The sequence below is a fragment of the Stegostoma tigrinum genome, chromosome 14, assembly GCF_030684315.1.
Source record: "Stegostoma tigrinum isolate sSteTig4 chromosome 14, sSteTig4.hap1, whole genome shotgun sequence".
NCBI lineage: Eukaryota > Metazoa > Chordata > Chondrichthyes > Orectolobiformes > Stegostomatidae > Stegostoma > Stegostoma tigrinum.
In genome coordinates this window covers 62,310,299-62,382,387 of record NC_081367.1, presented here as the reverse complement: position 1 = coordinate 62,382,387, position 72,089 = coordinate 62,310,299, and the positions used below count along the sequence as shown (strand labels likewise).

At 39.8% G+C, this 72,089-nt stretch overlaps 2 protein-coding genes and 1 pseudogene across 2 annotated transcripts; 2 read left to right on the top strand and 1 right to left on the bottom strand.

Annotated features, from left to right (window-relative positions):
* LOC125457864 (extracellular calcium-sensing receptor-like) overlaps window positions 1-8,641 on the top strand; it is a 10,074-nt pseudogene extending 1,433 nt beyond the window's left edge.
* Window positions 8,642-17,499: 8,858 nt separating this feature from the next.
* On the top strand, window positions 17,500-36,006 carry LOC125457667 (extracellular calcium-sensing receptor-like). Its single transcript, XM_048542214.1, has 6 exons — window positions 17,500-17,612; window positions 24,778-25,069; window positions 28,116-28,952; window positions 31,852-32,079; window positions 33,853-33,976; window positions 35,108-36,006. Exons 1-6 carry the CDS (start codon window positions 17,509-17,511, stop codon window positions 36,004-36,006), a joined length of 2,484 nt encoding a protein of 827 aa, XP_048398171.1. The 5' UTR covers window positions 17,500-17,508.
* An 11,735-nt stretch (window positions 36,007-47,741) lies between these two features.
* LOC125457642 (extracellular calcium-sensing receptor-like) lies at window positions 47,742-65,074 on the bottom strand. Its single transcript, XM_048542167.1, has 8 exons — window positions 64,917-65,074; window positions 64,096-64,387; window positions 59,526-60,270; window positions 58,821-58,858; window positions 58,410-58,418; window positions 52,490-52,717; window positions 51,231-51,354; window positions 47,742-48,655 (listed from the first exon to the last, which is right to left on the bottom strand). Exons 1-8 carry the CDS (start codon window positions 65,060-65,062, stop codon window positions 47,742-47,744), a joined length of 2,496 nt encoding a protein of 831 aa, XP_048398124.1. The 5' UTR covers window positions 65,063-65,074.
* Between the last annotated feature and the right edge of the window lie 7,015 nt (window positions 65,075-72,089).

Below are 72,089 nucleotides of genomic sequence, written 5' to 3'. Positions count from 1 at the left end.
ACAAGCTGAGATATTGGACAGCAACCATCTGACTTGGAGTTGTATTTTCACAAGTGGGTGGAAAAGAATGGGAAGAAAGAAATTTATTCATCAAAGCTATGAAACTGAACGTAGGAAAATTTAAATAAATCAATCCTGCATTCTACATTGCATGAACAATGTTGCCCTTTGGTATCTGCAATCTAATGATACTTAAAACAAAAGGATGAAAATGCCTGTGAAAAACAATTTGCCCTTTATGTGCGAGGGGGTTCAGGGACAAGGTGAAATAGCACTGGTGGACTCCGTATTCAAGCCCAATGCAAGGAAATTGGATGAATGCCTTCCTTCTTAGAGTTCTTGGTACAATTACTTTGATGAAATTCTTAGTTTCAATTCATGGAATTAGCCTGCAGTCCAAATTGGCAACAAATGCTAATCTCACTCATTTTCTGCCATGGGCAAAAAAGAGGGTCCCGACATGAAACATCAACTTTTCTGTTCCTCTGATGCTGCCTGGCCTGCTATGTTCTTCCAGCTCCGCACTGTGTTATCGCTGGCTCCAGTATCGGTAGTTCTTATTATTTCTCAGATTGGTTTTGTGGATTGCATTGAGAGATATTGTTAAGTCAATGCTTTGGTTGGTATCTAACCTGAGGCCTTGATATTGCCATTCTGAAAGGAAAAAAAAATTGTTGTCCTTGTACCAACATTTGATTTTAATTTCTGAAATAGTTCCTAAAACTGTCCAATTTAGATAGATGACAGTGTACAAAGTATTGTAATCAATCATGTTGGCTAACACCTGAAAGAATTCTTTTACTAATCACACTTCTGTTATTTAACATTGATTGGGGTCTTCAATAAATTAAGGAATGCACTGTTAAATGAGAATATTGTCTTAAATTGAATATTTGGACACATTTATGGTTCATAAGTGTGAAGGCTGTGTGTGTGAGCTCATGTACGAAGGAATAGTATAGCAAGATGTCACCTTCCAACTTGTGAGTCAGGCGTCCATTATAGAAACCCACTGATTTTACTTTCTATTGAATTCAATGGAAATTGACTTGGGCGAGGTGGCTAATATTTAATGCAATTTTGAGCTGTGGCCATAAATTGAAAATCTATTCCCCAACTTCTTGATAGATATTTTGAAGACAGACTTTGATCATAATAAAAGTACTGACTTAAAATGTGTTTCTTTTTGATATTTTCACAGATTAGTTACTTTTCTTCATGCATGTGCTTGAGCAATAAAAATCAATTCCCATCCTTTTTCCGAACTGTACCCAGTGATTATTTCCGAGTCATGGCATTTGTGCAGCTTGTGAAACATTTTGGTTGGACCTGGCTGGCAGCGTTTGGATCCAATGATGATTATGGACACTTGGGAATTTCGACCTTTGTGGAACAAGTCACAAAAGTTGGAGTCTGTGTTACTTTCTCTGACTTTCTTCCCAAATTTTAGGACAGGGAGAAAATCCTGCAACAAGTCAAGCTCATTCAGAGGTCAAATGTCAAAGTTATTCTTGTCTTTGCTCCTGAGATAGATCTAAGCTTCTTGGTGGAAGAACTTGTGCGGCAGAATGTCACTGGGTTGCGATGGTTGGCAAGTGAAAGCTGGAGCACAGCAACACTGCTCTCAACAGCAGGCAATTCTGAAACTTTGGGTGGGACATTGGGTTTGGCAATTCGTAGGGCTGATATTCCAGGTATTAAACAATTCCTGGTTAGGCTTCATCCATCTAAGTATCCAAACAATGCATATATTAAGCAGTTTTGGGAAGCTGTGTTTCATTGTATGTGGACACCATGCGACAACACAGGAGAAACAGAACTTGGGCCTTCGAAACAAGAATGCACTGGGCAAGAAAATTTAAAAGACGTCCAGAGCAGATTCACTGATGTATCACAATTGAGAGTTTCCTATAATACATATAGAGCTGTTTATGCTGTGGCCCATTCTATCCATAATATGATGCTGTGCAAAAAGAGCCAAGAGCCGTTTAGCAATAAAACATGTCCAGACATTTCAAATCTTAAACCTTGGCAGGTAAGTTATCTATTAATAAAAATTACGTCTTAAAGCATCCAGTATTCAAATCATATGACAGTAAACTTCCACTCAGCGTACGTGATGAGAATGTTAGATAATCCCAAACAATAGGCAGTAATGTATGCAATTAGTGACCATCAAAACTAAATGCAATTCAAGTTAGATTGTTTACATAGAAACAAATATAAATTGTGAAGATTAATCATTTTCACAACAGGGTTTAGTCAAATCTATGCAATCACTTTTGGAATTGATCTCCGACAATGTAATCTGCAGTAAATTTGACAATGTGCTACTTAAATAGTAAAAATAATGTATTTTTCTGTGTAAGGGGTGTGGAGCCTGCCTGACTCTTAATAATATAAATAAATATATTGTCCTTCTGATGATTCATTAAGCCAAGGTATATGTGCCCTCTTAAGCAAACATGAAAGATCCCATTGCACTATTCTTTTTAGTGCACTGGAACATGTATAACTTTAACAGATATCGAAAACAGATCATCTGTTACCATCTGTGGAAGCTCACTGTGCTCAATTTGACTGGCATGTTTCTTACATTATGAATCTGATCACATGTTTGAAATGTCTTGGTCTTGTGATAAGCAGTATTGAAATGGAAAGGTTTCTTTATTATGAGGTCAGTTGGAGGCCAGATACAATGAGATTTTCTCTTTTTTTATGAATTTAGCAGGGAATGATTGATTTTCCTTCTCATAGTATGAAATAAATATTTTGCAAGCATTTTCAAATGTGATGCCTTAAACAAAATAGATATAATTAAAACATTTAAAATGTATTAACTTAGCTACAACCATACAAAGAGTTTGGATTGAAACCAATATCAGTGGAATAAGAAGGCAGCTAACTGGCTGCATATAAATTGCAGTCAAAATTACATTCATAAACAAAATGCAGATAAAAGCTGTTGTTTCAAAATTTTGATTGTTCCTCAAGCAACTATAACAACATCTGGGAATATCAGTGCAGCCCCCACCTCCACCACCAACTCCCTCCCCTCAAAAACTGATTATCTTGGCACTTGGCATTAGTGCATTTCAGAATGAAAAATGGACCTGGCCTTTAAAATTATGCTATATGTCCAAAAAGAGATCCTGCATTTATACAGTACACTGCTATGCCAATGCTGTACTACTGAAACACAGTTATTTATATAGGAAGCATGGCAACCAACATGCACAGCAATCTATCATCGAGAGTAATAGACTAAATTATTTGATCACCTAATTTTGGCACAGATTGAGGAATAAATATTTCCTTGGTACCAGACCAATTCACTGTTCTTATCCAACTGTAGAATATGATCATTTATTTCCATTTGAAAGGGCAGAAGAGTCCTTGGTTTAATTCTTCATCTGAAAGATGGCATCAAAAAGCAGCACTATCTTAATACAAGACAGGAGTGTCACTTGAAGTTATGTGGTCAGGTTCTGGAGAGAGTCTTGACCCCCTGGATTTATGCAAATACTGAAAAGATACCGACAACTATTACAAATGTAGGTGTCAGTGGTAGCATCACGGGAACTCCACGTCAACTTTAAAATACACAACATTATCTTTATGTATAACTGGAAGAATATTCTGTCATTTCTACAAAAAAGGTCCTGCATTATTTAAAAGAGGTTAACTTTACAACTGCGTTTGGAGATGAAGTGAGATTTGATGCCAATGGTGATCCTCTTGCAGCGTATGATCTCGTGAACTGGTAGGTGGACCCAAATGGGAACATTAAGTATGTTAAGGTTGGCCAGTATGATGCATCTGCTGAGCCTAAGAGCCAACTTGTGATACAGGAGGAAGCTATAGTCTGGAATGGAAGACAGAAAATGGTAAGGAACAAGAGATAATTAATGCTAATACCTCATGTGATGAAACTGAAAGTTTGAGTGGCGGACAAATCACCAAGGTTATAAGGGTATCTCAGCGAAATCTACATTCGTTTTCATCATAGTGATAAACCTCATGATACAAACAAACAAAGATGGCCAACGAGAGTGGCAGCAGGTGATTGTGTGTTCTTATCAGATTGTGAGGTGTCCAGTCGGAAAGAAGATTAAAAAAAATCAGGCGGATATAAAGACAAAAGATAAAGATTTAGATGATGTACAAAGTGGTATTTGGAAGGATCTTGGCAATGTCCTTTGTATGAAACAAGTAGAAATGAATTGGCCATCCTTTTTACATGTCTCTCCACTTTGTTAGAACTAAAAATGCTAATGATAGGTGAACTGCCAACTCATAAACCATTGTTTCAATAATGACACACAGCTGAACTCTACTCTCAGTGAGGAACTGAACCAAAATGAATCTGAATGAAAGATTCATGCAGATAGGGTAGTTATATCAAAAAGAGATTTTGATTAATCAGCTTCTGGTATTTCTGATACTGCAATTCCATTTTCATGTGAAAGATTTGTGCAATCGGAAACATCCATCGGTCAATCTAAACTGTATCAAAATATCCATCATCAGTTTATTTTTGTACGCATGACAGATTTTGGATCCAACCTCAGTATTTTCTCAGGAAGTTAAAAAAACATAAAACACACATGTAACAAAATAGAAAGTTATTTTTCTTTACCTATCCGGGTCATCGAATCACAGTGCAGTGAAACTTGTTTACCTGGAACAAGAAAAGCAGTCAGAGCTGGACAGCCAATTTTTCTGCTTTGATTGTATACCCTGTGCTGAAGGTGAAATTAGTAATGAAACTGGTATCTATATCTATTTGCCTTCATTTCTCTGCCTGTACATATAATTTATCTATCTGTACATCATCATCTGTTCATCTCTTATCTTTATCTGTCTTTCTAGATAACTCTGACATTTGAGGATGAGCTCGTAAAGGATTAATTTATCTCATGATGTCTATTTAAATTAATCGGACAATACCATTATAAAAAGTGCTCTATAGCAGCATCACAATATGTTGAGTGTTATGTGGACTAATACTCATTGGTTTTATGGAAAACTCTAAGGGAGAAATTGGACATGAGAAAATACAGACCAATGGTCCAAAATCTTTAAAACAAAAAAGATCATGGGTTGTGGGCATTGCTGGCTAGGCCAGCATTTAGTACTAATTTCTAGTACCCCCAAAGAAGATGGTGGTGAGTGGTCTCCTTAGACACCTGTGGAGACATCCACATTGCAGTTCAGAAGGGGCTTGAACCAGTGACAGAGAAGGAACAGTGATACAGTTCTAACTCAGTACAATATTTAGCAGGTGGTAGTATTTACATCTGCTGCCCCGTCCTTCTGGACAGCAGAGATCATGAATTTAAAAATTGCTACTGAAGGATCCTTGATGAGTTATGGCAAAGCATCTTGTAGATGGTACATTCTGCAGACCACAGTACATTGGTAGCAAAGCAAAATTGATAGATGATGTTCAAGTGGGCTGATTTGCTCTGCACGGTGTCAAGTTTCCCGAGTGTTTTTGGAGCTGCACATATCCAGACAACTGGGAAGGATTTCATCACACAGTGGATAAGTCGATAGTAGATAAGTATTGAGAACACAGGAAGTGACTTACTTAACACTGAATTCCTAGCCTATGACCTGCTCTTGCAGCCATAGTATTTATATGGCTGGTCCAGTTCAGTTTGAATGTTAAGAGGTGATGTTTAGATTCATTATTCCAGATAGTTAGGGCATTGGTGAAATATAAATGTTACCTGTCACATTTAAGGAAGCTGGAACTTCCTTAAGCTCCAGGAAGCTGTGACTTTACCAAGTCTGGATACATAGAGACATATGCTCTTCAGTATTTGAGGAGCTGAGAATAGGACTGAACATTGTGCAATCATTGGCAAACATCCCCGCATGTGGCCTTCTAATGGAGAGAGTATCATTGATGAAGTAGCTGAAAATGTTTGGGCCTAGGACATCAGACCTCTTGTAGAGGTTGCCTGGAGCTAAGATGAATTTCTACCAATAGCTTATCCCTTTGTTTCTCTAGTCTAAACTATGAAAGACTTTAAATGTAAACTGTTACCTATATCTTTATTATTTTACTATTTTACAAAGTAATGGTTAATGTTTTAACCCTTGTTTCTCTTACTACGTTGTATTTAAGCTTTTTTTTGTACCTAGGTACTTCAGTGCCATTATGCACTTCTCACTGCAATACTGTATTTCTGTACTTGAGTACACATGACAATAAGATCCAAAATCTAGTCACAATTATGTTCCTTGATATGGCACAAGCCAGTGAAATGACTCTCATTGATTCCAGTTTTGCTAAGGCTCCTTGATGTGACACTCAGTTGAATGCTGCTTTGATGTCAAAGGCAATTATTCTTACCTTACCTGTGGATTACATGCTTTCCATGTTTGGACAAAAGCTTTATGAGGTCAGGAGCCAAGTAGCCCAAACAGAGGGTCAATAAGTAGGTTATTCCTCACAGGCCACACTTGGTAGCTCTGTGGGTTACCCTTTTACATGGTGCTTGATTTTCTTTCCCATGACTCCTAAATTGCAATGTGTCATGGTATGTATGAACACAAGAAATTCATTTCTAAAAGTCAACATTGAGGCTTTGCCAGGATCCCAGACATCCATTAGACTGTTGAAATAACTGATCCTAAGAGAAGACTTTGACTGATTGATTGCTCTGGATTTCTGATTTCTTCATTAAGTGCATAATGTTTTGAACACAAGATGTTTGCAATCTCTGAAACTGAAGTTTTCGAATGTCTAGATGATTCATGCTTCTATTTCCCTGAAGTAAAGAGCTTTGTTATTCAGAAAGTGGAAGATTATCAATGAATGACAGTTCTATTTAATAATGTTTTGCAATTCTAATGTTGCTATCAAGTACTTTGTTTCCATCCAGAGTAGACTAGATAAATGGACACGGAAACCTCATAATTTAGTATGGGGGCATGGGCATGAGGTGGCTGGTATACAAGTTGCATGGGGGTGTTGAGGGGTATGGTGTTTGAGTAAAAGGGCATGAGATGGTACAGATGTAGCATGGTGTGAATGAAGATGAAGGTTTGTGAGGGATGAGGCCTACAAAGGCTAATGTTTTTCATTTTAGCTGGGACAAAGACCCAAATCACCAAAACTAACTTTTTAATACCTTCCTCAGCATCTATCTGCCCCCTTTTCTGCCTCAGTCTTCTTTCCTTGGTTAGCCTTCCCAGATCTACCCTATCTAAATCCCAGCTATGGGGCTCGTTCACCTGATTATCATAAATCGTGTCAAGAAATCATAATTTTAGGACCAGACATATTGCCTTATTTAACAACATAAGAATGAGGAACTGGGTAGGTAATTCAGCCCCTGGAGCCTGCCCCACCATTTGATATGACTGTGGCTGATCTCACCTTGGCCTAAAACCTACGTTCCTATCTGCTGTCCATAACACTTTAGCCCCTTACTAATTAAAAAAAAATTCTCCTCCTTAAATTTACTTAATATGGCAGTATCTACTGTACTCTGTGTTTAGTGAATTCCACAGATTCACAACACCTTGTGAGGAGTAGTTGCTCTTTAGCTCCGTTTTAAATGCTACCCCTTACCCTGAAACTGTGACCTTCTGTTCTCGATTGCTGTACATGTGGAATCAACTTTTCTACTGCTTGTTATGATCTGGTTCAATCAATAGAAGTAGGCTTACCTTGAAATTTACTGGAAAAGAACATTCTGTGTGTTCTTCTGCAGATTCTGTGGACTGCTTGGCATGTCACTCTGATTACTGGCCAAACCTAAGAAGAGACAAATGCATCCTGAAGGAAACTGAGTTTCTGACATTTGGAGACACCATAGGAATCATTTTAACTACACTATCTTTATTTGGTGCTTGTACATCAATGGCTGTTATAGTTGTTTTCTACTATTACAAGGATACACCCATTGTCAAAGCTAACAATTCTGAGTTAAGCTTCGTTCTTTTGTTTTCATTGGTGCTCTGCTTCATCTGCTCTCTTCTCTTCATGGGTAAACCGACAACCTGGTCCTGCATGTTACGACATACAGCATTTGCGATCATATTTGCCCTTTGCATCTCTTGCATCCTTGGAAAAACAGTTACAGTATTAGTGGCATTCAGAGCAAAGCATCCCAATAATGATGTTATGAAATGGTTTATTCCTCTTCAACGAGGCCTTGCTGTGTTTCCTCTGCCATCAGTTCAGATTGTGATTTGTATTCTGTGGTTGATACTGTCACCCCCATTTCCAGCAAAGAATACTGAAAATCAAAGTGTGACCATTATATTAGAATGTGACGTGGGGTCAGCAACTGCCTTTTATTGCATGTTGGGCTATATTGGTTTACTTTCTGCAATGTGCTTTATTTTTGCATTCCTAGCTCGTAAATTGCCAGATAACTTCAATGAAGCAAAGTTTATCACCTTCAGTATGCTGATCTTCTGTGCAGTTTGGATAACTTTCATTCCTGTTTACATCAATTCTGGAAAGTACACAGTAGCTGTTGAAATATTTGCAATATTGACGTCCAGTTTTAGCTTGTTGGCCTGCATTTTTGCTCCTAAGGTTTATATTATTCTATTGAGACCAGAACTGAACACTAAAAGAAATGTAATGGGCAGGCCATCCCCTAACAGGTTTTGAATATGGGAAAATTAATTATCTCTGGCCTGTCCACAGACAAAGCTTGTAAGTGGTCTAATCTGCAATGCTTAAGTTAGAATTTCCCATGTTTGTATATTCTAATTGTTGAAATATAGAGGAAACACCTCGGAACATGTACAAGAGAAAATAAACAACAATACATATATCTGAGATCTTATTTAGCCTCCCACTTTCTCAATTCTATCAGAACTGTGACCTTATAATAATGTGTTCTAGACAATATTTAGCCGTCAACTAATGTCACTAAAATATTTTACCAGATCATTATGATGCTGATATTTAAAGGACCTTGTTGAGTGCAAATTTGCTGTTGTAATATCTATAATTTAAGATTAATTTGCTAAAAAGTGTTTGGGAACAATCAACTCTCCATTTCTGAGCATGATGCAAATCTGTAACAAAATTGTAATCTCTCAATGGGCACAATACCAATAATTACATTTTTGGACCTACATCACAGGAATCCACTCAACTGAAAAGAGGAGTAGAAATGATAAAACAAGAAATTTGGGCTGGGAGGAACATTAACATGACTCTAATGTAATTGCTTCCTCTGATTTTAAAAGAAGTAAATATAGAGATAATGATGGACTGGTAATAATCTTCCAACAATCCCTAGATTCAGGAAACATCCCAGAAGATTTAACAACTTTATTCAAAAGAAAGAGAGACAAAAATGGGTAATCATAGCCAATTAGCATCATATCCAACATTGTGAAAATTTTATATTCCGTTAAAGGGATGTCATACAGAGTTTTTAGAAATACATAATAAATTCAAGCAGAGTCAGCATTCCTTCATGAAAGGACAATTATACCTGTCAAATTTATTATAGTTATTTTTTAGATTAGATTACTGACAGTGTGGAAACAGGCCCTTTGACCCAACAAGTCCACACCGCCCCGTGATATATCCCACCCAGACCCATCCCCCTATAACGCACACAACCCTGAATACTACGGGCAATTTAGCATGGCCAATCCACCTAACCTGCACATTTTTGGACTATGGGAGGAAACCGGAGCACCCGGAAGAAACCCACACAGACACAGGGAGAATGTGCAAACTCCACACAGACAGTCACCTGAGGCTGGAATTGACCCTGGGTCCCTGGTGTTGTGAGGCTGTAGTGCTAACCACTGAGCCGCTGTGCTGCCCCATATTTTAGAATGTAACAAGCTGAATAGATGAAGGGGAACCGGTAAATGCAATATATTTGGATTTCCAATGGCCATTCAATGAGCTGTCACAGAAAGGATTACTTAATAAGATAATAGCCCATAATGTTGGGGGATTTTTTGGTGCAAACAGAGAATTGGTTGACTAATAGAAGAGAAAGAGTTGAGATAAAGGCGACACTTTCAGTTGGCAATCTGTAGTTAGTGGAAAGCAACAATGACCAGTGCTTGGGCAACAAGTATATATGGTATATTAATGGCTTGGATGATGGCAGTAAATGTGTGATTGCCAAGATTGCAGATGGCATGAAAATAGGTGGGAAGACAAGTAGTGTGGATGAATCAATGAGTTTACAAGGCATGTAGACATGTTAAGTTAGGAGGCAAAAATGTGGGAATACAATGGAGGAAAATCTGAGTTAATGCACTTGGCAAGAAGATTAGAAGAGCAAAATAGCATTTAAATGGAGTAAGACTGTACGAAGCTGCAGCACAGAATGATTGAGATGGAGGCTTCTCCTGCAAAATCACAAAAAAAAATAGAGACCAAGTTCATCAGCCATTGGAGAAGGCATATAGATTGTTGGTCTTCATTTCAAAGGCAATGGTGTATAAAAATAGAGAGTTCTTGCTAAAGCTCTCCAAGGTACTAGTCAGAGCACACCTGGGGTATTGTGAACAGTTTAGTCTCCTTATCTGAGGGAAGATAAACCAGTATCGGAAGTGGTCCAGAGAAATTTGGTCAGCGAGTGGTGAGTAGTGAGTGGCTTGGGGGGAGCTTGAAGGTAGTGGTCTTCCCATGTATCTGCTATCCTTGTCATTTAAGTAAAAAGTGATTTTCTTATGAGGCAAATTTGAATTGGTTTGGCTTCATTTGGAGTTTAGAATGATCACTGGAGACCTTGTTGAAAGATTGAAGCATGGCACAGGGAAGATGAGGTAACCATGGCTGATCAAGGAAGTCAGGGATAGCATAAAAGCAGAAACGAAAGCAAATAATGTAGTGAAGGGCAATGGAAAACCAGAGGACCAGGAAGCATACAAAGACAACAGAGGGCAGCAAAAAAGAAATAAGGAGGGAGAAGATTAAATATGAGGGTAAGCTAGCCAGTAATATTAATGGACACTGAAAGAGTTTCTTTAGGTACATAAAGGGCTAAAGAGAGGCAAAAGTGGACATTAGACCACTTGAAAATGACAGTGGATAAATGGTAGTGGGGTCAAGGAAATGGCTGAGGAACTGAATAATTATTTTGCATCAGTCTTCACGGTGGAAGACACGAGTAATATTCCAAAAATTCCAGAGAGTCATGGGGCAGAGTTGAGTATGATAGCCATCACCAAGGAAAAGTTGCTGGTAAAACTGATTGGCTTGAAGGTGGACAAAAAACCTGAACCAAGTGGATTACACCCCATAGTTCTAAAGGTGATAGCTGAAGAGATAGTGAAAGTGTAATCTTTCAGGAATCACGAGAGTCAGGGAGGATCCCAGAGGACTGGAAAACAGCTAATATGATGCCCCTGTTTAAAAAGGCATGAAGGCAAAAGACTGAAAATTACCGGCTGGTTAGTCTAACCTCAGTCATGGGTAAGATTTTGGAGCCCATTGTAAAGGATGAGATTGCTGAATATTTGGAAGTGTGTAGTAAAATAGGGCAAAGTCAGCATTGTTTCATCAAGGGGACGTCATGCCTAACAAATCTGCTAGATCTCTTTGAGGAAATAACGAGCATGGAAGACCAAGGACAGCCAAGTGAGTGGCTTGGAGGGGAACTTGAAGGTGGCGTTCTTACAATGTAACTGCTGCCCTTGTCTTCTGAGATGAAAGTTATTATGAGGTTGGAAGGTGTTATCTGATGATCTTTGGTGAATAATCGGCAGTGCAATCTCGCAGATAGTACACACTGTTGCTAACTGAGTGTCGGTGGTAGAGGGAATGGATGCTTGTGGATGTAATGCCAATCAAGCTTCTTGAGGGCTGTTGGAGCTGCACTCATCCAAGCAAGTGGGGAGCATTCCATCACACTCCTGACTTTTGCCTTCTCGATGGTAGACAAGCTGGAAGAGTCAGGAGGTGAGGTACTCATCGTAGTATTCCCAGCCTCTGGCCTAGTCTTGTAGTCACTGTGTTTATGTGGTGAGTCCAGCTGAGTTTATGGTCAATAATAACCATTGGCCAGGAGGTTGATAGTTGGGGATTCATTGATGGTGACACATTTGAATGTTAAGATTGCTTTGTAATCTCCATGCATACAGCAATTAATATTTTCCCCTTCATTCACATCTTTAGAAGACAAGTAGAATCATCAGTCAGCCCAGTGACTGACTTACTCCAGCGTGCTTCAAAATTCTTATTGGTTCACCTCCTTGATTTGAAAAATAAGTAAATGTCATCCCTGGTCAGATAAAATACACAGGGATCTGAGTTTCCTTGTCAATTTCTGAAAAAGAACTTTGGCACTGGCATTACAGTGTCTCTCTTATTACATTCTAAGGAAATGTTCTCTTTGTATCACTGAAATTGTTTTAGTGTCAGTATTACAGTTGCAGGAATGATGTTTGGGCACTCGTCAACTGTGGTAGTATGGGCTGAGGTTCGAAACAGGAATGGAGAGGTCACCCTGTTGGGAGTTTTCTATAGGCCTCCGAATAGCTCCAGAGATGTGGAGGAAGGGATAGCAAAGATGATTCTCGATAGGAGTGAGAGAGACAGGGTAGTTGTCATGGGGGACTTCAACTTTCCAGATATTGACTGGGAACACTATAGTTTGAGTACCATAGATGGGTCAGTTTTTGTCCAGAGTGTGCAGGAGGGCTTCCTGACGCAGTATGTAGATAGGCCAACAAGGGGCGAAGCCACATTAGATTTGGTACTGGGTAATGAGCCCGGCCAGGTGTTAGATTTGGAAGTAGGTGAGCACGTTGGTGATAGCGATCACAATTCTGTTATGTTTACTTTAGTGATGGAAAGGGATAGGTGTATACCACTGGGCAAGAGTTATAGCTGGGGGAAAGGCAATTACGATGAGATTAGGCAAGATTTAGGGACCATAGAATTGGGAAGGAAACTGCAGGGGATGGGCACATTAGAAATGTGGAGCTTATTCAAGAAAAAGCTCCTGTGTGTCCTAGGTAAATATGTACCTGTCAGGCAGGGAGGAAGCTGTAGAGCACGGGAGCCGTGGTTTACGAAGGAGGTGGAATCTCTGGTAAAGAGGAAGAAGAAGGCTTATGTTAGGATGAGATGTGAAGGCTCAGTTAGAGCACTTGAGGGCTACGAGGTAGCCAGGAAAGGCCTAAAGAGAGAGCTCAGAAGAGCCAGAAGGAGACCTGAGAAGTTGTTGGCGGATAGGATCAGGGTAAACCCTAAGGCTTTCTATAGGTATTTAAGGAATAAAAGAATGATGAAAGTAAGATTAGGCCCAATCAAGGATAGTAGTGGTAAGTTGTGTGTGGAGTCAGATGAGATAGGGGAAGCGCTAAATGAATATTTTTCAACAGTATTCACTCCAGAAAATGAGAATGTTGTCGAGGAGAATACTAAGATACAGGCTACTAGACTAGGTGGGATTGAGGTTCAGAAGGAAGAGGTATTAGAAATCCTTCAGAAGGTGAAGATAGATAAGTCCCCTGGGCCAGATGGGATTTATCCTCGCATCCTCTGGGAAGCCAGGGAGGAGATTGCCGAGCCTTTGGCATTGATCTTTAACTTGTCATTGTCTATAGGAATAGTGCCAGATGACTGGAAGATAGCAAATGTGGTTCCCCTGTTCAAGAAGGGGAGTAGAGAGAACCGTGGTAATTATAGACCAGCGAGCTTTACCTCAGTTGTTGGTAAAGTGTTGGAAAACATTACAATCATCTAGAAAAGAATAAATTGATTAGGGATAGTCAGCACAGTTTTGTGAAGGGAAGGCCGTGCCTCACAAACCTTACTGAGTTCTTTGAGAAGGTGACCAAACAGATAGATGAGAGTAAACTGGTTGATGTGGTGTATATGGATTTCAGCAAGGCGTTCGATAAGGTTCCCCACAATAGGCTATTGTACAAAATGCGGAGGAATGGAATTGTGGGAGATATAGCAGTTTGGGTCAGAAATTGGTTTGCCGAAAGAAGACAGAGGGTGGTAGTTGATGGGAAATGTTCATCCTGGAGACCGGTTACTAGTGGTGTACCGCAAGGGTCGGTGCTGGGTCCACTGCTGTTTGTCATGTTTATAAATGACCTGGATGAGGGCGTAGAAGGATGGGTTAGTAAATTTGGAGACAACACTAAGGTCGGTGGAGTTGTGGATAGTGATGAAGGATGCTGTAGGTTGCAGAGTGACATAGATAAGCTGCAGAGCTGGGCTGAGAGGTGGCAAATGGAGTTTAATGCAGACAAGTGTGAGGTGATGTACTTTGGTAGGAGTAACTGGAAGGCAAAGTACAGGGATAATGGTAAGATTCTTAGCAGTGTAAATAAGCAGAGAGATCTCGGTGTCCATGTACACAGATCCTTGAAAGTTGCCACCCAGGTTGACAGGGCTGTTAAGAAGGCATACAGTGGTTTAGCTTTTATTAATAGAGGGATCGAGTTCTGGAACCAAGAGGTTATGGTGAAGCTGTACAAAACTCTGGTGTGGCCACACTTGGAGTATTGTGTACAGTTCTGGTCACTACATTATAGGAAGGATGTGGAAGCTTTGGAAAGGGTGCAGAGGAGATTTACTAGGATGTTGCCTGTTATGGAAGGAAGGTCTTACCAGGAAAGGCTGAGGGACTTGAGGCTGTTTTCATTAGAGAGAAGAAGGTTGAGAGGTGACTTAATTGAAACATATAAAATAATCAGAGGGTTAGATAGGGTGGATAGGGAGAGCCTTTTTCCTAGGATGGTGACGGCGAGCACGAGGGGGCATAGCTTTAAATTGAGGGGTGAAAGATATAGGACAGATGTCAGAGGTAGTTTCTTTTCAGAGACTAGTATGGGAATGGAACACTTTGCCTGCAACGGTAGTAGATTCGCCAACTTTAGGTACATTTAAGTCGTCATTGGACAAGCATATGGACGTATATGGAATAGTGTAGGTTAGATGGGCTTGAGATCGGTATGACAGGTCGGCACAACATCGAGGGCCGAAGGGCCTGTACTGTGCTGTAATGTTCTATGTTCTATGTTCTATGTTCCTTTCCTGACATCAGAAGTGTCCTGATATTTTTCCTATTACTGCAAGCGATTTTCCATTTAGGTTCCATCCATTGCCTTTGTTTCAACAATGAAAGATGTTAATTTCTTTAAATCATTTTTTCATTCTACCCATTATCATTTGTAAATTTGCATCCTTCTGTGTGCTCTCTAAAGTGAGTACGTCTTCTATCTGCAGATTCTGTATCCCTCTAACATGTGAGTTTCCTAAATGACCATTTCCCACTTGTAATTGCAACATATATGGGTATCTGCCGAAGCTATTTCACTGATTTTGAATACTTGATGTTCAGCTAAGTAACTTTTTCACAAGTTTTGAGAAGACTTGTAGCTCAGGTTGAGGTTCTGGATGTGAGTTTGCTCGCTGAGCTGGAAGGTTAGTTTTCAGACGTTTCGTCACCATTCTAGGTAACATCATCAGTGAGCCTCCGACGAAGCGCTGGTGTTATGTCCCGCTTTCTATTTATCTGGTTAGGTTTCCTTGGGTTGGTGATGTCATTTCCTGTTCTTTTTCTCAGGGGATGGTAGATTGGCTCCAAATCAATGTGTTTGTTGATGGTCAACACATTGATTTGGAGCCAATCTACCATCCCCTGAGAAAAAGAACAGGAAATGACATCACCAACCCAAGGAAACCTAACCAGATAAATAGAAAGCGGGACATAACACCAGCGCTTCGTCGGAGGCTCACTGATGATGTTACCTAGAATGGTGACGAAACGTCTGAAAACTAACCTTCCAGCTCAGCGAGCAAACTCACATCCATAACTTTTTAACGTTGCTATCTCATTATTCTTTCATGTTCACAATTTCCCTTACATTCTCAAAACTTTCTTCTCACTTGCATAACCTGAACGGTCAATCCCACAGTATTTCTTTCTCCCTTGAAAATTCCATAGATGCCTTAGTTTTCTTTCTTGTCCCCTGTGAGATTGGAATCTTTGCAGGAGCTACTACCTCTTTCTTCCATCTTTGTTCTAAGTTCTTCTCTTGTTAACTCATGTTCTCCAATTGCTTAATTCTTTAGAGTTCAAGTTTTCATAATTGCATTTCTTTTTTAACTTTCTTTCTCTCTTTGCATTATTCATTGTTTTACTTTCTGCTCTCTTTCTGATATTTTCTGGTTTTTCATTGTCCCTTCATTCCATTATTCCCCATAGTTTTATTTTCATGATTTTCTAATTCAACTTTTCTCATTTCTCTTTTCCTGTTTAAGTATAATTATGTCATTTCTAACTCAACCTTAGTTAATTTCAACTGTGATAGCTGAATTTCAAGCTTCCTATCTACTAATTTTAACTGTACCGTCCCTTCACCGTGCCCATGTTGACTATAGTGACATAGTGACAGCTTTGCTAAAATTTTGTTCTCTATGCATTGCTAAGCACAGTTGATTGTTTATCCTGAGTTGCACTGAAAATTAGTGGTGTGATTGAATGTGGTGACGGTGTTTAGTAAGGAATTACCAGATTTGATGATAGAAATGATAAAGTGTTGATAGCGTAGAACAGTCAGATTGCTTTGTGTCTGGACAGAACTTGAGATGATGATATTACGGGATGTTGGCGTGTTTGTTTTTCTGTGCTGCAAAATGCAGTGGTTCTATAGATTGCTGTTGAGGTAAAGCACTCAAGAAAAAACAATGGTATCATTTTAAAGTTACTGTAAGCATTCAGAAATGTTTGGCATTTGCACAGCATAAAATACTGATAAACTGCAGGTGGACAAAAATTTTACAACATTGCAAACCTTCTGAAATTACCTCTGGACCTTCTTGTTTCTAAGATCCCCCATTGAAAAGGATCAAAATTAAACTTTTGCATCCGGTGAGCCATCAAGGAAACTCATGCTGGCAAAATAACAACAATAGCCTAAATAATAACAATCACTATGGTGGAAAAAAGTCAATTCATTTTGCCTGAAATGTTTTGAAATGTTTTTGAAAGAAGAATGGATCATAATGAAAATGTACATTTTCCTGGTCAACTACTGTCTGGGTTAATATTAACTAATGCAGTGCAAAGCCAGTTGTGTGTCTCTGACATTATGATTAGGTTGCACATTATGTAAACCTACTGAGCTTTCTGGGGCGAAGGCAGAGGTTCTGATCGCTTAATTTACAAGAAGACTAAGGGTATGTTTTCATTGTCCTTATCCATGGAGATATAAAATATAACTATGTGAATTCTTCAGGTAATTTCTATTCCCAAGAGGGATGAATGCTTTAGTGGCTTGGGTAGTGTTGAGCTCTACTATAGCATTTGCTGAAAACATTTAATCATCCATCCATTCACTTGGCAATAGCTAATCTGCTGAGTGTATAAATAGAGATGCAAAGGAACAGACAGGCACAGTTAATGTGATAGAAATATAGGAATGTGTTTCCTATTGTGTTTGAGTTTGCTCCTCTTTGCATCACTAACAACTGGAACAGTCGAACCAATATGCAGACATCAAAGAATGTTTGATCTTTCTGGGATTTCTATGACTGGAGATGTTGTTCTGACTGGCTTGTTTCCTATTCATTTTCAAACAATTCAACCAAATCTGTCATTCACAGCAGAACCAGCTCCACCAGTCTGCAAAGGGTAAGTCAGAATCTGATGATGTCTTTTGTTTTTACACTGGATATCACCTCAGATGATTACAATGAACATTTCCTAAAATTATTGACGTTTTCTAAATTAACACAAGCTAAAAGGTAATATTTCACTTCTACAAATATGAACAAACATTTAAATATCTGTAACAACATGAAGTTAGAAAGTTTTTACTTTGCCACATTGGATTATTACGAAATTTTATAACATGTAGTTATTAAATCTAAACCAGTTGCCTCATCAATGTAGAAAATGTTTACTTGTGAATGTATGGGAATGCGGTGAAGACAGGCAGCTCTGTGAGGAAGTAGAAAGCTCAGGCTCTGAGTACAGAGTTTCTTTGATTTGATGTTAATATAACTAAAATGCTTAATAATTTATGATCATAATAACTGACCCAATATTGTATTATGAATAATCTGGTTACACGCAATAATAAGATGCTTCGAATATTATGCTTTATCAATATCATAACGTTGAACACCAAGTAAAGGAATATTTCCTTCACTAGGTAGCCTCATAGATCAAATTATACATTTATGAAAAATGGCCACAGAAGTCGCCCAATAATACTAACAGAAAATTCTGGGAAAACTCAGCCAGTCTTATGGCATCTGTAGAGAGGAAAACTGATTTAATGTTTTGAGTCAGAAGTGAAGAGAGGAAGAAAACTGATGGGTTTTATGCTGTGGGAAAAAGGCAGAATAAAAAGAAATGTGGGGATTGGCGGATTGGTTAGAGGTGAGAAGTTTAAACACTAAAGATGTCATTGAACAAAAGGGAATTAGGTTGGTTATAATGGTAGCTGAAGAAAGGGCAGTTGTCCAGTGTCGGTATTAATAAAGGATTCTGCAAAAAGAAAAAAAGAAATGAGAACGAGATACAGACTGGCTCTTGTTAAAGAAATTCAAAATGCAAGATCAAGTTTGTGGTCTGAGGATGTTGAACTTGATGTTGCATCCACAAGGTGGACTGAGAGTAGCATGAAATTCGCGACTGCTCCTCAAATTGCAGGCTTACCTCTAGATTTACTTCTAGATTTCGGTAGTATAAGATTTTTATTTTGATTCATTTTTAATGAGTGCATGAATAAGAAATGTCTGGAGGCATATGGACCAAGTGCAGGCAAATGGGATTAGTTTAATTTAGGATTATGGTTGGCATGGGCTGGTTGGACTGAAGAATCTGTTTCCATGTTGGATGACTATGACTCTAAGGCCAAACCATACCCAATCAGAAAATAAAGTGCTGTTCCTTCATCTTGCATTGAGCTTCACTGGAATGCTGCAGCAGGCTGAGGATATAAATCAGAGCATGAGAATGAGATTGTGTATTAAAATGGCAAGTAACTGGAAGCTCAAGTTTATGATTGTGGACTGAATAGGTGTATTCTGCAAAATGTTCATACAGTCTTTCATTTGATCTCTCCAACTGGTGAAGAGCAATGACTACATATTGTTGAAATTGAAAGACATTAAATTCAATCACCATTTACCTGGAAGAATTATTCGGAGACTGGCTAATTATGAGGGAGGAGGTAGGAAGGCAACCTCTTGTAATTGTGCAGTAAGGGAATGGGAGGACCAGAAGCTGCTGAGAGAATGCTCCCTACAGAATGTTGTGAGCAAAGGGAAGATGAAGATGTGTTCACTGGTGACATCATGCAAGAATGGCTGAAATGGCAGAGAATGATTTTTTGAATTCAGAGATTGGTTGGGAAGAAAATGAAGACAAGGTGGACCCCAATTGTGGTTTTGGGAGGGAAGAGAAGTTGTGATGACAAAAGTGCAGGAAATGGGTTCAACCAGATCAAAAGCATTGTCAACTAAAGTTTGGGGAGATGGGGATCCCATTTGAGACACAACAAGACATGATGCAAGAAGCACTGCAGTAGAAAGAAGCATCATTATAACAGATGTGATGGAGAAGGAGAAACTAGCGAAATAGAATGGAGTTCTTTTGGAATGCAGAGTCTGAGAAAGTGCAGTTCAAGCACCTATGGGAGACAGTGGATTTGTCACCAGATGTAAGAACAGTGAACCCAAGAAACGGGAATGTTGAAGACAGACCAAGTGAAATTGAGAAAGGATGGATATTGGAAGCAAGACTGGTGAATTTGAATAATTGAATTAATACAGTAATATTTAGTTTGTATGATAACAAAGTGTGGGGCTGGATGAACACAGCAGGCCTAGCAGCATCTTAGGAGCACAAAAGCTGATGTTTTGGGCCTGACCACTCATCAGTAAAAGGGGATGGGGAGACGATTCTGAAATAAATGGGGAGAGAGGAGGAGGAGGCCTGAAGATGGATAGAGGAGAAGATAGGTAGAGAGGAGAGTATGGGTGGGGAGTTAGGGAGGGGGTAGGTCAGTCCGGGGAGGACGGACAGGATGAGGTTAGTAGGAAGGAAATGGAGGTGCAGCTTGAGGTGGGAGGAGGGGATAGGTGAGAGGAAGAACAGGTTACACAGGTGGGGACGAGCTCGGCTGGTTTTGGGATGCAGTGGGGGCAGGGGAGATTTTGAAGCTGGTGAAATCCACATTGATACCATTGGGCTGCAGGTTTCCCAAGTGGAATATGAGTTGCTGTTCCTGCAACCTACGGGTGTCATCATTATGGCACTGCAGGAGGCCCAGGATGGACATGTTGTCTCAGGAATGGGATGGGGAGTTGAAATGGTTCGAGACTGACAGGTGCAGTTGTTTACTGCGAACCGAGCGTAGGTGTTCTGCAAAGCGGTCCCCAAGCCACCACTTGATTTCCCCAATGTAGAGGAAGCCACACCATGTACAGCGGATGCCCCACCCCCCCACTGCATCCCAAAACCAACCCAGCTTGTCCCCGCCTGCCTAACATGTGACAAGATCTACATGTTCTCTCACCTATCCCCTCCTCCTACCTCACCTCCATTTCCTACCTACTAACCTCATCCCGCCCCCTTGACCTGTCCATCCTCCCTGGACTGACCTATCCCCTCCCAGCCTCCCCAACCATACTCTCCTCTCCACCTATCTTCTCCTCCATCCATCTTCAGTCCGCCTCCCCCTCTCTCCCTATTCATTTCAGAATCCTCTCCCCACTTTTCTGATGAAAGGCCTAGGCCCGAAAAGTCAGCTTTTGTGCTCCTAAGATGCTGCTTGGCCTGCAGTGTTCATCCAGCCCCACACTTTGTTATCTTGGATTCTCCAGCATCTGCAGTTCCCATTATCTCTGATCACATATTTAGTTTGTATATTTGGCCAATGATTAGCTCATTAAAATCTATTCTGATTCATAATTTTGTGGTGGAATAGATTGACTAAAAGTATTTTCATTTAAGTTTCTGAAGATAAAATGAACGTATCTGGAGTTTAGGAGGCTAATATTTAAGTACATGTTTTTCTATTCCATTACTCCAAACTTTTGCCCTTCCTTTACAACAATTATTTCAGAAGTGTTATTTGTATGGCAGGTAGCCAAGTATGACTGAACTCACATGGTCTGTTTGTTACACGTTGAATTTCACCACTCATTAATTGTTTTGCAAACTTTTGATGTTATGGGATAAAATATTCAGATCATATAAGCAACAAAAATTAAATTTGAGAAGGAAAGGCCAGTTGATTACCCATACCTAAAGGGAAAACTATCCCAATTTGTTTTACAAATATTGCATCATTATCATAAAGGTTTTATGCACATTTTAAAATTGAAACTTACTTTTGTAACAATGCGTTTTTTGAGCAAAACATTCAATGACATCTACAAATAATCAGGCACAATGGAATTCAGGTGAAATTAAAAAACCTCCTTGAACAACACTGACAAAATCATCGGTCCCTCAGGAGATGAGAACTTATCCAGCTAGATATTATTTTCAGCTTATTGTCTCCAAGGAGGCAAGGGAAAAAAGGAGCTAATTAGTGCAGATATATAGCCATCTGAAATTATGCATAAACATCTACTGGAAATAAAGAAACATTCAGATGACAGATTATATCACAATTATTATTAATTAAAGTACTTCAGGGCTTTACTTCATCTGTATGGATTTGATGTTTAGTCAGTGCTTAAAAGTCAATTACACAATCAGGAGTACATTCAGGTATAACATTTTCATCTTAGAGACAACAGTCACAAGACACATTCAAAGAAACAACAACAGAAATCATTGGAAACAGTCAATAAGTTTGCAGATGACACAAAGCTGAGTGGGAGAGTGAACTGTCAAGCAGAGGCAGATATGCTTCAGTGTGATTTGGATAAGATGAGTGAGTCGGCAAACATACAGCCAGTGAAGTACAATATGGGCACATGTGAGGTTATCCACTCTGGTAACAAAAGCAGGAAGGCAGATCATTTGCTTCTGAAGAAAGATCATTGGAGCTAATACATTAACTTTGCTGTGAACCCACAGATGTTGTGAGACCTATTGAGTTTCTCCAGAAACTTCTGTTTTTGTTTCAGATCTCCAGCATCTATATTCTTTGCTTTATTAAGATAAGACAGGTTATTTTCTGAATGATGATGGACTGGGAAAAAGGGAAATGTGACAAGATCTGCATGTTCTCATGCACCAGGTGCTGAAACCAAGTGTGTAAGTGCAACAGGTGGTGAAGAAAGCAAATGGTACATTGGTTTTCATTGTGAGGGAATTGAGTGCAGGATCCAGGATATCTTGCAATAATTTTATAGAACCTTGACAAAACTTTAACTGTAGCATTCTGTGCATTTTTGATCTCCTTCTCTAAGGAAGGATGTCTTGGCTTTGGAGAGGTTACAATGAAAGTTTATCAAATGATTCATGGGATGGCAGGACTGACATATTAAGAGATACTAGATTGTTTCAGACTATTGTGTGTGTGTGTGTGTGTGTGTGTGTGTGTGTGTGTGTGTGTGTGTGTGTGTTTGTGTGTGTGTTTGTGTGAATGCGTGTGCATGTATGCATTTTACTGGAGTTAAGAAAAGTGAGGGAATTGTCGTAGAAAACTATAAAATATTGACAGGTTTAGTCAGGGTAAATGCAGAACTGATGTTTCTGATGACCAGGGAGTCCAGAACCACAGGTCAAAATATAAAGATAATGTGTAAAGTATAATAATTATGTCATTTAGGATTGAAATGAGAAGAAATTTCTTACCCAGAGAGTGGCGAGCTGTGAAATTCTCAGACACAGAGGGCATTCAGGCTAAAATGTTGAATGTTTTCAAAAGAAGGTAGAAATAGTTCAAAGGACGAAAGAGATCAAAAGATATGGGGAGAATCCAGGAACAGGGTACCGAGTTGATAATCAACCATGATCATACTGAATGGCAGAGGAGTCTCAAAGGGCTGAATGGCCTACTCTTGCTATGATTTTCTATGTTTCTGTGAAACATAGCTTACACATCAGGTTGATAACATTTCATCAAATTTGGAAGCTTTTAGAGATGAATAACTTTTGAGCAAGTTCAGTAGTAGTGAAATTGGGGACAAGTAAAGGACAAGTGGGGCAACATACGGCAAGAGTGATTAAATGGCACAGGAAAAGTAATCCATGGTGTAGGGAGATGATAACGCCATAAACAAATGGAGTGAGGAAGAGGTTCCCTTCCCTGCTGTAGTGTTTAAAGGTGAGGTAGGTCATATAAATCCAGCGGATACACTTCCTACCTGCCCATCTGAAGTTTTAAAATGTTGAGGTATCAGTTGGCTTGCCCACATTTAAGACTCTCATCCAGCATCAGTCAATACTTTATTTAGGGCCTTGGGCAGGGAGGGAGGCCCACTTCATGTGGGAAACCCAGCACCAGCTGGTGTCAGGTCATGTGGGTAGCAATTTCCTATGACAGCGCCTCTGACCCTATCCTAGCCAATGTCAGTCTCCCTTTTTAATCATTCTTGCAGTCTCTTGAAACTAGCCCCCAATTCTCCCTCAGCATCTTGCCAAATTCCTCAATTCCAAATAAGCTCAGTTCCTCAGATTGGTGTGACTCCATGTGGTCCAACCAAAATCAATTGTTCCTGGATGGTGCTGCTGAGATCACAGAGCTGCTGGCCTTCTGATTGACTGGCATACCTTTACGAGACTTCCTTCTGAGAAGAGTGTGCAAGTCTTTCCATAAAGCAGCTCCCAATGTTGAATTCAACAGAAAAGCCCTTGAGGTAACAGGCTGACTTTCCCAGATATTTTCGCCAGTGAAGATGTTGACCATAGTGGCTGGTAACATCCTGCTTATAATTTTCTGATTTAGACATGACAACATTTATTACCTCAGTCATGTTCACACCATTAATCAAACAAAACTGGCAATTATAGAAATAACTCACAAATTCATTTGAACATACAAACAACGAGTAGGAGTAGGCCATTCAGCCCCTTAAAACTGCTCCACCATTCAATAATATCTTGGCTAATTTGATTATTACCTCAGATCTGCATTTCCACCTACTCCTGATAAACTTTCACCCCTCTATCTACCTCTGCCTTAAAAATATTCAAAGACTCTTTTTCCAACACCGTGTGAGGAAGAGCATTCCAAAGAATCAAAGCCGTTTGAGAGGAAAAAAAAACACCTCAACAGTCTCTAAATGGACAGCCCCTGATTTTTTAATCGTAACTCCCAGTTTGAGATTCTCCCATGAGAGGAAACATCATCTCCACACTTACTCCTTGGTTCCTTCAATTCACTTTTTTTTCTCTTCTAAATGCCAGCAGGTATAAGTCTATCTTGCCCTGCCTTTTGTTGTAACATAATACACACATATGGTTTAGTAAACATTTCTGAACTGCTTCAAATGCATTTATGCCCTTTCTTAGATAAGGTGGCCAAAACTGCAGAGACTGCAGATGTGGACTCACCAGTGCCCTATATATAACTAAAGGATAGCATCCTGAATTTGCATTCAATTGCCCTTGGGATAAAATAGCAACATTCTATTAACGTTCTTTATTACTGGATATACATGCCGACTAACTTTTGTGATTCCAGCGCTGGAGCTCCAAGATCCTTTTGCATCACAGAACACTGCAATGTCATTAAAATAGTCTGCTTCTTTATTACTTTTCCAAAAAAAAATGATGATGGTGTGTTATTAAATATCAATAATTTTGCTATGACTCATAATATGCAAAACCTTCTCAGCCTTGAAATTGTAAAACAGTAATTAATCAATGAACATATGTTTCTCAGATTTAATTCCAGGTCCTTTCGGTGGATGCAGACCATGATTTTTGCTTTACAAGAAATAAACAAGGACCCAGTGCTCCTGCCGAACATAACGTTAGGTTATAATATTTATGATACCTGTACTACACCTTCTCATTCACTAAGAGCAGCATTAACATTTGCCAGTGGTCCACATGAAGATGTCTTCAAATACAACTGTGTGGGTACTTCTTCGATTCCTGTGATAGTTGGCGACTCAGGGTCAACACAATCTTTGGTGGTGGCCAGAACAATGATGTCCTTCAATATTCCAATGGTAAGATCAAATTATGAAAATGAACATCAGACCACAATTCATTAAAGAAAGAGTAAAAGGATGAGAATAAAATAAAGTAAAAAAGTAAAAAGAAGGAGAATGTCTTTAGGACACCCAAAGCATTTTAGGGTTAGGGTTAGGACTGGAGTACAATACCGTTTAAGGAGTAGTCATTGATGTTAGCGCTGTAGGCAATGTTGCTCTGACCAAAATCTCACAGACAGCATTCTTTGTTGAACGAGAATTTCTTTTACATGTCATTGAAGAAAGAAAGTGAAAGGGCCAGAAAAGAAATTTAGACCTGTGCTACAGAATCAGGATGGGCTCAGAATTAAGTTGAGCTGAGAATTAACACGTTTGATAAAATAGAGCTAGAGTATCTAGTAGAAGAAAGAAAATTAGGAAAAATTAAAGATTTTAAAGGATCAGGACTCATTAATTAAGCCATAATTTCATCAGGGAGATTTATGAAGGTTGTAGCCAGAGAATTTTATTTAAAAAGTTATGTCATGAAAATATTGGGTGTTTCAGATGTGGAAAGGTAAAAAAGAAATACCATTTACGTAGGAAGAAGTGGGAAAACTCTATTTTGGCTGGGAAAGTAGGGAGACACCAAAGAATTGAATAGGCACCAGGGTGGCATGGTGCCTCAATGGTTACACTGCTGCCTCGCAGTGCTAGGGAACTGAGTTCAATTCCAACCTGAAGCAACTGTGTGTGTGGAGTTTGCAAGCTTTATGTGCATGCTCTGATTTCCTTGCTCAGTCTTAAAGTGTGCAGGCTAGGTGGATTGACTGTGTTATATTGCCCATAGTGTCCAGGGATGTGTAAGCTAAGTGGGTTAGCCATGAGAAATGCACATTTATGAGGGTTGGAGACTGGGTCAGGTTCGGGTGCTGTTTGGAGAGTCATTATGGGCTAAATTGTAGGGATTCTATGACTTTGATAGTTAAAAATTGCATGAAAAGACGTGAAAATCTATTAAGCAGCAGAGAGATAAAGTGTCGTATGGAAACATTTTGTATAGAAATAGATTTAAAAAAACTTTAAAGCAATAAATTACTGGAGAACTGATAATAACACAGTGAGAACTTTTATTGAAAAAAAATAATATATTCTCACAGGAACAAAGAGGTGAAAAAACTGGTAAATAAAGTAAAAAAGACACAGATCGCTAGCGAACAAATTTACATTCATTTAATTGAAACAGCGTTGGTAAATAACAACAAGTTTAAAGCAATGTTCAAATGATAGAACATAGAACATTACAGCACAGTACAGGCCCTTCGGCCCTCAATGTTGTGCCGACCTGTCATACCGATCTCAAGCCCATCTAACCTACACTATTCCATGTACGTCCATATGCTCATCCAATGACGACTTAAATGTACCTAAAGTTGGCGAATCTACAACTGTTGCAGGCAAAGCATTCCATTCCCTTACTACTGTCTGAGATACAGTGAAAAAATTAATTCGCAAGTGGGAAAAAAAATCATATTTCCTAGCAGATTCAAGGTCCGATATGGACCAAGGAGAGCAGGAGATTGGACTTCTTAAGAAGACAGTTCTTAAGATATAGCATTGCCACATATTTGAACACTGAGACTTAAATTATATAAGTCCACTTTTCTATCCATGTAGATGACTTTACTAGGTAAATTATTGAAAAGTATAAAAACAGTTTTGAAAAAATGCTGAAAGCTTTCGATAGTTATTTCAATTTAAGAACAAATAAAATTTTCAAATGAGTAAGATTTAACAAAATGAATTCAGCCTCCAGGAGAATTTGTGGAGGACCTTGACAAAACTATGATTTGGAAAAATCAAGTGTTATTATCCTATTTGATTAGATACTTTGGCTGAAGAAGCACTTGAAATAAGTATCAGAAGCATATAAATACTGTACGTTAGATGACAATGTAATGATCATGAGAGAGTTGAAAATATGTATATTGTTCACAATGAGTCAATTTCACTTGATCCTGCATTCATGTCTTGACTTCAATTTCATCAGAAGATTTCATAGAATCCCCACACTGTGGAAGTAGGCAATTCAGCCCATTGAGTCCACATGGACTCTCCAAAGACCATGTCGCCCTATCCCTGTAACTCTGAATTTCCCATGCTAATCCAACTGACCTATACATCACTGGACACCATGGACTATCCACTTAACCTGCACATATTTGAGCTGTGGGAAGAAACTTGAGCCCAGAGGAAACCCACGCAGTCATAAGGAGAATGTGCAATCTCCACACAGTCATCCCAGAGTGGAATTGAACCCAGGACCCCTGGCACTGTAAGGCAGCAGTGCTAACCACTGAGCCACGATGCTGCCCACAATTTGGAAGTGATTGACAGCCACTCAGAGAATAATTCATCCAATAGCAAACAGCTGTCCACACACACAGGACTAGGAACAAACTGTTGGTAACGAACCAGACATGGAGCAATCAGTAGACAACTACACTGGCTTTGCAGGCTCATGGTGAGCATCAAAAAAGATGAAAGAATCCACTGAAAGACCTTATTTTGGCATAAGATAGTTTAATATTGGCATCGTAGAGGAAGCTACACCTCTGTGCTTCATAGGCACAACTGAGGCTGGACGCGTCATCACCCTCCAAAATTATGTTTTAGTTTGAATTTGTAAATTTCATGTGAAATTTTGATTTTTGTTGCAAGTGTCCCTTTCCCATATGATATAAATGGAATTACATAGAAAATACTGTACAGCAACAGGCCATTGGGCCCAACTGGTCAGTGCTTGTTTCTTCTTCTCATAAGCCTCCTCCAACCATTTTCATTTCAGTCCATCAATCTATCCTGTGCCCCTTTCTCCCTCAGGTTCTTAACTAGTTATAGAACCCATGAAATATATCCATGCTATTTGTAACAAGCATGACTCTCCAGGTAAAATGGTTTATTCATTACCTTTCAATAGTTTCCACCATCTTAAAGGGGTTTCTAAATCTAATTTGTTCTATTCTTATTTTGCATTTTTATTTAATGAAACATTACAAATTTTTGATTATTTTCTCCACAGGTCAGTTATTTTTCATCTAGTACCTGTCTCAGTAACAGAAATGAGTTCCCAGCCTTTTTCAGAACAATGCCAAGTGATGCACATCAGGCTCAAGGTGTTGCTCAACTGGTGAAACAGTTTGGCTGGACTTGGGTTGGATCGATTGCAGGTGATGATGACTACGGCCATAATGGAATTCAAACATTCAGTGATACAGTCAGAAAGCTTGGTGTTTGCATTGCTTTCACTGAAGTAATTCCAAAATTGTACTCTAGGCAAAGAATACTTCAAATAATAGAGACCATCAAGACATCTACTGCAAAGGTCATTGTCATGTTTGCTCTTGAGGGGGACGCATACCCTTTAATCACAGAAGTTGTGAGGCAAAATCTCACTGGTCGGCAATGGATAGCGAGTGAGGCTTGGGTTACATCTGCTTTGATTGCAACAAAAGAAAATGTCCTGACTTTGAGTGGCACAATAGGGTTAGCAATTCACAAAGCTGAAATTCCAGGCCTAAGGAATTTCCTTCTTCAAGCCCATCCTTTTAAACATCTGAATAACCTCTTTGTGAGAGAATTGTGGGAAACAATCTTTAATTGCTCTTTTCAGACAACCTTTGAACACAAAGGGCAACCAGCATCAATGGTATCTCAGAAAAAATGCACGGGATCAGAAGAGCTGAACAATATTCACAGTATATATTCTGACGTATCCGAATTAAGAATTTCTTACAATGTGTACAAAGCAGTATATGCAATAGCTCATTCCCTTCACAATTTACATTCATGCAAAAATAGTAATGGCCCATTTGGCAATCAAACTTGTGCCAGTATCTTTGACTTCCAACCTTGGCAGGTAAATATTTAAAGAATGGTAAAGCAATGTGAAATGTATAAAGTTCAACTGCAGGTTCATACGTCGCTTCAACACAGGTTCAAAAGAGATGGAGCGAAAGAAATGACCTAGGGTCATAAATCAGCAGAAATAGATTCAGTGGTAACGGTGGGTTTATGGGCGTTGCTATCCTCATATAAGAGGATGAAGAGTTAACAGAAGGGTGCCTTTTTGAATCGGACATCCCAATGGAAAAGATGTGAGGCATGGTGGTAGTGTGGATGAGGGTGAGAATTGGGCAACTAGGAATTTTTTGAATTAGTGATGTAACATCATCCTAAACATTCGCTGACGGACTTTGCTTGATTCACACACATTGCAAAAATTGAGGACAGTTTAGCTGCTGTTAATTTTACAGGCTTTTCGGAGAAAAAAAAACAGGGATTTTTATTATTTAAGTCCCGAAACTGACTGAGGTTTCCAATGCAAATTTTATTTGCAATGAGTATATAGAAAGAAAATTGGATTTTGAATACTTTCATCACAGCAATCAGAGTATGGTAAACTGCAAATATTACAAAATGTGATGTCTATTGTTTTATACATTCATGTCAGAAAATGCCAGAAAAGCAGCATGTCAAAACAAACAGTATGAATTGTTTACACTCAACTGAGGCTTGAAAATAATTGTCTCCATTTAGAACATTTTGTAAACTTAGTAAATCAGAATTAACAATAAGGTGTATGGCCAATAAATATCGAAAAGAAATTACATTTATATGGTGCCTTTCGCAGCCTCAGGCTTCCCCAACTAGCCTTATGCTCTTTCAGTATAATACCAAACATTGGGATTGCAATGCATTGATAAATGATATAAGCAAAATGGTGTATTTCCTGTTACTAAAATCAAATCCAAAAAAATGTAAAAATAGAAACAAAAAATATTGAAGTCAATATAAAAGAAACAATGGGTGTAAATTGATGATCCCTCCCCCCACATCTCAACAAGTGAATTCAGAGCCAAGGAGGAGGCTATTCAATTGGGCAAAAAGTGCAAGGTGGGTATCCACCAACATAGTGACGAAGGATGCTGTAGGTTGCAGAGAGATATAGAATAGTGACGAAGGATGCTGTAGGTTGCAGAGAGACATAGATATAGTAACGAAGGATGCTGTAGGTTGCAGAGAGACATAGATATAGTGACGAAGGATGCTGTAGGTTGCAGAGAGACATAGATATAGTGACGAAGGATGCTGTAGGTTGCAGAGAGACATAGATAGTGGCGAAGATGCTGTAGGTTGCAGAGAGACATAGATATAGTGACGAAGGATGCTGTAGGTTGCAGAGAGACATAGATAAGCTGCAGAACTGGGCTGAGAGGTGGCAGATGGAGTTTAATGCAGACAAGTGTGAGGTGATGCACTTTGGTAGGAGTAACCGGAAGGCAAAGTACAGGGCTAATGGTAAGATTCTTATTAGTGTAGATGAGCAGAGAGATCTCGGTGTCTATGTACACAGATCCTTGAAAGTTGCCACCCAGGTTGACAGGGCTGTTAAGAAGGCATACAGTGTTTTAGCTTTTATTAATAGAGGGATCAAATTCCGGAACCAAGAGGTTATGATGAAGCTGTACAAAACTCTGGTGCAGCCGCACTTGGAGTATTGTGTACAGTTCTGGTCACCGCATTATAAGAAGGATGTGGAAGCTTTGGAAAGGATGCAGAGGAGATTTACTAGGATGTTGCCTGGTACGGAGGGAAGGTCTTATGAGGAAAGGCTGAAGGACTTGAGGCTGTTTTCATTAGTGAGAAGAAGGTTGAGAGGTGACTTAATAGAAACATATAAAATAATCAGAGGTTTAGATAGGGTGGATAGGGAGATCCTTTTTCCTAGGATGGTGACGGCGAGCACGAGGGGGCATAGCTTTAAATTGAGGTATGAAAGATATAGGACAGATGTCAGAGGTAGTTTCTTTACTCAGAGAGTAGTAAGGGAATGGAACGCTTTGCCTGCAATGGTAGTAGATTTGCCAACTTTAGGTACATTTAAGTCGTCATTGGACAAGCATATGGACGTACATCGAATAGTGTAGGTTAGATGGGCTTGAGATCAGTATGACAGGTCGGCACAACATCGAGGGCTAAAGGGCCTGTACTGTGCTGTAATGTTCTATGTTCTGTGCTGCCTCCCCCGATCAAAATCAGCATGGTGGGGGAGGGGGTGTGGTTGAGAAGAAGCCCTTCCCATCCAGAGGCCAACTGAGTATCTAAAGTAAGTATTCAACCAAAGGCAAGAAAGGGGGCTTGCCATCTGGGGAGACTACACAGAAAAATCAGTCAGGTTTTCCAGCAGTCTACCAGGTGAGCCCCTTATTCACTGGCACCCACTGTCAATCATGAAAGATACATCTCACCATTGCTTTCAATGGATCTGGCTCTTTTGCTGGTGGCATCAAGCCTGCAGCATCTCCCTGCCCACATGTGTCTCATTTAAGGGATCTACCATTTATGCTCCAGGTAGATGTTGTATCAGCTGCCATTGGAGACTTACTAGCCTTTGATCGGCGGAGATTTCTCAATGGTTGGGATTTCAGCTTTTCTCAGGGTTTAAATATCAAGGTGTTCAGAAAAATACTTGATTACTTAGCAGCTGCAATGATGGTGGTTGGGACCCAAATATGTACATTGAGTTCCACCCATCATGTGAGGTGTTATAAGATCTGTTGATTTGTTTTCCCTCATTCTGCACAGCTTTCTTAGGACATTACTGTCTCTGCAATGTCATATGAATGAAGGTGCAAATGAAGGAATGGCAGAGTTTTGAAATAATTCATTAATGAACACTAACTTTGAAAGTTTCTGATTTTATGGAGTAGCTCTGTAATGATGTCAACAATTCTAACTTCTCATTTTTCACTAAGCTCTTACATTACTTGAAAAAAGTAAAATACACGAGTAAATTAGGAGAAGAGGTCTATTTTGATGAAAATGGTGACACCGTTGCAACATACGATGTGGTCAACTGGCAGAAGAATGAAAACGGCTCGGTCAAATTTGTGCAGGTGGGACGTTTTGATGCATCTTCAAATTCAGGCCAAGGCCTTGTCCTAAACAAAAAGATGATCATCTGGCATGGTGGGAAAGTTAAAGTAAGTCATTATTTATATAGTTTCAAGGCTTGATATTACCAAATCCAATAAACAGAATAGATTTGTGATGTTCATCATATCAAAAACCCTACACTTGTTTTTAAGGAGCAGCAACAGCCATTATTCTATTGACTCTAAAATCCAACATTTAGAAAACTTAAGACAATTTGAGTAAACGGTTTCTAAGAACTAGTTAGCGAATTTCTCAATGCGATATAAATGATCAGCTCGAGTATTTATCGTGAGGAGCTGCCTTATGAGACGGGGTTAGGTAGATTGTGCCTCTACTTATTGGAATTTGGAAGATTCAGAGGCGACCTTATGAGATTTTTCCTCGACGACACTATTTTCACGGAACTTGATGCAGCACATATGGAAAAGTTATTCCCTTTATGGGACAGCCGAGGTAAGAGAGCATAATCTTAGAGGAAGAAGTTGCACACTTAAGACAGAGACAAGTAGGCCATTTCTGAAGAAGGGTGTAGGCCCGAAACGTCAGCTTTTGTGCTCGTAAGATACTGCTTGGTCTGCTGTGTTCATCCAGCCCCACACTTTGTTATCTCAGATTCTCCAGCATCTGCAGTTCCTATTATCTCAGAGACAAGGAGGTATTTCTTTTTTCAGAGTGGAGTGCATCGGTAGCTTTCCTTACAGCTGACGGCTGTGGAGGCTGGATTGATCAGTGTATTGGTCAGTATAGACAGATTTTTAATCAGTAAGAGGTTCAAAGGTTGTAGGGAAAAGGCAGGAAAGTAGAACTGAGGATTATCCACTGATCAGGGTATTAATGGCTAGTTTTGCTCCTCCTTCTTCTGGTTTCATATAAATTCTAGAAAAAATCAATGCAAAAAAAAATCCATAGCACTTCTGTGGACTTTTGTGATCAAAATACCAGCGTCTAACTGCTTTTGAACTCCTCAGTTTACCATCCATTTCAAAGTCACACACATTTCTATGGTTCTGAAATCACATCTAGGCTGGATGAGGACAGCAGATTTGAGCTTTTCTTAAAAAGCATTGGCAAACAATTCAAGATAGTTTCATCTCCACTATTCTTGAGATTTGGCTTATATTTCATCTTAACAAATTGAATTTAAATTTGGCCACCTACTGAGGTGGGACTTGAGCCCCGATATGTAGGATTTTAACACAGATCCCTGAATTGTCAGTCCAGTGACGGGTTTTTATGAAACTGACTAGTGTATACTAATGAAACTAAAAGGTTCAATCTAGTACTTTAAAGATAATTTACAGTTATTCTAATTTAGGTTAATTACAAATTAACAATACTTATTTTAAGTGATTAGAATTAACTTCAGTTGTAAGATAAACTGTACAGAATTGGTATTCTTAAGATATATTTTTTAATCAAACGCGTGACATAAATAATCAGTTAAATTTGCTTAGGTTGCCTGGTTGTACTGGTTCATTAACAACTTTCCATTAGTTGTGGCACTTTACAAGAAACTGGAAGATTTAATGCGACCATGGAATTTTAAAGATTTTTTGAGCAATTTCACAGTCACACCCATAGAAAAAAACTCAGATCAGTTATGACTCAAATCAGAGCATTGCTTTTGATCCTTACCATCAATGAAACATTGGAACATCTTTTTATAATTTTATCAGATATCACAAATATAGGGGAAATGACTCCTGTGTTACACTGTCAGTAACACAATATATCCAGAAGTAATCTTTTCCTCATGGTTACTAGAATTTACTCAGTTCCTCACTGTGAAATTATGCATTTCTTTTTCATTAATATTTCAGCCCCCAGAGTCATTGTGCAGTAAAAGTTGCCCTGCTGGATCAAGGAAAGCAATTCGAAGTGGGGAACCAATCTGCTGCTTTGACTGTCTACCATGTGCTAATGGAGAGATTAGTACTGAAATAGGTACACATGTTGTGGTTGTTTGTTACCATGAGTAGATTTCAAAATAATTCTCTGCTGCAATTCATTGACTGCGAGCAGAAATGCAGAAAATCTGTATTTTGTAATGAGTTGATATCATCTGCAATGCACTGCCAAAAGGCTGGTGAAACTAATTCAGCAGCTTTTTCAGAATGGAGCAAAATACATGAATAAAACAGAGAAAAGGTTGCGTGGTTGAGAGAAAACAGGGGAGGGAGTGAATTAGAAACCCGTCATTGATGAATAGCACTGATCAGTATGGACTGGAAATACCTGGATTTTAACATTGCTGAGTTAATTTATCCCAATGGAGGCAACAATAAGGGTGCTGCTGGTATCCCCATTATATGTCAGCAAAGAAAGAGTTATCTGCTAAACAATCATGGTCAAAGTCACAACCCAGCCACCCACAGCAGTTTACATGTGTGGAAGTATTTTGAGTTCAGGCTGCATTCAGTTTGTTTGCTCACCTGTAGCCATAGCCCTGGCCTGCACATACCAAACAGTGCCCTGATAGCTTTAAATGAAGCTTACTGTCCTCGTCACATTCTTCAACCACATTCTCTATATTCTTTGATGTTCTTCTTCTTCAAGTACCGATCCATTTCCATTATAAATAATATTATGTCTTACACAGCGTAAAAAAACATTAAAATCAGGGTTTGAGTCAAGTCAAGGCATGGATGAAAGCCTTTTTATCTGAGTAGGTGAGACAGTTTCACTTGGTTCGTCATGGATTTGGGTCTGCTGTCCTGCAAACTCCCCTAATTAAATTCAAACTAACAACTGTAAAGCAATTTCGCTAAGAGATGTCACAAACACAGAAGAGGCAAAGTGTTTCAGAGTAGTATTGTGGGCTGTGCATAGTTGGCATAGGGTCAAGGCAAAGGGTATTTTATTACAGGCTACACCTGTCAATGCTGGAACTGAGTGTCTGGAAAGGAAATATATTTCCTTTCCCAGCAGTGTTTTCATGCCACTTGCTAAAGCGGACAAATTTCTTAAAATAAACTCAAATTATTCTCTTGAGCTGAGAAATATGTAAAAACTAAAATTAGAGGAAAGTACAAATGTATGTAAAATAATGTTCATATTGTTCGTATTATTGTTCAGATTCACTAAAATGTGCTCCTTGTGCTCCAGAAGATTGGCCAAACCTACAGAGAAATCAATGCATCCCGAAAGAAATTGAATTCCTCTCATTTAAAGAGCCAATGGGAATCACACTGATGACAATGTCCTTGCTCGGGGCAGCTGGCACAGTGTCTGTTGCAGGAGTCCTTTGGTATTACAGGAAAACTCCCATCGTTCGAGCCAACAACTCTGAACTCAGTTTCCTTCTTCTCTTCTCACTGATATTATGTTTCCTGTGCTCGCTGATTTTTATTGGACAACCATCAGTCTGGTCCTGCAAGCTGAGGCACACACTGTTTGGGGTCAGTTTTGTTCTCTGCATTTCATGTATACTGGCCAAAACCCTGGTTGTACTGATGGCTTTTAGAGCTACCCTTCCCAACAATAACATACTGAAATGGTTTGGAACTCTGCAGCAACTCCTCAGCGTCCTGGCTTGCACAGTTGTCCAAGGTGTAATCTGTGTTGCGTGGCTCCTCACATCCTCACCATTTCCTGTAAAGCAGACCAAATATTACAATGTGAAGATTATTTTTGAGTGTGATTTAGGCTCAGTGACAGCATTTTGCAGTATGCTGGGTTACATCGGATTTTTATCCTGCATGAGCTTCATCCTTGCGTTCTTAGCTCGAAGGCTGCCAGATAACTTCAACGAGGCTAAATTCATCACCTTCAGCATGCTGATTTTCTGTGCGGTTTGGTTGACTTTTATCCCAGCCTATATCAGTTCTCCTGGAAAATACTCTGTCACTGTTGAAATCTTTGCTATTTTGGCATCGAGCTTTGGTCTGCTTATCTGCATTTTTGCTCCAAAATGTTACATAATCCTGTTAAAACCAGAGAGAAACACAAAGAAATGCATTATGGGTAAAACATGATCCAAAAAATCAACTTAAGGCCAGGTCTTTCCCTGAGTGTAAGTTACATGTTTCCCACAATGTTACACACTGTGTAGGTGGATGGGGATGTATACTGGATTTTAAAAAAATTACTAATATGTTTCCAAAGGACTGATTTTTTAAAAAAAAACTTGTAATGTATCGAGCAACCTTATATGTAGGCAAAAGTAATATGTCATCATCACTGCATTTTGTAAGTGTTTGGAGCTGCACATCCTGCGGTCAGTTCAAAATGTCCATTCATCCCAGGACAGCAAGGCAATGTGGCAAGAATTCTTTTGTCTATCCAGTGTAAAACCATTATGAACCCATTGCTGAAAGTGCCCTCTGCTGTTTTCTTTACAAATGTGTAAATTATAACTCAATAATCTCTCCTCCATTAGCAGCAATTGAATTATTTGTACACAGTTAGTACAGAGAAGTTGAATGAGAAAGTATATAGACTTTTAAGGGAACCAACTTCATTTTTGTTTTCCTTGTCATACTTAATATAATCAAAGAAAAGCTCTTTCATTCAACATAACAGAAATGTAATAGAAGCAGAGACACAGCGAAGGAGGAACAGAAGGAGGCCATTTGTCCCGGCAGGCCTGATTCATCATTCATCACGATCATCGCTGGTCATCTAACACAATTGCCATATCAAGCTTTCTCCCCATAACCTTTGATCCCATTCACCCAATCTAGCTGCATCTTGAGTACATTCAATGTTTTGGCATCAACTAGTTCTTGTGGTAATGAACTCCACAGACACGCCATCCTTTGGGTGAAGAAATGTTTCCTTATTTCCATTCTAAGCAGTCTACCCCAAATACCCAGACTCTGACCACTGGTCCTGATACACCCACAATGGGGAACATCCCTCCTGCATCTATCATGTCTAGTCCTGTTAGAATTTTGTAAGGCTCGATGACAGCCCCCACAAATTTGTCTAAACACCATTGAAAACAATCTGAACATAGTCAATTTCTCTTCATATGTCAGTCCAGCCATCCCTGGAATCAGACTAGTAAACATTCACTGCATTCCCTTGAGAGCAAGAGCACCCTTCCCCAGAAAAGGAGACCAAACCTGCACACAATATTCAAGGTCTTGCCTTACCAAAGCCCTGTACAACTGCAATAGCACATCACTCCTCCTGTACTTCAAACCTCTTGCAATGAAGGCCAATATACCATTTACCTTCTTCACCACCAGCTGCACCTGCATGTTTACCTTCAGCGACTGGTGCACGAGGTCCCTGTTCCTACCGTCTCCCCATATCCTGTGATCCAAGTAGTGCGTGAAGATAGAACAGCCCTGTTGAGAGTACATGCAAGCCGGAGGAAGAGATGTTGATGAATATTAGTTTTTAGGTAACTCCAGGGAATCTCAGCAGATGCAGCTGGGAGACTCCAGCAAGGTAGCAATGAAGGGAAGGAGTGTCAGTTTAGAGGCAAACAGATGTGAGGGTGAGGGACCATTCTGGAAGATTGTCTGTCATAAGCAAGGGCAGCACACCATAAAGGAGGTATTCCCCTTCCATGCTGACAGCCACCTCATGCTGTCAAATCTGTTGGACCGGTCACCTTGCTTCCACCATTCCCTGCTCACACAAAAATTGTAGCAGAGGTGATAGGGTCTCCACTTAATTGCCCATTTAAGTGTTGCAATTGGTCTAATGGCTGATGGGCTTCCTGATGCTTTACATAGCCCATCACCATCCCGTTCCATTAATATAGGGGACAAGATGGAGTTGGATGGGAAAGCAGTAGGGAGGTAATTGGCTTTGCTTTACATTTAACCTGTCTTCAAATATGCTGTTGGGAGACCATCAATACATAAAACCATGATACATTAAATAATTCCTTTGACACCAGTAGCTTCAGTTAACATTTTTATTTGTTCATGAGATGCAGGTGTCACTGGATATGCCAGCATTAACTTGCATTCCTAATCGCCATTGAAAAGGTGGTGGCCAGCTGTTTACTTGACTTGCCGTACTCAGTTAGGTTTAGGTGTTGTTAACAAGAAAGTTCCAATATTTGGACCCAGCAATAGTGAAGGATGCCAGAGGTCTTTGGTGAGTGTCTTGGAAGGGATTCTGGTAGGTGGTGTGTTCTCAAGGATGTGCCCAATCCTTCTAAATGAACATACAGTGATGCTAGTTTTCTGGAATATCAGAATGCTACTGCTTATTAGTGTGCTTACATTCCTCCTCAATCCTTGGCTCCTGGGTGAATCTGCTTTACTTTTTCAGGTAGTAGAAGTCATGTTCTTGGAAGGTGCTTGTGACGAAGTATGGTGGATTGTACCCACAGTTATGCATTGATGATGAAGGGTTTGAATGTAGAATGTGATTGGATATCAATCAGGCAGGTTGTTTTGTCTGAAATATTGTCAACAATTATTAACAAACAGCCTAGTGGCCTCCTTGTTCAACGCATGGTTTGTTCATATTTTGATGGGTAATTTGGTCATGTAATTGTCAATATAATTTTAAGTTGTTGCTTCCAACAGTCAAACTTAAGAATCATTCACTCTTCACTAATGAGATGATAGTGGGCCTTCCCCTTGAATATATGCATTTGTTTTGATGACGTTACTCTCGAGCTGAAAAGAATGGAGTTCTGGAGTTTTGTTCCAATGACCATCAAGGTATAGGGATGAAAATCTGAGGTGATGTTGAACAACCCACCAGCTGCCCAATTTTAGTTTCCAATTTCATTTGACTGGGAGTGGATTCACAACAACAGCAACAAAACATGCCTTAATAAAGCACCTTTAATCCAGTAAAATATGTTAAGGAGCTTCATGGGACAATAATCAAAATCTCTCACTGAGATGCATGCAATCCCTTAGATAATGCCTTTCAAACCCATAACCACTATCAACTAGAAAGACAAGGCCAGCAACTGCATGCAAACACTATCACATGTAAGTTCCTGTCCAAACCACTCACCATCCTGACTTGAAAATATATCTCCATTCTTTCAGTGACGCTGGTTCAAAATCCTGGGACTCCCTTCCTATTGGCAATGTGTGCCTACCTACAGTGCATGCACTGCAATGATTCAAGAAGGCAGCTCACTACCACATCCTCAATACCAACCACAGATTGGCAAAAAATGTTGGCCCAGCCAGCAATACCCACTTCTTATGTCTGGATTGGGAAAAAAAAGCAGAGATGATCCAGTAGGTCTAATAGATGAATGTATTACAGTTTATTTATCAAAGGCGACAAGAGAGAGAGCACGAAACAGCAAGGCTCATTGAGTGAGATTCAGAGTTTCACCTTGAGGCAGTGAATATACTACAGATGGAAAACAAACAATGGCCTTACACAAGAGACTGAATTGATGAAGTACAGAGGTTTTGAAGGATCATGATGCAATAGCACTTTCATGCCCAGACAACAATTTCAATTTTTTACTGTGACATTACAGCAATGTAATTTGATGTGCAATTATTGGTGAGTAAACCATTAAATGTGCAAATGTTTTATTTTACTCAAAGCTTGTGAATAAAATAATCCTAAACAAATATATTATGCAAATATAGAACAATAATGGAAATCTGAAGTAAAAACAGAAAATGCTAGAGAAACACTGCAAGTCGGGCATCTCTGGAGAGAAAATAGTGTCAGCGTTTCAAGTCCAGTTCTGAAGAGGGTTCCACAGATGCTACTAGACTGGAAGAGTTTCTCCAGTAAATTTGGGTTTTAATATGCAAAGAAATGTTTTAAGGTGACAAAGTCAGAAAAATAAGTAAAATACTTATAATGCATGGTTAAAATACATACACATGTATTTTCACAAAAAGGATTAGGATGGCTTTAATTTCGATTAGTTAAAACAAAATATTACACATCAATTTGACATATCATCTTTTGTGTTCACCCTGGTGTGTTTAACTGTACCTTGAGAAGATGAAAATTTTCCTGAATATTCTGTTAACAATTGATCAACAATTCCAACTTGCTACAAAAGTTGAAATGTCATTAGTCAAAAACACAAAGCTTCAGGTGCTAATATTGGTAACAGACAGGTTCTGAATCAATGGAGAATATTAATCAAGTAAATTGGCATCTGGGTCATAAATTATGTCAAAAGTGAAGTTTAGAGATTACTTATGCTTTTCCGGTTTCCAAAGCCTTCTTCCCAGAGCTGCTTAACCAAGTGTATGCTTTATACAAGTGGAAGTTAAAATGCTTTCATTGAGGCATTATAGGATAAGTTATCTGTTGCTTTGATTTTGCAAACTTTTTTTTAAAAAATGGCCCATGAAAATTGAAATAAAACAAAATTCATGTTCTAGTCCCACTTACACCTCAATTCATAGCCAATATTTAGTACCATCTCTCCATTTAGATAGCACCTTTTCCACAGTTTATTTCCTGACGTCACGTATAACTCATGCAGTTTAACAGCAGCTCAACTCCCTTGATTTAAGGGCAGCGCAGTAGCTCAGTGGTTTGCCCTGCTGCTTCACAGCACCAGGGGCCAGGGTTTGATTCCACCCTCAAGCAATTTTCTGTGTGGAATTTGCATGGTCTCCCTGTGCCTGCATGGCTTTCTCTGGGTGCTCTGGTTTCCTCCATCAGGTCAAAGATGTGTAGTTTGGGTGGACTGGCTATGTTAAATTGCCTATAGTATTCAGGGATGTGCAGGCTAGATGGTTTAGCCATTGGAAATACAGCATTACAGGTAGAGGGCATGGTCTGGGTGGGATGCTCTTTAGCAAGTCAATGTGTTCTTGGTGGGCTGAATGGCCAATTTCCACACTATGGGAATTCTATGTAACATGTCAAAGCCATATTTTCTGCCTCCCAAAACTTACCTTTCACTCAATAATCAGAGTATTTCCAACAATAATATTTCACTGCAAACATCAGTAACATAACAGAACCCAAGATAACAAAGTGTGAGGCTGGATGAACACAGCAGGCCAAGCAGCATCTCAGGAGCTTTGTGCTCCTGAGATGCTGCTTGACCTGTTGTATTCATCTAGCCTCACACTTTGTTATCTTGGATTCTCCAGCATCTGCAGTTCCCATTATCTCTGAACATAACGGAACCGTTATTTTAGTGCTAATTTGGAAATTGCTGGAAAAGAAATTTGCTTTCAAAGAGTTTCAACTTGACTCATCAGGACAGAAGCAAGCATGCAAAATTCCAAAAGAAGTAACAATATGAAAAGGAATGTTGATGAGTCAGCAGGTTTACCCTGATTTCAACAGTACTTAAGCTCTGAATGACCAAGTAACTATTAATAAATTAGTTAAACCTTTCCTTCAAAAATAATATTCATGTTTTAAGCAACTTTTTTAGCATTTTAGTAGAAGACCTCAGCCTCTATCAAGATCATAAACTTGAGCTTCATAATTTTTCCAGTAATTAAAGGAGCAGAAGCAATCTGAGCATGTGCATTGAGTATAATGTCAAAATATGCATCATTGGGATTCTTTCATTGAAATTGGATGATTGATTTTCTCATCAGGTAACATGGGTCTCAGGTAATGTTGACTCTTGCTTAGCAAAAACTGGCTGGTCACATCAATAAAATCACCTCAGAAGCCACTCAATTCCTGTTCCATTCATACTCTGCATCACGACTCCTGACAATCTGAGAATCTCATCTAATTCATTTATGCTTGAAGACTGGGTTCTTACAATGTTATTATAATTCTATTGTGGTATTTTAATGTCCAACTGAGCATGGTGTCCAATGCAGTTGCCACATTTAGGGAAATCTGATCTGCAAGAAGAATAGGCCATGCAGAGAAGTGCCATATTTCCCTTAGTGTGAGAAATGAAGCTTGAAACCTTTTCTTAGCTCCCCAGTTGCGAGATTCAAGCAGAATTACGCTTCCTAAATATCATATCGGTGCGCTAAAACGTGGCATCTGAGTCACCAGATTTTACTTTGTGGTAATCAGCCAGCTGGTTCTTTACAACTGGTTCAGATAGAGAACTGGCCAGCAGAAACAATAATGTTGATTTATATAGTGCATTAAATGTAGCATAGACTTCAATCGAAAATCCTCAGACAAATTATAAATGAAGCAACTTTGCAACAGTTCCATTCCTGAAAAGAATCAAACACCATTTTTAAATGCATGGTGGCTCAGTGGTTAGCACTGCAGCCTCACAGCACCAGGGACCCGGGTTCGATTCAGGCCTTGGGCGACTGTCTGTGTGGAGTTTGCACATTCTCCCCATGCCTGCGTGGGTTTCCTCCGGGTGCTCCGGTTTCCTCCCACAGTCCAAACGTGTGCAGGTTAGGTGGATTGGCCATGCTAAATTGCCCGTAGTTTCAGGGGCGTGTGGATTATAGGGGGATGGGTCTGGGTGGGATGCTTCAAGGGGCAGTGTGGACTTGTTGGGCCGAAGGGCCTGTTTCCTCACTGTAGGTAATCTAATCTAATTATAAAGTGTGGACAAAACTAAAATAATAAAACAAAGAGATGATGATATATTCATTCACATTCATTCTTTTAACTTGTAGCCTATACAGCTGTCTCTAATACATTCTTATTAGTCGGATGACACAAACAAAGTTACATTCTGAACTACACATTGACACTTACATCAGATTTTTTTATATGTGAGCAACCTTTAAGCATGAAAGTTCTAACGGCAAACTCCATTGAAATAAACTGACCTTTTAAAACAAAAATTCCACAAATCTGGATCACCATCACAATTTGCCTTTCCACCTATTCTTGCGTGATCTGCAAATCTGGTTTCAATACATTAGCTTCCACTTTCCAAGTTCCAATATATATGGCAAGTCATTAGTTGCAGTTTGCCAATTTGAAAAAGAACCTCTTATCACCACTCACTGATTCCTACCTATTAGCTAATTCTCTATTCTCATCAATATACTACTCCCAACATCATGGGCCCTTATGACTTAACCTTCAGTGAGGTAATTTGTCAAATGACTTCTAGAAGTCCAATATGACACATCAATTGATGCACCTCGATCCACGCTGGTTAAGACTTCATCAAAAGAAGAACTCTCATTAATTGTTCAGACACAAATTTCCTTTCATGAAGCTGTGCAACTCTGCCTGATTAGGTCAACATTTTCCAAATGTTCTGCTATTGCTTTGTTAATAATTGCTTTTAAATTTTATTCCAACAATAGATTCTGCCTATAATTACCCACTTTTATCCTCCTCCCATTTTTGGATAGAGGTGTCATGCTGGCAGTTTTCCAATTGTAAAGGCATAAGATGAGCGTAGATGAGTTCCCCCTTTATGACGGTATACTCAAGCTACTTGTGTGTTTGACCACAAAAGTAAATATTTTGCACCTCTTACTTGATCTACAAGTAAAGTGAAGTTGTTGATCTGGTTAAAGCAATTAGTACTGGGATTATAACGTATTATTACTAAACTGAAATAAATGAAATGAATTGTGGTGAAATACAAATTGATTAAAGGATTGTGAGATCATAGTATTCTGTCTCTTTAAAGAGCTATCAACAGCTGTGAAAAACTGCTACAAAACTTTTATTTGGGGGCAGAACATTAAAGATTTTCTTGTGAAAATTCATCACAGTTTTTAATTACAACTGTAAATTCTAGATTACAATTTAATCTCAAATACCACGGTGGGTCAGTGGTTAGCACTGCTGTTTCACAGTGCTGAAGACTCAGGTTCAATTCCATCCTCGGACAACTACCTGTGTGGAGTTTGCACATTCTCCTCATATCTGCATGGATTTCCTCTGGGTACTCTGGTTTTCTCTCACAGTCCAAAAATGTGCACACTAGGTGGATTGGCCATGCTAAATTGCCTGCAGTGTTCAGGGAGGTGTAGATTAGGTGGGTTACAGGGGGATGGGTTTGGGTGGGATTCTCTGAAAGTTGGTGTGGATATGTTAGGCTGAAGGGACTGTTCCCACACTGTAGGGATTCTATGATACCAGTACTAATTTGCTCATTTGAGACTTTAACCAACAGTGATGTGGTCTGATGCAGTAGCTCAGAAACTTTACTTAAGTTATAACTAATGCTAGTCAAAGTAGGGCAGCAACTCAATGGCCATACTACAATCTGTACCTTCCAATTCAAATTCAGGCATACTTTGATACATTGTCTCTGGTCTCTCTCCAACATGTGAAGAGTCTTCTGTTTCCAGTTAGACAGCAGGATAACTTCACTTTAAATTCGTTGCACACGTTGGTCTCTGAAACCTGTTGCATTTTAATTCTTTCCAAATCATAACACACAGCATGAACACCGCATCGTTATATTCGGATCGGCCCAGGTGAGGCAAGGGCTATTGCCAGTTGCTGTTAGGAATGCAATGGCTAAATGGTTCTTACAGTGATTGATATTGACTGATGTCATCTCCCATAATTTGCTGACTGTTCCTTAAATTGTCAATTATCAATATACCCATTCTCTTCACAGTAGTCTCTTCATTGTTGCCTGATGACTTTTTGATGGTTTGAAATCTTCTTTGCCATTTTTTCTTCATAGAGAGAGGCATATGAAATTGAGACCTAATGACTGACACTTCTGGACTCATTGTCTCTATCTTAATTGGAAAATTTCACATTAAATCAGACACTGATGACTGACATGTTTTCATAAAATTCACTTGTTAGGTGATTTCTTGTTGATTCTTTGGTTGAGTGAAAGAGTTTCTCATTTTTTATAACAAGACATAGTGCAAAAATTTCCTTATAATTACAAAACTACGTAAGACTAATACCAAGCTCAAAGTATTAATCTAAACAATGGTTGCATTGAAACTGTGTAAAGAGTGAAATAGCAAAATATTCTTTAACACATCGCTTTGAATGATGAAAGTCAAAATGATTATACAACTTCACAAAGTTAACTCTAATGTAAATGTTACACTTGGTCAAATTAATATGTCTAGTTACAATAGTTACTTCACTTCTGAAACAAATTAAAACAACACCAATAGAGGGAAAAGTTGTGGTTATGATTTCTTGATAGGGACTTACTAACTGGAGGATACTAACTCTGTTTTAATCAATGTTGGAAGGTTGGTTGTAATCGAGAAAAGAAGAAAAAATGGATCTTTGTAGTGAAGAGGCAATAGCCTTATTGTATTATCATTAGACAATTACTCTGGAGATGCTGGTAATGTTCTGGAGAGCAGGGTATGAATCCCACCATGGTAGATCATGGATTTTGATTTCACCATCTGATGATTCAGTGATGACCACAAAACATCTGTCAAGTACTGGGAAAAGCCCATTTGCTTGAATAATATCCTTCAGCGTAGGCAATTGCCATCCTTACCTGGTCTAGCCTACACATGATTCCAGGACAGGACTGTGGTTGACCCTGAACTGCCTTTTGGGCAATTAGGGATGGGCAATAAACTCTGGCCTGGTCAATACCACCCACATCCCATGAATGAATATTAGACAAAATGAATATTACACTGATTCTCACAGCAGGCTCAACAGGCTGTAGGGCCCATGGTTGTTCATATTGCTCATGTTTTTGCTGTTCTTATGCTTTTGTTATGCAATAGACATGTTTGTCATTAATTGTAACCCCACTGCTAGACTAATGGTAATTACACATCTTCACAAATTACTGATTGGTCAGTTGCATAGCTTCCATTATCTAATTGGTCAACTGCCTGGCAAGATATTAAAAAAAATATATTTTTGCACGTTCCAACCATTATATTCAGCAGGACCTACTTATCTCTGGTCTTATCTGATTCCATTTGCGTTACTACACACTCTCACATACTCCCTGCTATCCAGTAAATTACAGACCTGAATAAATGGCATCATTCCGGTTTCAATTCTGTCACCTGTAGTGAGTTAAATTAACTCAATATGACTGCTACAATAGACTTCAAAATCACCTGACTAGCCAGGGACCCAAATGTTTTAAAGATAGAAAATAATTAACAACTCTATATTACATCTGATGCTCTTTGATATGCTTAAACTAAATCAACACACATCAATTGGTGGATTATCAAAATTATTTTATAATAATATAATTAAGCACACATGGATTCCATTACTAACTATTGAATATGGACAAAAACCCCATTGTCTAATACAAACAATAGTCACTGCATTATTTGTAATTACTCATTAGTGCTTAGAAATATTAGTTTGCTTTACTGCTCAACAATACCTGTTACAATTCTGTCAGTTATGCTGCCAATATGATTCATCCATTTACCAAATGTTTTTAAAAGACAAACACAAATCACAATGGTACAATATTATTTATAATGATCAATGTTATCAATGTGAAATATTATGATAATTAGCACCAATTTGAATGGGATATCAACAATCAACTAACTAAGCTGTCAAATTCTAGGTGATGTGATACATTCCAGGTCCAGTAGCTTTTCATCAGTTGAAAGAGTAATTAATGTTTTAGTAGGTTTTAATTATATCTGTTTTATGTTTCAAGTGTTTGACTAGTTCCTTGGTCAAGATGAAGCTTATTTTTGCCCCAGTACCATGGTCATTAATATACTTTGATGTCAAAGTATCAAGACTTCCATGTCAGGGATTCATTTGGCTCTGCAAATGAGTCTCTAGAAAATGAAATTGACCACTTTAAGATTCAAGGTCACAGATGTTGCCCTGAAGTGTCAATCTTTTCAAAAAATTGACATAGTTCTAACTAAAAATAACTACTCACCATTCAGAAAAGAACTTCCAGGTCTGTGACTCTGAAGAACTGGAAGCAGTTTGTCAGTCTGATTTTCCCAATTGGCATTTCTGACAGGAACAGTTACCAATCACATTTCTGTAGTGAGGAACTAATTATGTAATGTTTTTATGGGCACAATTCACATTTGACTCAATAGGCTTATTTAATTGTTGGGAAGAGTATCACTCCCAAACTTGCCTTTACACTGAACAAATATCCAGGAACTACACTAGGGTAGGAATCAGGAATGGAAAACCCTGGTGATTTATCCCTGCAGGTCTACAGATTCTGAGGTTGAATGTAGCACCTTCGTTGCTCTCCTAAAAGCAAAGATCTAACTCAGCACTGTCAGCTGATCAAGTATGAAACTTTCAGGGTTGTTTGCCATTATTAAGCTCTGTATGACCTCAGTAAGACATGAGGTAATTCAATTTTATTATTACCACTCGTCCTATATATTTTCTTTGGCCACTTTGGCCACTTATAGTTTTCTTGTTTTAAATTTATGATGAAAAAATGTATCCAGTGAACCATGTGGCAAATTCCTCTTTTAGAACATTCTTAGATATCTCTGCCTTTGAATGATAATTTTGTGCCAGCTCACTGCATCATTCTTTATCATGACTCCTGTTTCTCTCTCCCTGGCAAACACTGAAGTGGATATTTACTTGGTATTTTTGCCATTTCTCGACTAGTACTTGTGATATTATTTTGTCTATCCCTTAATGTCCTATTCTTTTCCCAGCCTTCCACTATTATTGATATGCTTATAAATTATTTTAAAAATTTGCCTGATAATTAAATTCCATAATTCAGATTTCACATATAATTTGTTTTATTGCAAATTTAATCCCTCAATAATTAATCTTCAATTTTTTAAAAACTTTGGCTTGCCATTATGTTGCATAACGTGTCAGCATAGGTAGATTAGTTATTTGAAATTCTGATAAAGCAATATACGGATAAGGTGGAGTATTGTACAGCATATAGTAAGATAATGGATATGCTTGGCTTATAGTCATTGTGGAACTGTTTAGTGAGTACTCCTTAAATCTTTTTTGAAGGCATTTTTCTCATCAGATTGCGTTTCGTATTTTTCTCTGGTTTGAACAAGATAATGTAGCATTTTGGGCCAAAAATGCAAAAAAGCAAACCAAAGCTGGATGACAAAATGGCAAAGATTTCAACTGCGACTGTATATTTGCCAGGTGAGCTTACATAGGCTGGAATGAAAGTTAACCACACTGCACAGAAGATGAGCATGCTAAAAGTTATTAGCTTTGCTTCATTAAAGTTGCCTGGCAACTTTCTTGCCAGAAAAGCTAGCACAAAACACAAGCATGCTAAAATACCAATGTAACCCAATACACAGTAGAAGGCTACTGGAGACCCAACATTACATTCCAGGATAACCTTTGAATTATGGTATTTTGCATAGTTTGTTGGGAAAGGGGGAGCTACAATAAGCCAGGTGATGCATATGACAATTTGGATGAAAGTACATGCACACACAATGGCCTTTTGTTGCACAGGCCCAAACCATTTCAACACATTCATTTGGGGAACAGTTGCCTTAAAGGCAATGAGCACAACGATAGTTTTTCCCAATATGCAGGATATGCAAAGGACGAATGTAATACCAAACACCGTGTGCCGCAGTACACATGACCAGACCGAAGGCTTGCCAATAAATGTAAGTGAGCACAAAAAACAAAGTACCAATGAAAATAGTAACAGAAAGCTTAACTCAGAGTTGTTTGCTTTGACTATGGGGGTATCTTTATGGTATAAAAATGTAGAAGCAATAATCAAAGTGATGCATGCTCCAAATAACGCGACCGTCATCAGGATAATTCCCATGGTATCTGCGAAGGAGAGAAACTCAAGTTCTTTCAGTATACAGCTTTGGCTGTCCTTACTTGACCAGTATTCCAGAGGACACTTCATGCATTCTAATGAATCTAGGAAAATGTAATCAGTGATAGATCCTGATTTAAGTTAGCTTTAGGTTTAAATTACATTATATATACATACATTAAAACAAGATGACAACCGAGGAGAAGATAGGATCACATGACGATAAAGGAGGGCACTTGTGCCTGGAGGCAGAGGATGTGAATGAGATCCTAAATAAGTAGTTTGCATTAGTTTTCACCGAGAAAAATGATACTAAGATTTATGTGGAGTATGCTGATATGCTACAGCATTTGGAAGGCAAGAAAAAGGTGGTGTTGAGTCTCTTGAAATACATTAAGGTGGATAAGTTCCCAAGGCCCAATAGTATCTACCCGGGTTATTAAGACAGACAAAAGAAGATATCGCTGGGGCCTTGACCAAGGTTTTTGTATCCTCATTAACCACTGGCAAAGTCCTGCAAGACTGGCGAGTAACTAATGTTGTTCCTCTGTTCAAGAGGGGAAATAGGGAAAATCCTGGAAACTATAGACTGTGAGTCTCACATCAGTGGTTGGGAAGCAATTGGAGAGAATTCATAGGGATAGGATTTACACACATCTGGAAGATCATGGCCAAATTAAGGACAGTCAACATGGTTTTGTGCAGGGAAGGTTAATTTTACAATTCATTGACTGAATTTCTCGAAGAGGTGGCAAAGATGACTGATGAGGGTAGAGCAGTGGATGTTGTCTCCATGGATTTAGTAAGGCTTTCGACAAGTTCCCTCATAGTAGACTCATCCAGAAGATTAAGATACATGGGATCCACAGTGACATGGCCGCATGGATTCAGAATTGACTTGCCTGTAGAAATCAGAGGGTAGTGGTGGAGGTCCATGCCTGGTAGTGTTTGACAGGATCCATACTGGGACCTCTGCTGTTTGTGATATATATGAATGGCTTGAATGAAAATGCAAATGGGTGGGTTAGAAAGTTTGCAGATGACAGAAAGATCAGTGGAGTTGTGGATAGCATAGAAGGTTGTCAAAGGGTACAGTGGGATACATGTGGTGTGGTGGCTCAGGGGTTAGCACTGCTGCCTTGGCGTGCCAGGGACACAGGTTTAATTCTAGCTTTGGGTCTGTGTGGAGTTTTCACATTCTCCCTGTGTCTGTGTGGGTTTCCTCTGGGTGCTCCGGTTTCATCCCCGAGTCTAAAGATTGCAAACTAGGTGGATTGGCCATGCTAGATTGCCCAGATTGCCCAGTGTAGGTTAGGTGGATTAGTTATGGGAAAGGCTGGGTTACAGAGATAGGGTAGGAGGGTGAGTCTGGCTGGAATGGTCTTCAGAGAATCACTGTGGACTTCGTGAGCTCAATAGCCCATTCCAACACTGTTGGGATTCTATGAAATGGCAGCTGGAGTTTAATTTGGGTTAACTGACAGGAGCTGCACTTTGGGAGATCAAATATTATGGAAAAGTATATAGTTAATGGCAGGGCCCTAAACAGCATTGATGTACAGAGGGATCTTGGGGTTCAAGTCCATAGCTCCTTGAAAGTGGCCACACATGTGAATAGGCTGATAAAGAAGGTATACAGCATGTTTGCCTTTATTGGTTGGGGACTTGAGTGCAAGAGTCAGCATGTCATTTTGCAACTTTATAAGACTTTGGTTAGGCAACATGTAGAGTATTATGTTCCGATCAGGTTGCCACATTACAGGAAGGACATGGAGGATTTGCAGTAGAAGAAGCTTACCAGGACGTTGCCTGAGCTAGAGGGTATGAGTGGTAAGGGGAGGCTAGGAAAACTCAGATTGTTTTCTCTGTAACGGTGGAGGGGAGACGTAATAGGAGTCAAAAGAATTTTGAGATGCTCAGATAGAGCTGCTGGCCAGAATCTTCTTCCCAGAGTTGATTTATCTAAAACTAGGGGCATGCTTTCACGGTAAGAAAGAGAAAGAACAAAGGAGATGAAAGGGGCAGGTTTTTTACACAGAGAGTGGTAACACTCTGGAGCATGCTGCCAGGGAAGGCAGTGGAGGCAGATATAGTAGGGGCTTTTAAGAGACTTTTAGATAAGCACATGAATATTCAAGGAATGGAGGGTTATGAACCAAGGGCTGGCAGAAGGGATTAGTTTAATTTGGTTTCATTTTCAGCAAAAAATCATGGGCCAAAGGGCCTGTTTCTGTGCTGTATTGTCCTATGTTCTAAATTATTCCTTGAATCAAAGAATCTTGCAGTACAGAAATAAGCTGCTCTGTGCACTATTCGCCTGCCAGCTCTTTGTGAATTGCATCTCCATACTCTCGTCCTTTTTATTTTTTCAAACATATGTCCAATTATCTTTTGAAAGTTGAATCTGCATCCATCAGTCTAATTAAGCAGATCATTCCAGATCAGATAAAATGATTTTCTCCTAATTTTCTCTCTGTTTACTTCTTTAGCCCTTGCCTTAACTCTGTGGCCAAACCCTAACACTCCTTACTGTGGGAACAGTTTCCCTTTATCTAATCCCTTCACAACCTTCTTGCATTAATATATTAATTCTGCATTTCAAATTCTATTGTTTAGTAAAAAGTAGGCACTTTTAAAAAGAAACATTTTCTATTAAATGGTAAAATGACATTTGCTGACCTGTTGTATTGGTGACTTCACCTTCAGAACATGGTAAGCAGTCAAAGCAGCAAGTGTGTTGTCCATTTTGCACAGCTTTCCTTGAACCAGGTGGGCAGCTTTCACTGCATACAGACTGTGGTACCTTCATAATGGCAGTAAAAATAAAATTAATATTTTAAGGATAAAAATTCATTCAAAGGGGAAGGTGTCATAATATTTATATTGTACAGCCTATATCAGGAATCTTCTCTAACTTCCAGATGTGGGGCTTCGCACTATTCCCATCAGCAGCCCTTGCATTGAAGTAATTGATGAGCGTCAATACAATTGATGGTTCACAACGTGTACCCGTAGTGGAGGGAATATCTGTTTAAGGTGGTAGATTAGATATTAATCAAGTGTTCTGCCTTGTGCACCGATCTTCAGTACCGCTGCCAGAATGCTGCCATTGCCTATAGATATTGCTGTGTTCTGTGCCTTCAGTAAGTGAATCAAATCTGCTGAAGATTGGCACCTGTAATAATTCGAAGGACTCTGAGGTAAATGAACCACTTGGCACTTCTTGCTGAAGATGACTGCAAAGGTTTCAGATTTCTTTTTTAAATGATATGTCAGGGTGCCCCGTCATTTTGACTAAGAACACTTGTAGAGGTTTCTCATCTTGTTATTTCAATGTGACAGGATTAGCAAATATTGATCTGATCCACTGGTTTTTGGATTTCTAAGACCTATCTATTACTCACCACCTTTGCTGCTTAATACGAAAATGACTGTGTTGCAGTTTCACAAGACTGGCATCTCATTTTTGTCAGGAATGCCTGATACCATACCTGGCATGTTATTTTGTGCCATTAAATGAACGAGGTTAATTCCCTGGTTTGTTGATAATGGTGCCATGAGGAACATGCAGTGTTCTAAGTTTATTGATTTGGCTCAACACAATTCTGCTGCTACTGCTGCAGGTGACACACAGCATCTTGTGGATGCCCAATCGGAGATTTCAGACGTTGGAAGCAAACTTGGGAATAATTTTCAAAAAGGAATTAGATAAATGCATGAAAGAAGGTCATTACACTGTATAGGGGATGAGCAGAGGAGTGGTAATAATTGAGCAAATTTTCAAAGAAACAACACAAATACAATGGTTCAAATGTTTTCCCATTTGTGTAGATTAACTTGATTTCCATTACCCTTTATATGAAGAAATATTTTGTGACATCATCTGTGAATGACCTAACAGCAAAATAACTAATGAAACAAAGAAACACTGATCTTACCTTTCTTTTGTTTCCATGCCATATAATACTGTCTTCTTTTATCATAAACATTTTCCCAGCTGGGGCAGATACATCGAAATAACCAACTGTTACATGTTCAACTGAACCATTCTGTTTCATCTGCCAGTTTATAATATCATACGATGCAGTGGGATCTCCATTTGAATCAAAATATATGTGCTCATCAATGCGATTGGTAAATCTTACTTCTTTTAAATGCTGAAATAGCTTAGAGGAGTGATTGGAAAGCAGTGTTTAGTTATTCAAAATAATTCAAAGGCATGTTAATGCATTCATTAAACTACTGAAATAGCATAATCCACTTGTAGATTCAAAAGGTGCCTATTGCAGTAGTAACAATAATTTGCATGCACATGGCACTTTTCCTGAAGCGAAGTGGGTGGCTTGGTGGATCAATGGTTAGCACTGCTGCTTCACAGTGTCAGGGACCTGGGGTTGATTCCACCCTTCGGTGGCTGTCTGTCTGGAGTTTACACACTCTCCCCATGTCTGTGTGGGTTTTGTCCGGGTGATCCAGTTTCCTCCCACAGTCCAAAGCTGTGCAGGGTAGGTGGATTGGCCATGCTAAAAATTTCCCATAGTGTTCAGGGATGTGTAGGTTAGGTGGGTTATAGGGGAATGGATCTGGGTGGGATGCTTTGAGGGTCAGTGTGGACTTGTTGGGCCAAATGGCCTGCTTCTACACTGTAGTGATTATATGATTTGTGAAACATCTCAAAATGTTTTTCAGCAAGGCGTTTGATAAGGTTCCCCACAGTAGGCTATTGTACAAAATGTGGAGGAATGGGATTGTGGGAGATAAAGCAGTTTGGATCAGAAATTGGTTTGCTCAAAGAAGACAGAGGGTGGTCGTTGATGGGAAATGTTCATCCTGGAGACCAGTTACTAGTGGTGTACCGCAAGGGTCGGTGTTGGGTCCACTGCTGTTTGTCATTTTTATAAATGACCTGGATGAGGGCGTAGAAGGATGGGTTAGTAAATTTGCAGACAACACTAAGGTCGGTGGAGTTGTGGATAGTGACGAAGGATGCTATAGGTTGCAGAGAAACATAGATAAGCTGCAGAGTTGGGCTGAGAGGTGGCAGATAGAGTTTAATGCAGACAAGTGTGAGGTGATGCACTTTGGTAGGGGTAACTGGAAGGCAAAGTACTGGGCTAATGGTAAGATTCTTGGTAGTGTAGATGAGCAGAGAGATCTCAGTGTCCATGTACACAGATGCTTGAAAGTTGCCACCCAGGTTGACAGGGCTGTTAAGAAAGCATACAGTGTTTTAGCTTTTATTAATAGAGGGATCGAGTTCCGGAACCAAGAGGTTATGTTGCAGCTGTACAAAACTCTGATGCGGTCGCACTTGGAGTATTGCGTACAGTTTTGGTCACCGCATTATAAGAAGGATGTGGAAGCTTTGGAAAGGGTGCAGAGGAGATTTACTAGGATGTTGCCTGGTATGGAGGGAGGGTCTTATGAGGAAAGGCTGAAGGACTTGAGGCTATTTTCGTTTGAGAGAAGAAGGTTGAGAGGTGACTTAATTGAAACATATAAAATAATCAGAGGGTTAGATAGGGTGGATAGGGAGAGCCTTTTTCCTAGGATGGTGACGGCGAGCACGAGGGGGTATAGCTTTAAATTGAGGGGTGAAAAATATAGGACAGATGTCAGAGGTAGTTTCTTTACTCAGAGAGTAGTAAGGGAATGGAACGCTTTGCCTGCAATGGTAGTTGATTCGCCAACTTTAAGTACATTTAAGTCGTCATTGGACAAGCATATGGATGTACATGGAATAATGTAGGTTAGATGGGCTTCAGATCAGTATGACAGGTCGGCACAACATTGAGGGCCAAAGCTGTAATGTTCTATGTTCTATGTTTCACAGGATAATTCACAGAGCCATACAGCACAGAAAGAGACCCTTTGGCCTAATTTGTCCATGCCAACCAGGTTTCCCAAACTGAACTATTCCAATTTGGTCCATATTTCTCTGAACCTTTCCTGTTTATGTACATGCCCAGATATCTTTTTAACGCTGTAACTGTACCCACCTCTACCATATAGCCTTGCAGCTCATTCCATAAATGAACCACCCTCTGTGTGAAAATGTTATCCCATTTCAGGCACAAAATTTAAGGTCCCTTTTAATTATTTTCCCTCTCACCTTATCATATGCCCTTTAGTTTTGAACTCCCCTACTCTCAGGAAAGGATCTTTGCTCTTCACCTTATCTATGTCCCTTATGATTTTAGAAAGGTCTATTCGGTCACCCTTCAACTTCCTATGCTCCAGTGATAAAAGTCCCAGCCTGTCCAGCCTTTCATTACAACTGAGATCCTCCAGTCCCATTAACATCATTGTAAATCTTTTCTCCACCTATTTCAGTTTGGTGACCAGAACTATATACAATACCTCAAAGGTGCCCTCACCAATGTCTGTACAGCCTCAACATGAAGTCCCAACTCTGATGCTCAATGCTCTGAAAAATGAAAGCAAATGTATCAAATGCCTTTTTCATCACCCTGTCGAAATGTGAAGGCAATTTCAAGGAACTATGCACCTGAACCCTTAGGTCTGTCTGTTTGACAGCACACACCAGTGCCTTTCCACAAACCTGCCTTGGTTTGTCTTACTAAATTGCAACACATTGTGTTATCTAAATTAAACTCCATCTGCCAATTTTCAGACATTTGCCCAACTGTTCTCGATCCTGTTGTTCTCTTAGATACTCTTCTTCACAATCAATTTTGGTGCCATCTGCAAACCTACTAACCATGGCTCTGAAATTCTCATCCAAGGTATAAATGACAAACAACAGTAGTTCCCACACCAATCCATGTGGAAAATTACGTGCCAAAGGTCTCCAATCTGAAAAATAACCCTCCACTACCACCCTCTGTCTCGTACCATCAAATGAATTTTGTAACCTTTTGACTAGCTTTCCCTCGATCCCATGTGAACTAAATTTACTAACCTTTATAACATGAAGAACCTCATTAATGCCTTTGCTAGCATTCAAAATTTGACACAATTACATGTTGGGATAATAGATTTCTGACCTAAACACACTGGTTTACAGGGGTGTCTTAAGTGTGGACATGAAGACAGAAAGGCAAACAGATTTAGGGAGAGAAGGACAGAGCTTCGGAGGACTTGTTCACCAATTTATGCATTGTTTCTCCCTGCACTGGCATTCTGAACACAGAATTTCTATGATGAAAGCTACTGTATACTGCAAATGCAGGTTTACAACAGGTATCTTCTTGCCCATCACCTCTGCCCATCCTGCATAATTTACATTTTCTCTGGCAACCAAAGGCTTTAACTTGCGCAGGTTTCTGGTTTCCATGTTGTGGCTCACTCTTCAGTGTTTTAACCAACTATTCATTCAGTGCATAAGTCTGTGAATTTTGACAGTCTTGTCACTGACATATTTGAAAGCGACGCAATTCCATCAGAAACAAAGAGAACCCTGGAGAAACTCAGTATGCCTGGCACCACCTGCGGAGGTAGAAGCCGTGTCAATGTTTTGAGTCTGGTATAACTTCTGTGGCATTTTGCTTATTATCGATATCTGAGCATAGCTCATTCCTTTCACCATACACCGGATAGAAAACAAGGCCGATACTTACATCTTCCTAATCTCTGAGTTTTCAATAAATTGCTAGTGCCGTGCTGCCATTCTTTTCAAGCAACACGAGCCAGAAATTAGTGTTTCAGTTCTCCAAAAGAAACAAAATAGAATGGTGATTGAGATAACAAAGCGTAGAGCTGGATGAACACAGCAGGCCAAGCAGCATCTTAGGAGCACAAAAGCTGACGTTTTGAGTCTACAGCCTTCATCAGAAAAGGGGAATGAGGAGACGGTTCTGAAATAAATAGTCAGAGAGTGGGAGGTGGATCAAAGGTGGATAGAGGAGAAGATAGGTGGACAGGAGACAGACGAGTGGAAGAGGCGTGAATGGAGCCTGTAGAGGTGAGTGTAGTTGGGGAGGTAGGGAGGGGATAGGTCAGTCCAGGGAGGATAGACAGGTCAAGGGGGTGGAATGAGGTTAGTAGGAAGGAAATGGGAGTGCGGCTTGAGGTGGGAGGAGGGGATAGGTGAGAAGAAGAACAGGTTAGGTTGGTGGGGACGAGCTGGGCTGGTTTTGGGATGCAGTGGGGGGAGGGGAGACTTTGAAGCTTGTGAAATCCACATTGATACCATTGGGCAGCAGGGTTCCCAAGCGGAATATGAGTTGCTGTTCCTGCAACCTTCAGGTGGCATCATTGTGGCATTGCAGGAGGCCCAGGATGGACGTGTCGTCTAAGGAATGCGAGGAGGGAGTTGAAATGGTTCGTGACTGGGAGGCGCAGTTGTTCAGTGAGAGCCAAGATAGGTGTTCTGCAAAGCAGTCCGCAAGCCTCCGCGTGGTTTCACCAATGTAGAGGAGGCAACATCTAGAACAGCAGGTGCGGTACACCACATTGGCAGATGTGCAGGTGAACATCTGCTTGATGTGGAAACTCTTCTTGGGGCCTGGAATGGGGGTGAGCGAGCAGGTATGGGGGCAGTTGTAGCACTTCCTGCGGTTGCAGGGGAAAGTGCCAGGTGTGGTGGGGTAGGAGGGGAGTCTGTAGGGCACAAGGGAGTCATGGAAAGAGTGGTCCCTCCAGAAAGTGGACAAGGGTGGGGAGGGAAAAATGTCTTTTGTGGTGGGGTCGGATTGCAGATGGTGGAAGTGTTGGAGGATGATGCGTTGGATCCAGAGGTTGGTGGGGTAGTATGTGAGGGTGAGGGAGGTTCTCTTTTGGCCGTTATTGCAGGGACAGGGTGTGAGGGATGAGTTGCAGGAAATGAGGGAGACACGGTCGAGGGCGTTCTCGACCACTGCGGGGTTGGGGGGTTGGGAGGGAAGTTGTGGTCCTTGAAAAACAAGGACATCTGAGATGTACGGGAGTGGAATGCCTCATCCTTGGGGCAGATGCGGCAGAGGCGAAGGAATTGGGAATAGGGGCTGGCATTTTTGCAGGAAGGTGGGTGGGAAGAGGTAGCTGTGGGAGTTGGTGGGCTTGAAATGGATATCAGTTTCTAGGTGATTGCCTGAGATGAACACAGAGAGGTCCAGGAAGGTGAGGGAGGTGTTAGAGATAGTCCAGGTGAACTTGAGTTTGGGGTGGAAGGTGTTGGTGAAGTCTATGAACTGTTCGAGCTCCTCGTGGGAGCATGAGGCGGTGCCAATACAGTCATCAATATAAGAGAGGAAGAGGTGGGGTTTAGGGCCAGTGTAGGTATGGAAGAGGGATTGTTCCACGTAACCTACAAAGAGGCAGGCATAGCTTGGGCCCATGTGAGTACCCATGGCCACCCCCTTTGTCTGTAGGAAGTGGGAGGAATCAGAAGAGAAGTTGTTGAGATTAAGGATGAGTTTGCCTTGGTGGATGAGGGTGTCGGTGGAGGGGGACTGGTCAGGCCTGCGGTACAGGAAGAAGCGGAGGGCCTTTAGGCTATCTGCATGGGAAATGCAGGTGTATAGGGACTGGACGTCCATAGTAAAAATGAGGTGTTGGGGATCAGGGAATTGGAAGTTCTGGAGGAAGTGGAGGACTTGGGTGGTGTCACAGATGTAGGTAGGGAGTTCCCGGACCAAGGTGGAGAAAATGGAGTCCAGATAGGTGGAGATGAGTTTGGTGGTGCAGGAGCAGGCAGAGACAATGGAGAGCAGACCACTCTCTCCAGGACTCCCTGGTCCGCTCCACACTCCCTTCCATCCCCACCACTCCTGTCACTTACCCCTGCATCCACAGGGAGTGCTACACTTGCCCCCACACCTCCTCTCTCACCCATATCCCAGGACCCAAGAAGATATTTCACATCAAGCAGATGTTCACCTGCACATCTGCCAATGTGGTATACTGCATGCGCTGTACCCGTTGTGGCTTCCTCTACATCAGGAAAATCAAGCGGAGGCTTAGGGACCACGTTGCAGAACACCTACACTCGGTTTGCAATCAACAACTGCACCTCGCAGTTGTGAACCATTTCAACTCCCCCTTGCATTCCTGTGATGACATGTCCATCCTGGGCCTCCTGCAGTGCCACAGCGATACCACCCGGAGTTTGCAGGAACAGCAATTCATATTCCACTTGGGAACCCTGCAGCCCAATGGTATCAATGTGGATTTCACAAGCTTCAAAATCTCCCCTCCCCGCACTGCATCCCAAAACCAGCCCAGCTCATCCCCGTCTACCTAATCCGGTCTTCCTCTCACCTATCCCCTCATCCCACTTCAAGCTGCACCTCCATTTCCTACCTCCTAGCCTCATCCTGCCCCCTCAACCTGTCCATCCTCCCCGAATTGACATATCCCCTCCCTACCTCACCACCTACACTAACCTCTACAGGCTCCATCCCTGTTCCTTTAACTTGTCTGTCTCCTCTCTACCTATCTTCTCCTCTGTCGATTTTTGATCCACCCCTTCCTATTTATTCCAGAACCCTCTCCCCATCCCCCTCTCTGATGAAGAGTCCAGGCCCGAAACGTCAGCTTTTGTGCTCCTAAGATGCTGCTTGGCCTGTTGTGTTCATCCAGCTTCACACTTTGTTATCTCGGATTCTCCAGCATCTGCAGTTCCCATTATATCTGGTTTGACCAGGGCAGGCAGGTTTCTGGATTTTGGGAATGAGATAGAAGCAAGTGGTGTGGGGTTGGGGAACAATAAGGTTGGAGGCTGAGGGTGGGAGTTCACCTGAGGTGATGAGGTTGTGGATGGTGACTAGTACGGATGCCCGTTCTTTTTTGTATGGTGTTGAGACATCGACAAGGAGATTTATTTAATTGTAAACGTTGAAATGGAATAGTTTTTAATTATAATTTGCAATGAATCACCCTATCGATGCAATTCAACGAGAACGGTTTAAATATCTGCATATTTCTGATCGGCATTACATCAAGTATTTGATACAATACTCATTTCTCTTACCTGCCATGGTTCGATATTCGAAACATTAGCGCAGAGATAGGCTCCCAGTAGTTCATCTTCACAAAATAGCAAACTGTGGAGTGCATGAGCTATGGCGTAGACTGCTTTGTAGACATTATAGGAAACTCTCAACTGAGTTACATCAAAGAATGAATTATTCACCTTTTGTAAGTTTTCACGCCCTGTGCATCGCTTGGTGAATACGGAGCTGTCATTGTTAAACGTGCAACCAAATATTGTTTCCCAGAAAACATTCACAAAATCGAATGTGGAATGAATTGAAGGGCGTAGACTCATAAGAAAGTTTTTCAACTTCGGGATTGCCATTTTGCGACTTGCAAATCCAATTGTTCCACCGAGAGACTTGAAATTGTCCCTTGTGGAGGGTCTTGCCGCAGTAATCCACGCTTCACTGGCTATCCACTGAATGCCAGTGATATTCTGACGGACAACTTCGTTCAGCAACGGGTAAAGGTCACCCTCGGAAGCAAAAGCCAAGATAACTTTTGCAGTCGACATTTTTATGGTGTCTACAATCTTGAGTATTCTTTCTTTAGAATATGTTCTGAGAATCGTTTCTGAGAAAGCGATACAGATTCCAGATCGCTGAACGAGCTCGCTGAACGCTTGAATTCCATACCGGCCATACTCGTTATCGCCTCCAATGGTCCCGATCCACGTCCAACCGAAATGTTCCACAAACTGAGCTAAAGCTTTGGCCTGAAACAAATCGCTCGGTACTGTTCTGAAAAACGTAGGAAATTCTCGTTTGTTGCTCAGACACGCACAGGTAGAGAAATAGCTGACCTGCGATGATTTGAATAAAAATGAAATTCAATGACCTATATTAAGAATTTACATAGCCTTCTTATAAGCGTGGAGCCGGCTACAAGGTGAGGTCGCTGAGGCGTAATGGGAATTTCGATCAAGACATAAAGCTAACACGAATTTGTACTGAGATAATAAAATGTGAGGCTGGATGAACACAGCAGGCCCAGCAGCATCTCAGGAGCACAAAAGCTGACGCTTCGGGCCTACCCCCTTCATCAGAGAGGGGGATGGGGTGAGGGTTCTGGAACTTCTTCAGGTTAGGCATCCCTGGAAGAGGCTTCGCAGTGAGGTTAAAATTGTATCAGTGATAATGGGAACTGCAGATGCTGGAGAATCCAAGATAATAAAATGTGAGGCTGGATGATTGACTGGATGAGGTAAGAGTGGAAACACGCTTCGGTGAAATAAACATTGAGAGTTGGGACGAATGACCAACAAGAGGGTTTCTTTTAAAAGATGGGTAAAGTAAGTTCACAGTACCTGTAATAAACTGCGACAGACTTAAGAGAAATCCAAACCTGCTTCCGGATGGGACTGAGATCAAGAGATAGGTACCTCACTAAATAGGAGCCATAGAATCCCTACACTGACCATTGATAGACCATTGGCTCAACAACTCTGCATCGACGTTCCTAAGACTGTCCAACTCAGACCCTTCCTCCCAGTAACCCTCCATGGGATTTTTATCCAGGCTAACCCAAATAGACTGCACAGCCCTGGACACTACGGGCAATTCAGCATAGTCAATCCACCTAACGTGTATATCTTCAGACTGTGGGAGGAAACCTCCATAGACACCGGGAGCGTGTACAAACTCCCCACAGACAGTTGCCCAAGGCTGGAACTGAATCCCTGGCACCTTGAGGTGCCGGTGCTAACAACTGAACTATGATGTCGCCCCCGGACAAAGTTGCCACCCGGAAAACCTAAGTCAAGGCAATGTTTCATTGTTCACAACTGCATTATTTCTGTATTTATTAGGCGTTTTGGATGAAATGGTTCCTTGCAAAGGAGTGGGAATTCCATGCAATTTGATGTTTGAAGTTGGTAATCGAGGTCTTTTCTATCATGAGCTTAATCGATCTGAAATTAAGGAGGTCTCCCTTTGGGCTCACACTCCATGGCCCAATATTGCAGTATTCACTGTGCCCAGCACATCCAAAAGTCATAAGCCCAGGAAGAGTAATACTCTATGATGTTAAGACACAAAATAGATGCCAACAGAACAGTTGATTTAAGTGTTGTTTGTAAGGTGTAATATACACCCATGCCACTCTCCCCATGTAAAATCTACCTCAGATACATCACATACACATCATGTTGCTCTCAATGTCCAACAGTTTTACACTCTAAAATTCAAATTCCATGTGTGAGTGCCTGTGATTGGGTGTCTGCGCCTAAACCAATTGTGCAATGGTGCATATCAAGGTGCAAAATTACAACCTCTGTAATTGTGACTGTGGTAAGTTTTCCCTCCTCACTCTATTCAACCTATCTATAATTTCTGATGCCGCTAACCAATAATCTGCCTCCATCGCCTCTCTTCTAACATTCACTCTAGTGGTGACCATCCTAGGCTGATGCTATTTTTATCTATCTGATGGCAGTCAGACAATCACTCGCAATAATTGCTTTTCCAGATGAAATTCTCCAACCACCTTTCCTTGGTCTCCTCCTATTTATCATCTACTTTCCGCCCTTTAGCAATATCATCCATAAACATGTCGGTTCCCACTCATATTCTGGCCTGCCCTAACTCGTCATTATGTCACTTGACCCATGCAATGATTTAATCCTGATTATGCAACAATCATTACTAGGTAAGTAGAAATTACCTCCAACTAAGTATTGGAAAGGCAGGAGTCATTGTCTTTGGCCACTATTATAAATGTCTTACCCAGCTAATAACTCTATCATTTCCCAAGCAACAAACTGAGCCAATCCAACAACATGCATCATATTTGACATGAAGATGAAGTTCTGAACACATATCCATTCTTTCACCCACATCACCTACTCTTCCCTTTTATGAAATTACACAACCGTGTTCCATGCCCCAACCACTCTGCTGCTGATGCTGTCACCAATTGTTACCTCTAGCTTTGAACATTCTAATGTCTTACACAGGCTTCTGATCTTCCATCTTCCAGATTGAAATTCAAAACTCTGCTGCCCATATCCAAAATGTACAGAAATATTCACTCATTGCCTCTGCGTTTGTAGTCTGTCAGTGTCTCACTTTTAACATCCTCAGCTTTGTTTTCAAATCTCTGAATGTGCTCAGTTTTCTCTGCTTCCAGCTCTGGAACAAAACATTCCAAATCTTCATGCTCTTCTTTGACCAGAATGCATCCAGAATTTCCTTTGCTCCATCTGAAGTGGACATATATAACTTTGCATAAAGATCTGGAATTCAGTCCCTGAACCTTTCATGTAACACTCTCCCGTCATTTAAGATGTACCTGAAATTTACCTCTTTGAACAAAATTTTCATTACCTTTCTAATCAGTGTAAAAATCTAAGATGACTGTCTTGAGAAATACTACTGGAGGTACGAAACTTTGCACCAGATGTTAAACTAACCTTAATCTGCCCTCTCATTGGGACATAAGAGTTGCATTGCATTTTATCAATGAACGACAGTGGAATTATCTCAGAATCCTGTCAAATCATTATCCCTTAATCAATATCATTAAAACAGATTTGTTTTGCCATTATCATCTTGCTATTTTAGAAGCTGGTTGTGTGCAAATTGCCTGATGTGTCCCTAGTTTCAACAATAACTACACTTCAAGTGTACTTCACTAACTGAAAAGAATTTGAGGCATCTTGAGGTCCTAAAGGGCACTGTATGATGACAATATTTCATTAAGTGACCCAGCGTCAAAAAAAATGTTGCTGTGAGGTGGTTTGGACAGTTTCAAGTCAGTAAATGGAGTGTATAAACACATTTGCTTCAATAAACCTTTCTTTTGAATAACTTCACTTCCAAAAGTTCCAGATTCATGCCTAAAGTAATTGACAACAATAATTACCTCATAGCGTAAGTCATAAGAGCATAGAGCCAGTAAGTTATTTTATCAGTTGTGAGCCCTTTAAATTTGCTATTCAGCTTTGCCTCTCTCCTGATATTTCTGGATAGATGTAGACATTTTTTCTTTTTAAGTATATGTCTAATTTTCATTCGACAGTCACCATTCAAGCTGTTTCTACTACATTTTCAAGTAATGTATGCCAGATCATAAAATTCTGCAGAAAAATATAAACTTCCTACCTGCTATCTCATGTTTTTGTCAATTACCTGAAATGTGTTCCTGTTGATTGTCAGTCACACTATCAGTTTTTCACTACCTGCTTTATTGACAGTAATGCATACTATTTCCATACCCATCCAGATGTTTTGTTTAGATCTTTTGGTGCAAGAATCAAGAAGAAGGGTGCAGGAGTTTGGGAAGTATGGAGGAAGATTGCAGGCATGGGAGAAGTTTTAAAATGAGGTCTAGACTATTTATGACATTATCAGAAGGCACCTTTTCGATGATTGGTTGTGTAAATCAGGAATTCACTCCCAAAAGGTTACTGAAGAGAGGGGGCTATCGAAAAGTTTAAAACCTAAGATTGGTGGATTTCTGTTAGAAAAGACTGAAACCAAAATACTGCCTAGTCATGATCTGATTGAATGGTGGAATGGGAAATTACTTGGCCCCATGTTATGATGAATGGTGGATTTCATAACAAGCTAACATTGTATTAATCCCACTGAGTTATTTCTGAAAAAATGTTTTTATTGAGTTGCCTTACCATCGAAATACCAAATGATGTGACTGCCCTTGCTATGGCAATTGACTGCGATGATCCAGACTCCCCAATGATGGCTGGAATAGGAGAACCTTCTTTGCAATTAAGCTCTGGAATGTTTTTTTCTTGTCCATTTATTAATGCCAGGGCTGCTTTGAGAGCCTGAGATGGTGAGGCACAGGAATCATGAATCCTGTAGCCTAGTGTGACATTTGGAAGTATCCTTGAATCCTGGTTAATCTCATTTATTGCGAAGATCATGACCTGTGTCCATCGAAATGCTCTGAGATCAAAACTGCAGGATAACAGTGATAGAACATCATATAATTTTATTGCAAACTTTACACAATTTGGATTGACAACAGTGACTCTGAGGGAATTGATAGAACACAGATAACAGAGATAGCAAATGCAGTTTAATAAAACAAAGGAGACTCTGCCACTTACTGATTCCATAGAAAAGGAAAGCAAAAAGATTAAAATGATTCTCAACATTGAAATACTTTAAGTTGAACATGATATCTAAACAGTCACATTGGTATGGGTCATAAATATATATGTGCACAAGTAAATCTGATAACATTAAACCTTTCTAAAATTTAACAATTTCTGGGACATAATCTAGATCCTACTGTCTGCAGAGTCCCAATGAATTTGAGAATATAAGGGAATGAAACAGGTTACAAATATACTTATTACATCTAAACAACACAAAAATAAATGCTCAAGATTGACAGGAAAATAAAATGTGTTACTTATTAACTGTTTCATTCATCTCAGCTCTGAACTTTGAAATTAACCACAAAGCCTAAACAGAATCTCACCTGGCACACTCTGAAGATGGTGGTTGAGTTGTAAAAGAATTATTTATTTCCAATTCTTTATTATAGATGGGAAAAATTCCTCCAATAATAATGTCTCCATCTTCATAGAGACCTGGCAAATAAAACTCTCCAAGAAGTTTACACATTGAGCCACCTGCTCCCAGTAAAGGGATAACAATACAAACTACCCAGAGAAACACGTAATACATTACAGTGTGTAACAAGGCACCAGATGTAGTGTGTTACAGTATGGAAAGGAGATTAATGTGTCTTTTATTACATTTGATGAAGTCTACAAGGTTGATTACCCAATTTTATTGTGCTGCAAAAATCTCTAGAAATCCCCAAAGAAATAATGTTTTTAGTTTACATTAATCTTTGAAAGGTGAGGGTGTAACAAACATTCACAATTCAGTCTCTCAATTGAGGTTCTCACCTGGGATACACATGCAGAAAACAGATCAAAGCATACCCAATTAATGCAAGTAATCAGTTTTGATTAATAATGTTAGACTGAATCTAATTAATGTTCAACAATGTTCTGCAAATCTATTCTATATTTTAGGAAACGCTTATGTCTTGATTTTAATTGATGAATATTTGTTTTGACTAAGTTATAGCATTCTGACCTCTGCATTATCTGGCGGTAGGGAATTTTCAGCGTCTGCACAAACACTTGAATTTGTTACGAAGTCGAAATTGAATTTAAAACTGAAGATTGTTGAGGTGGTCAAGATGCTTGAGATGAAATTCGCCTTGGGAAATAACTTAAATCTGGTGACAGTGAATTGCATACCCTTTCACTTGTTGCTGAAAGGAAAGTAAAAGCCCTGATATTGATGTACAGGTGTTATCGTGCGGGCAGGGAGCAGATTTGCTGAAATTGTTCTAAGAGTGAGGGACTTAGTGATGTGGAAAGATTAGAAATGATTGGTTTGTTTTTCATAGTGCAGAGAAGGTTCACAGGAAATTCAGTAGAAATGTTCATAGTTGTTGAGAATTTCAGAGCTGATGGGGCCCAAAACAAAAGACTCACATAAGATAACTTGGAAAAGATTCAGTATGAGGTAAAGGTTTTTTTAATGTTGTGAGTTGTTGTGATCTGAAATGTGTTGCCTGAAAATTTAGTGAAAGCAGATTCAATGGCAGTTTTCAAAAGACATTTGGATAAACACTTGAAAGGGGGAAATTTAATAACAATATGGAAAGGCCAAAACAATAGGTCTAATTACAGTGCACATACATGAATGATGGATCAACTTGCATTGTTCCATTCTGTGACTCTTTCAGGCAAATGAAGGTGCATTATTGCTACAGGATTCTTTGGGAAATTATGCATTAACTGGAATATCAAAGACCCTGGAGCTTGATGGAAATATAATCCTATAATAAATGAAGCTCATACAACTGCTACTTATTAGTTTCAACATCATTATCATTGCTTTGTGCAATTCTATGGCTCAATGGAGCATTCTTCTTTCATATTACTGTGTGGTTTCTTTCACCATTAGCCTAATTATTTCTATTCATTACTACTTACAACTGTCAGTATTAGAATTATGTATAAACATTTTGTCAGTTTATTGCCATTTCATCTCTTCTTTTATGTTTGCTGTACTGTAGTAATGTATACAGTTCCAACTCTTACATCCTATTCGCCTGGTTAATTGAGTTTCTCCATCTAACTGCTCATTCATTTAACTCTGGCAGTAACAGGAATTGTTGGAATTCACCATGAAGTTGTTGCAGATTCATGGCACGTACTGCTGATCAAGAGTCTCCACCCCAGCCTTACAGAGGAACGCCTAAGAGGAATGTTGGAAGAACTGGAATATGAAATGCATCAAAATGTTGTTGATTTTAACCTAGTAAATCGACACAGTTTGATGGTTGATCAGAATTCCTTCCTAACATACTTTCATGTACAATGCAGCTATTTTATCTCTACTGTTGTTGAGCGAAATAAACCCTCCAGCTTGAAAATGAGCAGACGCAAAATAAAGTCACAAAATACTCATCTAATCCAAGAGCAATAGAATAATTGACAGAAAGGAATTACAACCTTGGGACTCAAATATTGTTAATCTTCAGGATAAACAGGAAATAGACAATCCCTATATTTGGTCTGATTTTTTAAAAAACCACACATTGATTCACATGCCGCATGAATACATAGCAGTATATTTATTAAGTCGTGAGTGAAGCTAGAGATTGACTGGCAACGTGGTGGTGTTACTGTCCTTGTTGTGCTTTCATGTAGGTCCTTACTTTTGCTGCTGTATCAAATTTATGGCTGTTAGTCCACATGAGGTGGAAATTCTTTACGAATTTGTTGTCAATATCATTCCTGATAAGCTGGCCAACTGGCCAGATTTGTAACATTTTCCCCTTGTTCTTCCAAAGAGAAAACAAGATTTTCTCAAATGGATTATCTTCTGTGAACCATAAAACTACTAAGGGAGTGCAAAAGGATTAGATGTCTCCGATCACCATATGAGATACCTTCATTCATAGATTTGCATTAGAAAATAGCTAGAAGTAAAAGCTTGCTAGCATTTGATATATGAGAATGATAAGTGAAGAATTGGATAGCAGTCCTAGATAGATTCGTAATGTGACCTTCAGCAGCACATGGCGGTGATGATAAGGTGTACTGAGCAAGGGAGCTGAGCAGTTGACCAAGTCCTCCACCAACAGGTGTCAATGGTTAAGGAGGGCAGCTGGTGCAATCAAATGAATTCTTACCTTGAAGAAAATGGTGGTTTTGCTAATAAGAGGAGGGATGGGAAGGGGGACCATACAGACAAATGATTCCTGATCCCAATGTGCCCCACAGGTTTTGCTCCTTGCATATGCTGTAAATAATTCCTTTCTCATTCTTCTTTTTGCTTCCTGTATAAAATGATCTGATATTGGTGGAATAGAGAACCCTGTCTCATTGTATTTGATTCTTTAATGTTCAAATCCTATGTTACATTTCTAGTGTAGTCAGAACGTTTCCAGCGTCAGCATCAAGTCATGATGGGTAAGGTTGAAAGACATCTGGCCACAATGGAGCATATGATGAAAATGTTAGAACAGGTAATGTCCAGGACAAAGGCTGAATCTGCTGCAGGGTCATTGACAACTCAAAGACTTATGGAGGGAATTGGACCTATGGGATAGACACACATAGATGCTTCCCATGTGTGTTGCCTTGGCATTATGGAAGAAGGAAGCAATGCTTCTGGTCAGATATTCTATTTGCCAATGAGTATGAAGGCTGATAGATTTGGGAGAAGAGTGGAAACAACTAATGGTCCTGTGATTGAAGACTAGAATGAGGACACTCAGCTGGCCACTGCATCAAAGGGCCTCAATCTGAATGACCAGGTGTTCACAATGGAATATCTGTTGGACAATGCTGGGATAATGTGCAAATCTTCAAAAAAGTCTTCAGTGAATATTTGAGGTGACTGACAAGGGTTTCTGGAGACACCAGAGGTTTTGCGAATATAATTAATTGAGCAGGATATCTGGTTCCCATGTCTCTGGAGCTGGTGACGTTGTTCAAGCAAATCATCCTCCTGGATTTTTACTTCTGCTTGACAAGGGAGTCAGTACTAAAGGGCCATCTAACAGTGAGAGATTGGAATGGCCAAATGCAGTTCAGGAGGCTTGACTGTGACAAACCTCAACTCTCTTTCTTTGACGCACAGAATCATATCATACAGATGATTGGGAAAGGTTAGCAAGCAAGAGATACCATCAGGGAGATGGCTTCCAGCACAGGCTGGATATAGAGGTCAGGCTAAAGGAACATGTAGAACTCCTGTCAGCACTGCAATTGCAAACCCAGTCTTTGTTCTCTTTTCTTCACAATACGTCATATAGCCAATACTGCCCAAGATAGTTCTAAAGAAGTTTCAAAATTATGCCAGAGTTGGATTTTGCCCAACAGTGAGCATGAAATTTAGGCAAAATTAGAAAAAATCCAACAGGGAAGGGTGGATTGTTTTGGGGAAATGATCCCTGACAGGTAAGTGAAATTTCACTGAGGGAAAATTTCAGGAGTAGTGACCAGAATACTGTGAGTTTTAAGATACTCATGGATAGGGTTGATAGCAGTCCTCATGTGAAAGTGTTAAATTAGGGTAAGGCAAACTACAACAATGTTAGGCACAAACTGGAGAATGTTGACTGGAGTGGCTGTTTGAGGGCAAATCCACATCAGACAAATGGAAGTATTACAAGCAGCAGTTGATAAGAGATCCTGAGAGAATGAAGGATAGGTATGTTAAGTTACATAAACCTTGGATGACTAGGGATGTTATGACTTTGGCCAAAAAGTAAAAGGAAGCATTCATAAGGTTCAGGAGGATAGGAACTAATGAAGACCTTGATGTATATAATGAAAGTAGGAAAGAACGTAAACAAGGAATTAGAAAGGTTAAAAGTGGTCATAAGAAGTCATTAGAAAACAGCATAAAGGAGAATGGCAAGGCTTTTTATACCAATCTATAAAGCAAGAGGGTAACCAGGGAAAGTGTTGGCCCACTCAAGGACAAAGGAAGAAATCTTATGTCTGCATCCAGAAGTGGTTCCAAATGAATATTTTGTGTCAATATTCACCAAAGAGATGGAATTTGTGGAGGATGATCTTGGGAAGGGAGTGTTGAATTTCTGGGCTGAGTTGCTGTGAAAAAGGAAGCGGTGGCATGTGTTTTAAGAAGTACTAAAGTAAGTAGGTCCCTGGGTCCTGATGAGATCTAGCCTAGAGTATTGAGGAAAGAAGGAGAACAAATTGCTGGGGCATTGACAGACATCTTTGTATCCTCTTTGGCTACAGGTGAGGTCCCAGAGGACTGGAGAATAGCCAATGTTTTCCCATTGTTTAAGAATGGTAGAGGGGATAATCCTGGAAATTATAGTCCTGTGAGCCTCATGCTGATGGTAGGGAAATTATTGGAAAAGATTCTCAGAGACAAGATGTATATGCATTTAGAAGTGAATGGATTGATTAGCGATAACCAGCATGGTTTCGTGTGGGTGAGGTCATGCCTCACTAACTTGATTGAGTTTTTTGTGGATGTGATGAAAATGATTGATGAAAGAAAAAGTGGTTGATGTTGTCTACATGGACTTCAGTAAATCCTTTGACAAGGTCCCTCATGGCACACTGGTACAAAAGGTGAAGTCACATGGTATCAGGGGTGAGCTGGTAAGATAGATACAGAACTGGCTTTGTCATAGGAAACAGAGGGTAGCAGTGGAAGGATGCTTATCAGAATGGAAAACTGTGACTGATGGTATTCCACAGGGATCAGTGCTGGGCCTTTGCTGTTCATGGTCTACATAAGTAATTTGGAGGAAAGCAGCGCTGGTATAATTAGTAAGTTTAAGGATGATACAATGGTTGTGGACAGTGAGGAGGTTGTCGGATGATACACCAGGATATAGCTAAATTGCAGGTTTGGGAAACAAAAATGGCATTTAGAGCTTAGTCCAGACAAAAATGAGTTGTACACTTTGGAAGGTGGAAATTATACAGTGTTTGGCAGAAACCTTTAGAGCATTGATTTGCAGAGGGATCTGCGTGTGTGAGTCCACAGATCACTGAAGATTGTAGTGCAGGTAGGTAAGGCAGTAAAAAAGGCCTATGGCATGCTTGCCTTCATTGAAAGTGGCACTGAGTACAAGGAGACACAAATTATAATGCAGCAGCATTATAGAAATTTAGTTTGACCACACTTGGAATATCGCATACAGTTCTGGTCAGAACACTATCAGAAGGATGTGGATGCATTGGAAAGGGTACAGAAGAGGTTTACCATGATGTCGCCTGGTATGGTGGATTTTAGCTATGAAGAAAGATTGGATAATCTGGGTTTGTTTTCACAATAATGTTAGAGATTGAGGGACAACCTGATAGAAGTTTATAAAATTGTGAAGATCACTTATAGAGTGGAGATTATGAATTTTTTTCCCAAGGTGGACTAATCTTCAGTAGTTTTCACCTCTGCCCACAGCATCATCACGATTGTTATGCGTAGAGGTTGCAGTGAAGGAATCATGGGCTAACCAGTGAGTTGTGAATCCAATGGATGCATTGGAAGCCTACCCACCGCCCAGAAAATGGTGCAGGAAGGGCTTTACAGAAAGCTGAACCCAAGGGAAGAAATGCATCTGATCATGTGACTCCTGGAATACTAACTGACCTGGACCCCTGTGTGGATAATGCACCAAAGCAGCTCAAACCCATGGAACATTCCAGTGCAGATAAGAGGCTGACAACATTTCACTCCATCCTTTACAATTTGATCAAACCAGCGATAACAAGAGAATACTGCCACTAATATGGGCTGGAATAATCTAACTATCGTGGCATAATTGAACCTGTTAATTATGCATCTGTTTAGAACACAGTTACTACGTGCTGTGTGTAATCAGCATGATGGCAAGTTTCAAGCAGGGAATCGTATAATGGGATCTCCAACAGCAGGTGGCAATTTTGATGGAGGGAACTGAGCAAGGAAGCTGAACAGTTCACAGGTCCTCTACCAAATGTGATGATAGTGAGTGATAATAGCTGGAACAATTTATTGGTCTCCACCTGGGGGAAAAAAGAAACACTGGTAGAAGGAAGGTTGATGGAAAGAGGGAACAGATAGACAAAAGTTTCCTGAGCTCAATGTAATTTATTTGCTTTTTCCGTGTACATGCTACAAATAGTTCCTTGTTTATCTTTAGTTTCCCTTCCTATTTGTAATGGCCTGATACCAGTGGAATAAATCAAATCACTTCTTGATCTTTTGGCTATATATTTGCTTAAATCTCATGATACAGTTTGGTTGTTCCTCATATCTAGCTCATCTTAACTGATGAAATGTATCATGATTTTCAGACATTATTGAAACATCCAAGTTAACCATTGCTACGCATTACATTTTCTGTTGTTATTTCCAATTCCATATTTCTCAATGGATCTAAATTACTATTTTATTATTTGTGATGTTACATATTGCTTCTCCATTTATTATAAGTTTTATAAATCCACCTTTGTCAGTTCACATTAAACATAAATTAATCATAATAATGATCACATATTCTCATTTTCCTGATATCTTTCCTCATCGGTCTACAGCTATTAGAGAGGTAGACACTAAAAGAGACTGTAGATTATCATTCATAAAA

Coding starts and splice junctions, on each gene's coding strand:
- LOC125457667 (XM_048542214.1), top strand. CDS start 17,509: ATGACTGGAGATGTTGTTCTGACTGGCTTGTTTCCTATTCATTTTCAA. Junction 17,613..24,777: donor GCTCCACCAGTCTGCAAAGG/GTAAGTCAGAAT, acceptor TATGTTTCTCAG/ATTTAATTCCAGGTCCTTTC. Junction 28,953..31,851: donor TTGACTTCCAACCTTGGCAG/GTAAATATTTAA, acceptor TTTTTCACTAAG/CTCTTACATTACTTGAAAAA.
- LOC125457642 (XM_048542167.1), bottom strand. CDS start 65,062: ATGTGTAAACTTCTTGGAGAGTTTTATTTGCCAGGTCTCTATGAAGAT. Junction 58,859..59,525: donor ACTCCACAGTTTGCTATTTT/GTGAAGATGAAC, acceptor GTAGGTGGTGAG/GTAGGGAGGGGATATGTCAA. Junction 51,355..52,489: donor GGCATGGAAACAAAAGAAAG/GTAAGATCAGTG, acceptor GCCATTATGAAG/GTACCACAGTCTGTATGCAG.